The sequence below is a fragment of the Mauremys mutica genome, chromosome 8, assembly GCF_020497125.1.
Source record: "Mauremys mutica isolate MM-2020 ecotype Southern chromosome 8, ASM2049712v1, whole genome shotgun sequence".
Taxonomy (NCBI): domain Eukaryota; kingdom Metazoa; phylum Chordata; order Testudines; family Geoemydidae; genus Mauremys; species Mauremys mutica.
In genome coordinates this window covers 67,400,262-67,471,741 of record NC_059079.1, presented here as the reverse complement: position 1 = coordinate 67,471,741, position 71,480 = coordinate 67,400,262, and the positions used below count along the sequence as shown (strand labels likewise).

Sequence of the window (71,480 nt, the reverse complement as noted above, 5' to 3'; positions counted from 1 at the left end):
AGATTTTTTAAATAGTAAATTTCATGATTTCAGCTATTTAAATCTGAAATTTCACAGTGTTGCAATTGTAGGGGTCCTGACCCAAAAAGGAGGGGTTTTTTGGGGGGAGGTCACAAGGTTATTGGGGGTGGGGTTGCGGTACTGCTGCTGGCGGGGCATTGCTTCAGAGCTGGACAGCTGGAAAGTGGTGGCTGTTGGCCTGGTGCCCAACTCTGTAGGCAGCGCAGAAGTAAGGATGATGATACCGTGACCCCATAAAATAACCTTGTGACCCCACCTGCAACTCCCTTTTGCGTCAGGACCCCCAATTTGGGAAACACTGGTCTCCCTGTGAAATCTGTGTAGTACTAAAGAGCTCTTTTATCTAGTTATGTCTTTCATCACAACAAGAACCAGTGGCTGGAAGTTAATTCCAGACAAATTCCAATTAGAAAATTAGGCACAATTTTTTGTTTAAGGGCAATGAATCACTGGAACAAACTATCAAGAAGAGTGATGGAGTCGCCATCTCTTGAAGTCTTCAACTTTGTTTTGTTGTACTCCATCTGCCTGTCTATAGCCATCTTTTAGCCTGTACTTGGATCATAAGATTTTTGGGGCAAAGGCCATCTTTTTCCCCGTGTCTGTACAGCACCTAGCACAGTGGGGTCCTAATCTATGCCTGGGGCTTCAAGGTACTACAATAAAGAATAAATCCAGACAGGATGAGTCCATGGAAGATAAGCTTTAGTCAGACACAAGTTATTGGGTTCAATACAGGAGTAACTGGATGAAATTCTCTGGCTTGTGTTATACTGCAAGTCAACCTAAATGATACAATCAATGGTCCCTCTTGGCCTTTAAAAAAAAAAATCCAAGGAACCATGTGAGTTTTGCCATTAACTTCAACACAGCCAGGAATTTACCCATTGTGTTTTACAGGCTCTTTGAAGATAGCTTCTTCCTGTACTATCCTCAGGAAGCAACACAAACAAGTTACTGTTTTTCAGATTCATCCTCACATTTATAACCCACAGAGGTTTCATTTTGTGCTCTTGAATTAGCTGATATTCATCCAGTACTTTGAAAGCCACAATTTTGTCTTTAAGACAATAATGTTGGACAGATTATATGCAGCGTTATTTATGATCAGAACGTTTCCTGGGCATTATCCTTGGTGCTTAAGACAGGCACTAATTATTTACATGTTTGCAGAAAGGAGCAGATAAGCTCGCAATAAAGGGATCTCTCATACATTACTGCCCCCTGAATAACATCCGGAATATTTTTACCCTGAATATAAACAGGGATATTTTGCAATTGAGCAATGATTTTGCAATCACTGTTTATGCTGATACAGTGGAAACAGATCTTTCCTTCAGCTCCAAGACATCTGATCATACAATTGCTAGTGCATTCAGTTTCCCCAGAAAAGGAGAGCATGGGGAGTTTGGGACTATAGCAGTGGCAATCCAGAGATACTTCTTTGAAGTGAATGGGGCACTCTGGAATTACACCAGTATACGTGAGAAAAGAAACAGGCATTTTATCTCAGGGAGTTGTGAACTGCCCTTGGCATGCAGGCCGCCATGGTTTGCAGAAAAGTAGCTGCACTGATAAACATGCAGCTATGTCCATGTTACCCCACCTGATTCCCCTCAAGGAATTTGCCTTGAAGTCAGATATAGAAACAAGAACCAGAGTGACTACCCATAACAGGCCTTCTCCACGGTCCTCCGTGAGCGGAGGTGGGGAAAGCCACTGTCACAACTCACAAGCTGATCAGGCCCAGTGTAAATGTACGCACACCATGAGAAGATGTGAAAGGCCTTTAGAAATTGATCGAGGATTGCTGGAGTGAAGCAGTCTCAGCAGAGCCTGAGGTATGTAGCATGACTGCAGCAAGGAAATCCTTTGTCTGCTTATCGGTTACATGAGGCCAAGATCAAAGGTCCAAACTGCATGAAGGAAAGATTGAGCCATTCAGGGTTGTTCTGATTCTGAATCTGAGTCAGTTATAAACTTGTGGGTTGTGCGTTTTGAAGGACTGAGCAAAGCTGGAGTTGGAGTGACCTCTGGTAAGCTTTTTAGCATGGCGTTTTCTCTATCATGCTTTCACCATAAGAATAAATATTCTTGTTTAAAGAGCTGTGTGGTAATTTATAACTGTGGGTCATTACACTGTTCATAACCTCTGAAGGGAAAGCAAAGTGCAGACATGGGCCTGTTTAGACCACCTGGTTTGCTGGGATTAACACAGTGTAGGCAGGGAACTGTGCAGACGGGAAACTCCTGATCGGGGAGAGACGCAGGTGGAGCTGTGACAATTTACACTGAGGTCCTGCCCCCTGTAGTGCAAACTGCCCCCCCTCTTTCAATGACATTTTTATCTATTTGCATCCACTGATTCCTGCATCTAGTCCATAACTTCTGGGTGAACTTGAGCATTTTTCCCCCTAAGAGACACCCAACTTCCCTGACATACTTCAAGTGGTGGAGAATCCAGCACATTCCTAGGTAAGGCTTCCAATAGGCACCGTTACAAATGTGCACCTTGTTTCTAGTTTAAGTTTGGCTAAGTTCAGTCTCCAAAAATTGGAAGTTGTTATGCTTTCATCTGTTACTTTAAAGAGCCCTCTACTAACAGAAATCTTCTCTCCATGGGTACTTATAGATCATGATCACGTCACCTCCGAACTTTCACTTTTCTGAGCTAAGCAGAACAATCTTTAGTCTCACTTGGAAAGCAGATTTTCTAGGCTTCAGTTCATTCTCGGGGCTCTTTTCTGAACCCTTTCCAGTTTGCCAACCTTCATTTTAAAATGGAGATACCAGAACTGGACACAGTATTCCAGTAACGGCTTCAACAATACCACATGCAGCGGTAACACCACCTCCCTACTTCTGCTCCATATATCCCTGGTTATGCATTTAAGAATCACATGAGCTTTCTTAGCCACAGGATCGCAGAGGGATCTCATGTTCAGTGGTTTCCCCCATGACCCCTAAGTCCTTTTCAGAGTCACCGTTTTCCAGGATATAGGATGGGGGCCTGTAACTATGACCTACATTGTTTCCCAGAGGTGTGGCCTTGCATTTAGCTGGATTAACACACATTTCACCAAGTGACTCAGATCACTCTGCAGATCTTACAAGAGTGCAAAAAGGATCTGAAAACTTTCTTAGCCCCTGAAAAATGCATTTGTTTCCCAGGCTCAGCTAGAAGTAAGAAAACTGGGTTTTATGAAGCAATCACCAGAACAGTTTGCTTCTCGGATGATCCCCAGCTGGAGAATCTGCAGCCCCTAATATCATTTAGTGACAGAGTGAGGTGACGGAAATAGAGATTCAGAAAAAAACCTGTCCATGTTAGCCTTAATTCCTAGAGCAGCACTGGGAAATACCCCCAGAGCCGTAAAACCGAGTCAGTCTGTCAGGACCATGAACTAGAATTGCTGCCAAGTCTTGGAGATTCTCCCCTACACAGACCATGCCCGATCTACCAACATCTCCATCCTACCCCTCATGGTTCAACGATAAACTGGAGAACCTAGTCCTTTGCCGGGGCAGAGGGAAACAGGGAGCTGCAAGCAGCTTGAATATCTGCTGGGGGGGTTGTTCCTCTACAATAAAGAAAGATCCTTGACTCAAAACCTGCAGCTAGTTAAGATGCTGCTTTCGCAGAGTTTGCTCTACAAGTGTAACAGGTGGTTCCCCTGTTTTCTTGCTTCTGCAGAAATCGGTAAGGAAGTCCTGCTTATCAGAATGAGCTCAGAGAAATTTCCGGTAAGCGCTGCTTTGCTCCATGTCTGCTTTATGTTCACTCAGATAACACTAAGCACCAGGGCTGTGCCTGGAGCTGTGTGAGCTGATGGTGTTAGGAGATGAGTAAAAAGTTTCCTGACCCCAGTCCCCTCACGAGCTTGCTGGTGTTTTCAAGACGAGCAACAATTTTGCTTCAGAAACAAGCACTGTAATGGGACAAGTACTAGCTACAAGTGGTGCACTCAGAGACCAAGTGTGTGCAAAGCACTTCCTCCTTATAGAGCCATTGGATTAGAAAGGACCGCAAGGGTCATCTACCCTAACCCCCTGCCAAGATGCAGGATTTGTTGCATCAGCTTCTGACAGGTCGGGAGCTGTGATCACCAGGAGGGCAGAGATATTCTCTGTTCCAGGCTCCTTGGCTGTCCCCATCCAGAGATGGGGGGAGGGATAGCTCAGTGGTTTTAGTATTGGCCTGCTAAACCCAGAGTTGTGAGTTCAATCTTTGAGGAGGCCACTTAGGGATCTGGGGCAAAAATTGGTCCTGCTAGTGAAGGCAGGGGGCTAGACTCGATGATCTTTCAAGTCCCTTCCAGTTCTAGGAGATTGGTATAAGCCAGTCAGTCTCACCTCAGTCCCTGGAAAAATCATGGAACAGGTCCTCAAGGAATCAATTCTGAACCACTTAAAGGAGGGGAAAGTGATCAGGAACAATCAGCATGGATTCACCAAGGGCAAGTCATGCCTGACTAACCTAATTGCCTTCTATGATGAGATAACCGGCTCTGTGGATGAGGGGAAAGCAGTGGATGTGCTATTTCTGGACTTTAGCAAAGCTTTTGATACAGTCTCCCACAGTATTCTTGCCAGCAAGTTAAAGAAGTATGGGCTGGATGAACGGACGGTAAGGTGGATAGAAAACTGGCTAGATGGTCGGGCTCAACGGGTAGTGATCAATGGTTCCATGTCTAGTTGGCAGCCAGTATCAAGTGGGGTGCCCCAAGGGTCGGTGCTGGGGCCGGTTTTATTCAATATCTTCATTAACGATCTGGAGGATGGTGTGGACTGCACCCTTAGCAAGTTTGCAGATGACACTAAACTGGGAGGAGTGGTTGATATGCTGGAGGGTAGGGATAGGATACAGAGGGACCTAGACAAATTAGAGGATTGGGCCAAAAGAAATATGATGAGGTTCAACAAGGACAAGTGCAGAGTCCTGCACTTAGGACGGAAGAATCCCATGCACTGCTACAGACTAGGGACCGAATGGCTGGGCAGCAGTTCTGCAGAAAAGGACCTAGGGGTTACGGTGGACGAAAAGCTGAATATGAGTCAGTGTGCCCTTGTTGCCAAGAAGGCTAATGGCATTTTGGGTTGTATAAGTAGGGGCATTTCCAGCAGATCGAGGGAAGTGATCATTCCCCTCTATTCAGCACTGGTGAGGCCTCATCTGGAGTACTGTGTCCAGTTTTGGGCCCCACACTACAAGAAGGATGTGGATAAATTGGAGAGAGTCCAGCGGAGGGCAACAAAAATGATTAGGGGGCTGGAACACATGACTTATGAGGAGAGGCTGAGGGAACTGGGATTGTTTAGCCTGCAGAAGAAAAGAATGAGGGGGGATTTGATAGCTGCTTTCAACTACCTGAAAGGGGGTTCCAAAGAGGATGGATCTAGACTGTTCTCAGTGGTAGAAGATGACAGAACAAGGAGTAATGGTCTCAAGTTGCAGAGGGGGAGGTTTAGGTTGGATATTAGGAAAAACTTTTTCACTATTAGGGTGGTGAAGCACTGGAATGGGTTACCTAGGGAGGTGGTGGAATCTCCTTCCTTAGAGGTTTTTAAGGTCAGGCTTGACAAAGCCCTGGCTGGGATAATTTAGTTGGGTTTGGTCCTGCTTTGAGCAGGGGGTTGGACTAGATGACCTCCTGAGGTCCCTTCCAACTCTGAGATTCTATGATTCTATGATCTCCAATTATTACCTATTACCTTAGTATTGGCTCAGTTTGTCTACTGCGGCCCTCCAGCTCCATGCCCTGGTGTCAGTGCGCCCCCTATTGCCATCCATATAGACAGGGCCGGCTTTAGGGCAATTCAGCCGATTCCCCGGAATTGGGCCCCGCGTCCCTAAGAGGTCCCCGCAACATCCCGAAGGAGCTGCCACCGAAGTCCCGCCACTGTCTTCGGCGGCAGCTCAATCGCTGCTGCAGAGGAAGGTCCCTCCGCTGAAATGCCGCTGAAGGCTCCAGCAGCCGATTGAGCTGCTGCCGAAGTCCCAGCAGTGTCGTCAGCAGCAGCTCAATCATTTACACTGTCTTCAGCAGCATTTTGTGGGGGGGTCTTTCCTCCGTGGCAGCGATTGAGCTGCCGCCGAAGACAGCAGCTGGACTTCAGCAGCGGCTCCTTCGAATCGGGCTCCGCGGTGCCTAAAGCTGGCCCTGCATATAGATCACATGCATACAGCACGTTAAAGCTTCCTCCTCTGTTCTGGGCATTAGGGGTACCTGGCGTAGCCTCTCCGTATCCATGGTCTGACTCACTGGCCATCCCCCCAGGCAAGAGGAATGGGAAGCAGAATCAGCACAGCATGAACCAATTAGCACTGGCATAAGCATCCCGCGTTCCCAGCCCACTGAAATCAGTGCCACACGATTCTCTGCAGGGAAAAGGAGGACACAGCTTGATTGCCAGAAACCCAGTGTCACAGGAATAAACACGCATCAGTCACAAGCATCCACCAAATCAGCACATCCAGAACAGATTCCTGGCACTACACCAGGCCCTCAGTGAGTGCAGTAAGGTGACCCAGTGCAGGCTAGGGATGGCTTTCCTCCTCTTCTCTGGGGTCTCAGGCCGAGCGCAGCTCTGGGGAGAACCGAGGTGCCTCGCACAACAGGATACTTGCAGCAGCACAAAGATCTAGTTTAAATGGGATGATGCTACTGTCAGGGTTCTCAGCTCAGTAACTGATCCATCATGTTACTGCCCAGCCTAGAAGCTTGTAGACACGGCCATGGAAGAAACACACTCACCTTTCATGGAGTAAAGCAAACATCCTTCCAACTAGTGCACCATGGAGCCCTCCAAGAGCATGTCCCCCTGCGAAGCAGAGCTTCTGGAGAGCACCTGTGATTTGACTCCAAAATACAGGCATGCTCCCAAGGTGGAAGCTGTGCTTGCTCTTCATTTCAGAGACTCGACCCTCCCAGGCATGGAGTTCAGCCAGCCCTCTAGATGTGGAGCAATTAAGATGATGCTCTGAGGCCTGACTTTGTGGGTGGGCTGAGCCATGAAGCCAGACAGAAGTGTTTATGAATCTAGATTGAGCTCACATGTTCTTGAGCTATAGGGACTGCAACAAAAAGATACAGAAGAAATGGGCCAACATAGCAATGATGGTGCATCAGACAAATGCTACATAAGGCAGCATAGGGCTGAGCATGCTGATTTTACATGTTTTTGCTGCGGCTGAGCAGACCATTAAATGACTGGTTTGTATTTCAAAGGGGAACCTAGTCAAAGATCCATAGAAAGGGACAGAAATGCATCTCTGACAAATACAGCTCAACAACTAAAACAGTTGAGTGTTGCCCAGCAGCTTCTCCCCAAGGAAGCCAAGCATTTGGTAATGTTGCTCACAGCCACCTTCTCTTAGGTGTTGCGATGTGCCTTTCTGCTCCTGGACCAATGATGCTTTGCAGGACTCCTCACCTCTAGTTTTTTGATGGTTTGTTCCTTGTGGCCACCAGCTTGCCTTCTCTAGGGATGCAGAAACTATGTAATTGTCTTCTCTGAACCATCAGATGTGAGATTCTGTGGGGATGGGACTAGAACCTGGGTCTGCAGGGTGGCTGACCCCTCCACACCACTGTCTGGCAGCCATGGTGGGGCTGCATGCATGATCTCCACAGGGTCTATGTGGTAAATGCCACAAGAAGTACCATCTCCCACGACCAGACTGACAGCTTCACTTGTGATCCTTTTTGGTCCAGGCCGGCAGCTCAGCTTGCTCTTGGATTCCCAACCCTGGCTTGGACCTTTGGCTTTCACCCTTGGATTCTAACGCCGGACCCAAGCCTTGGCTTTGGCCCTTGGGTTCTGACACTGGGTTTTGACCCCAAGCTTTAGCACTTGAACTCTAACTCTGGCTACGAACCCTGGCTTTGCCCCTTGACCCCTGGCTCTGTTCCCACCCCCTGGCATCAGTACTAGGACCCTGATCCCAGTCCCAAACTCAGGTGACTGCACTTAGGCTCCAGCCCCAGTTCTGACCCCTGATCTAGGCCCTGGATGCAGGCATTGGCCTGACCGCCCAAGCCCCACTCTTGACACCACAGGCGCTATCAGCCTTCCACAGAAACACTTTCCCTCTGAAGACACAGCAGCTCCTGGGCTCTGCATTCACAGCCCCTGAAGTTCTTAGCTTTGCCTCCTTCCCTAGGCCGCACGTATCACACTGCATCCATCTACGCCACAGAGATGAAGGGAGCAGGGTTGTTTCATACACTTCTCCCCTTTCACACAGCAGCTGCCTTTCCCCATAGCCACAGAACCTTAAGCTCCCACATTCCACCTGCCTTCTTGTCCAGCCTTCCCTCCACTGGACAATACTCTCAGGGTATCCACCCTACTGCTCCCTACAAGCCAGTCTCTTCATAAGGCTCATCCTACTGTAACAGGCTGCTCTCTGGTTCCTCGCTCCACTGATGATACTAATACAATAATGCAACTGACTTCAGAGTACAGAGGTTCACGTGGGGAACAGAAAATTGTTTTCAAGGCCTCCTGCATGAAAGTTTAACTAATTTCTCACAGAACAGTTTGGAAGAGAGGTTAGTCTGAAGTAGGCAAGGAGAAGGCATGGAAAATGCAGTGGTCAGATTGAATGACCCAAGTGGTCTTTGCCAGTCTTTCTACCCTGAATTCTATGCTGAGCTAGAACTCTAGTCTTTTTTTGGAATCAGGAAAGTGCTCCCTGTTATAGTCTCATAAATCAAACAACTCCAGGTAGAGGGGGAAGAAAATGAGCTGATTTGAAAGAGCCACTCCCTCCCTCTCTCTGTTTCTCTTGCAGAAAGCCACAGAGTGTTTTTGGCTTTTCTCCTTGGTTTCTAAAACCTTTCTGCTTCCTGTTCTCTGTCCTTTGCAGAAAACTGTTCTGCTTTTTCCATCCAATGGCTTTCAGACCTAGTCCACAATCAACTGCCAAAGTAGCAGGCTATTTTTCCTGTCTCAATGATGAAATGTTTATAGTAACTGAAACCTAAATGAACCTCCATATTCGCTGATCTCAATCCAGCCTTCAAATATAAAGCAAAAGCAGCCTGCTTCTCCCTCTTTGGAGGGGGTAAATAAATAAAAATATCGATAGACTGTTATCTGCTCTTTGGGTATGGCCTACAAAGGACAGGATTTCAGATGCTCACTCGAGCCAACCCTTGCCAGCTGCTGCTCCATTTGAGTGCCTTGGAGCCTTCTATTTTGAACTTTGTCTTTCAGTTGCCCCACAGGCAATATCTCAGTGTGTCTTGACTGGGCACCAGTCACTGGAGGATACCCAGCACGGGGCTTTCAGCACTGTCATCTCATGAGAACCCCTTCTCTTGTCTCTGTCTACACTAGGAGCTGTTCAGGAAGACCATGGACCTGCTGTTTGTGTCCGTGACCTAAGACTGCTTCTTCATGCCTAGTGCATTGAGCTCACCTGTAATTCACCTCCAGGAACTTCGTGCACTGGAGTGCCTCTGTATTTAATATTCTCAGGATGCTGTAGTGTGATTTCCTATTGGGTGAGGATGTAACAGCCGGTACCTGTACTCACAACTGCTCTCTATGGATAGAATTTGGGACCTGCCCACTGCGTGCATCTTTCCCTCTGCTGGCCATGGAGGGGCTGTCTTAGTTCACAGGTATCAGCGGGGTAGCCGTGTTAGTCTGGATCTGTAAAAAGTGACAAGGAGTCCTGTGGCACCTTATAGCCTAACAGATGTATTGGAGCATAAGCTTTTGTGGGTGAATACCCACTTCGTCAGATGCATGACGCATTAGTTCACAGGATAGTTTTGAAGCTGGAGTTTGTTACAGCAGCACCGAAGGGTGTGACACACCAGAGCACTGAGAAGAGACTGACTTTTATTTACTGTCAAAAGTCACAGCCCTTTCACCTGACAGGGCTCATTCTCGTACAGGACTCTGTCCAGCATCTCCAAGTCCAGCAGCTGCAGTGCAGTCACCACTTGTTCCTTTCCGCCCAGCTGTAAACCATTTGCCTCTGGTAGACAGTGGACAGGAGGAGGACCCTGTATGGCGACAATGCACATCCTCCTAGAGCATGGATCAGCAACCTTTGGCATGCAGCCTGCCAGGGTAAGCACCCTGGTGGGTCGGGCCGGGTTGTTTACCTGCTGTGTCCACAGGTTCGGCCGACTGTGGCTCCCACTGGCCGCAGTTTGCCACTCCAGGCCAATGGGGGCTGCAGAAAGCAGCGTGGGCCGAGGGATGTGCTGGCCGCCGCTTCCCGCTGCCCCCATTGGCCTGGAGTGGTGAACCGTGGCCAGTGGGAGCTGCAATCGGCTGAACCTGTGGACGCGGCAGGTAAACAAACCGGCCCAACCCACCAGGGTGCTTACCCTGGCGAGCCGTGGGCCAAAGGTTGCCGATCCCTGTCCTAGACAGTGCTGGAAGCCAGGCTGAAAACGTGCTGGGCCACACAGGACAGATAGCTGAGATTTACCATTTTAAAAAGAAATTGTTTGCTAATGGACAGCTACAGACCATCTAATTTCCCCAAGCCTTCTCCTTCCTTCTAACCTGACCCTTCTGGGATCAGAGCAGATCAACAGAAAACCCTGGCTCAAGCGAATAGCTTTCTAAATAAAAAACTACAGCAGCTGTTTCTTTCTCTTGAACCCCTGACCCCTGTGCCAAATCCATTGATGTGTTTATTTGGCCAAAGCTACAGCAGGATGTGGTGTAGTATTAAATTCTCCAACCGCACGCTTGGATTTGGCTTCAGTTTCCAGCAGCATCCACTCAAACAAGGCAGACTCTGCTGAGGGCTCCGTCTTAGACTTCCTTTTCGTTCCAAACCCAGGTGCCTTTCTGTCTGGGCAGGTGTAATGGGGTGAGCGACACCCGCAGGAGTGCTGGCAGTAGGTGAAACTGCTCTTTCTGGTCCTTAGCCCCCTGTGACTGGCTTGGCTGCCCCTTAAACTGTGCCCTTGCCCCACCAGAGACAGGGATCAGTGCACCAGAACAGAACGCAAGGAGCAGTTCTGCAGAATGTATTGTAGCAAAAAGGTGTAAAGAACTGAGACCAGTGAAATGCATCTGAGAGGGAAGCCAGCAGAAAGGGCTATGGGCCACTGCAGACACTTCTTGCTTACTGATGGGGTACAGATTCAGGGCCAGACTGGCAGGTCCCCGCCCCGCAGCTGAGCAGCATAGGAGAGAATAAGACTTTCCCCTTTCCATAAGGGCCATTCAGAGCTGGGGGAGTGCAGTTTGCTGGGAAGGGGCAGAGCCTATTCTAATCTACCCCCACAGTACGCCAGCCAGGAGAGCTCCTCTAACTGGCACCAATGGATAATGACTCCCAAGGAGCTCATCTGCCTGCTAAGATCACCAATGTGCCTTGCACTCTGCCACAGTCCCTTGCCACACGTGTCCCACCCCTACCCTGTCTGAAGATTCCTCTAATAACGCTGAGGACCGGACTGGCTCCCAGCCAACCCTGGAATCAGGAAGCTGTGAGAGTGGCACAAAGCCACCTTTGCCCAGCGCCACAGACCTGCACCAAGTGCTGCACAGATGGACCAGAGAGACTGAAGCAGCAGGGATAAGGTGTCTGGCAGCCATCCTGAGCAGAGCTGTTCTGTAAGTGATGCTCCATCGGCAGCTATAAGCTCCCATTTACTTTTGCCATCTCCCGATCCTTGTGTGCTGACGGGCATGTATCCTCCCAAACAAGACTGCGGCTCGAGTTTGCTGCATCTGTGTCCACTCACCTCTCATTCTACCAGGAACCAGCCACCCTTTCAGTCCAGGCTTCAGCTAAGCACTGGGCATCCAGGCAGCATGCTCTGCCATAATGCCATCTTGGGCTCCAATAGGAGAATCCAGCCCTGGTGAGGTTTCAGCAGACGTTTGGCTTGCACATAACTGATGTGTTTCTCCAACCCTGGGAGGCTGCCAGATCCCTGCTGCGCTCAGAAGATGAAAAGCTCAGAATAGCCTGAGTGCTGTGGATAGCTGGGGAGCCGGGTCCCACACCACACTGTGTCAGATTTCAGGCACTCCTGAGGACACTTCACTTGATGGCTGGGTCAGGGCTGCACAGAACCTCACACCAAGCAGTGTGTCAGAGACTGGGATGGCATCATGCCTGGTGACTGGAGCAATCAGACCTAGTGGGTAGAGCAGGAGTTGGTAGCCAGGAATAGGAGTCCAGGGTCAGAACCAGAGTCAGCAATCAGACCCCAGGGTCAGAGCTGGGTTACCTGCAGCGAGGCAAGGAAGGAGCAGGGCTGGAACAAGGCAGGAGCTGTCGCAACCATGGCAAATAGCATGAGCAGCAACCAAACTGCTGTTGCTGTTGGGTTGGAAAGCTGGTCTGCTGATTCTTCCCACCAATCAGCTGGTGTAGCCAACTCCAGGTTAGGTTGCCCAGAGCCTGGCTCTGCTGCAGGCTGTGATTCCTGGCAGTATTGCTAGCGAGTGGGGGAGGAGAGCAGGAAGGAAATATGGACCTAGTTCTGGATTTGTCAGGAATAACGGTCAATCAGAATTAAACATCAGAGATGCTTTTTGTGGCTGGCAAGAGACTCACTCACTATCCCCAGCTATGGGCTTGTCCCCAGTTCTAAGCCTATTTGCGGCAGCTTGCAGCCTGGCCTAACATGGTAATTCAGGGGGCAAGAGGGAGTAAATGCCCCATCCACTGCTTGGCTGGAGAGCCAGGGTGGTACACCAAGCACTACTCCCATGAGCAGGTACAGGGAGAAGCAGGCAGGGATGGCTCTGCTCCATTGTCATGGGGTTCACTTACCATCAGGGCACCTCCTTGTGGGCATGTCTGAGGATTAGTTCCACCCACATCTGAGGCCCCCTTCTGTCATTTGTTCATGCACCTTGCAGTCCTCTACACCACAGTCCCCTTCTGCTGCCTGCTTCCTGGCTTTATCATAGGCCTGTCACTGCTCAGCTGGCCTCTATTCCCAATCAGGAGGTGCTTGTCTGGCCTAATTCCCCTCAGGTGTGGTCTATCTAGTTAATTGGCTCCTGTCTCAACCTCATTAACCCACTGAAGGCTGGTGTGGGATGAACACCCTATCACATCCATCAAGAGATCTCAGCCAGTAGCAGGCTGCCAGAAGTTTCTTCTCCCATGGGGAAGGAAGTTGCGAGGAAGGAGTTATGCTGAATCCCAGTTCCTTCCCAAGCCTGTTCCTGGGATCACCCCAGGTGCTTTGAAAGCGTCACAGGTCTCCCATAGATATAGCCCAAGACCCTTTCACCTGCCTGCTTGAGAGCTTGCCACAAACACTGCTGATGGGCCCCTGAAAACTTACCCAACAAAAAATCACTAGTTGCTTTGAAACATGTGGACACCTGTTTCCAATGAAATTATGGACATTATAGTTAGTTCACTTGCTCCTGAACTCCTGTCTGCTCGGGGGGGAGTGTGCCGGCAGTGACTGAGCACTGCAGTGGGGATCGAAGTACAACAGCTCTTCTTGTACTCCCCACCAACCCTGGAGATGCCAGTTTGGTTCTAGCACAAATGTATCCACAGAGCTCTCCTTCTTACAGTATAGTCTCTGCTGTGAAGACATTTTGGAGATGGTAAACGTAGGGAAAGCACTCATTTAAGCTGAGATGAAAATAATGTACCAAGATGTTCAGAAAAAAAGTTCATTATAAATCCCAAAGTGAGCAGCTGAGCCATTAGAGTGTAGACAGTAAAAAAAAAAAAGTGTATATACACATGTGCATTGTTAGTGTAACAGGTACGCGCGCGCGCACACACACACACACACAGGTAACCGTGTGCTAGCACAGAGTGCTTTAACTCATGTACATTCAGACTTTGGAAACATTTTGTGAGCCAGTTGAGGTTGCTAGGAGACAATGTCAAACAGAAATCTACAGAGCACAGAATAAGGTTATTGACCTACACATACCACACACATACACACAGGCACACGCACGCACACACTCACACACACACACCCTGAGACCATTCCACCCAACCACCACACCCTACACAACCAGTCACCAAGACTGGTCAAGGCTACAAAGCACTAAGGGGAACCAGGGCCGGCTCTACCATTTTTGCCACCCCAAGCAAAAAAAAAAAAGCCACCCAAATTGCTGAAGCAAAAAAAAAAGCGGCTCAGACTGTGCCGCCCCAAGAATGGATGGAATGCCGCCCCTTAGCAAGTGCCGCCCCAGGCACGTGCTTCCTCCGCTGGTGCCTGGAGCCAGCCCTGAGGGGAACTATAGAAGGACCTAAGAGAGCTTCCTGACTGCCAGATCCTGGGACTGGGATGACAGGGGATAGATCACTTGATAATTGCCATATTCTGTTCATTCCCTCTGAAACATCTGGCACCAGTCGCTGTCAGAAGATAGGATATTGGGCTAGATGGACCATTGGACTGACTCAGTATGGCCATTCTTATGTACCATGGGTGCTTGGGCAAGAGTATGGAAGATGAAATTCAGTGACGAAGTGCAAGGTGATGTCCAGTGGAAGGAATCATTTGAATTACTCACACACATTGCTCAGAATAAGTTAACACTGGAAAAATATCAAGGTCGTATTGTGGACAGCTCAAAGAAAGCATCTGTTCAACAAAGCACTGTGGTTAAGCATGAAAAACCTGAAGCAAATGCACTCTAAGAGAGAGTAATGCTAAAAATATTATAAGGCCATGGTCTAAATCATTGGTACAGACTACGTGGGAATGCTGTGGTCTATCCCTGTCATCTCATCTTGGAAAGGATATAGCAGAAATAAGGTCTGGTATAAAGATTATTTAACTCACTGAGAGGCTTTCCACTGACTTCAATGGGCTCTGGATCAGGCCCATAGAAAGTGTCCAGAAAAAAGCAGCAACAACAAATTAAGTCCTGAAAATTTTCCATATGAGAAGAGTTTATGGCTTAGGCCTGGTCTACACTAGGACTTTAAATCGAATTTAGCAGCGTTAATTAGAATTAACCGCTCAACCGTCCACACCAGGAAGCCGTTTAATTCGACCTAGAGGGCTCTTTAGTTCGAATTCGGTACTCCACCCCGACGAGGGGAGTAGCGCTAAATTCGACATGGCTATCTCGAATTAGGCTATGTGTGGATGCAAATCGAACTTAGTAGCTCCAGGAGCTATCCCACAGTGCACCACTCTGTTGTCGCTCTGGACAGCAGTCCAAGCTTGGATTCTCTGACCAGCGACACAGGAAACGACCCGGGAAAATTTGAATTCCTTTTCCTGTCTGGGCACTTTGAATCTGATGTCCTGGTTGGACATCGGGGCGAGCTCAGCAGCACCTGCAACGATGCAGAGCTCTCCAGCAGAGGAGTCCATGCAATCCCAGAATAGAAAGAGGTCCCCAGCATGGACAGACCGGGAAGTCCTGGATCTGATCGCTGTGTGGGGCGATGAGTCTGTGCTTTCGGAGCTGCGCTCCAACAAACGGAATGCAAAGACCTACGAGAAGGTCTCCAAAGCCATGGCACTCAGAGGATACAGCCGGGATACAATGCAGTGCCGCGTGAAAATCAAGGACCTGAGACAAGGCTACCAAAAAGTCAGAGCGGCAAACGGACGCTCCGGAGCCCAGCCCCAGACATGCCGCTTCTACGAGGCACTGCATGCCATTCTAGGTGGGTCTGCCACCACTGCCCCACCAGTGACCGTGGACTCTGAGTATGGGATAGTGTCGACGGGCAGTTCCTCGGCGATGTTCGCCGATGGGGAAGATGAAGAAGGGTTTGTGGAGGACGACGCAGGCGACAGCGCTTACAATACCGCTTTCCCCGACAGCCAGGATCTCTTCATCACCCTCACAGAGATCCCCTACCAACCCGCCCCGGCCGTTAACCCGGACTCAGAATCAGGGGAAGGATCAGTCGGTAAGTGCTATAAACATGGAAACATTTATTTTTTAAAAAACAGGAATAAAAAATATATAAAAACTATTTTAAAAACTTTTCCATATAAAACTATATAAAAAGAAGGTCCACACATATAGGGATGGAACAGAAATCCTCCTGGGACACTTCCACGAAGCTCTCGTACAGGAGCTCGAAAAGCCTCCGCAGGAGGTTCCTGGGGAGAGGTGCCTTATTTGGTGCTCCGTGGAAGCACACTCTTCCACGCCAGGCCATCCTAATGTACAGCGGAATCATTGTCTCCACCAGCATGGCAGCATATGGTCCTGGTCTGTGCAGGGATTCTAGCAGCATCCTCTCTCTCTCTCTCCGAGTGACCCGCCTCAGGGTAATCTCATTCGGCGACTGCTGCATCTAATTAGGGCAATTAGTGTACTGTTACTATTGTGAATGCTTGACTTTTACTTTGCATAGCAATGACCTTCGTTTAACAGCCATGTGTTGGAGGCCGCAGAGGAAAAGCATACAGTGATCTTTCCCAGGCACAGCCGCGAGGGGCTGGAACAGGGTCAGACTTTATGCTTTCCAGATTGCCTTCAGCGGGAGGGCACAGCTATCCATTAACTGTTAAGCAGCCTATAGTGTAGGGCTTACCAGGCCTGGCTGCTACACGGATTCAGCTGTACCGCTCCGCTTGTCCGATCTCCTGTGCAAGACCGCAGCCAATGAAAGTGTATTCCGAAATCTCGAACTTGTCCTGAGAGCTCGTGAGACTAGGTGCCCTGTATGGTCTTGTTCACAGAAACTGAGTAGACTGTGTTCAGTGTTCGCAAACATGTATCTTTTCAAGGAAATCACTTCCTTTTTCCCATCACACAGCTGCGGCTCTTTCACGAACTGCCCCGGCATCCCCCTCACAGAGGCTGGCGCAGATTAGGCGGCGAAAGAAAAAGACTAGGGACGACATGTTCTCGGAACTGATGGCTTACTCCAGAGGCGAGGCGGCCGAGCAGAGACAGTGGAGGGAGACCCTATGTCAGCACCAGCGCTCACACAGCGAACGGGAGGACAGGTGGCGGCAGGAAGACCAGCAGGCGACTCAAACGCTGCTTGGGCTAATGAGGGAGCAAACGGACACGCTCCGGCGCCTTGTAGATGTTCTGCAGGACTGCAGGCAGGAGCAGAGAGCCCCCCTGAACTGTATCTGCAACCGCCTTCCCCCACCACAAAGTCCTGTCCCCCCCTCACCCAAAATCACAAGAAGGAGGGGCGCTAGGGGCCGTGAAAACTGTCACTCCACCCCAGCAGAGCGCTCATGTACCAAACAGCTCTCATGCCATAAATTTTGAGAAGTGCTTCCCTTCCTGGATCACCCAGTCCCAAATCCAAGTTTCATCCCCCCACTGTGTAGTTGAGTATTAAGAGTAGTTTGTTGTTATTCACTGTTTCCGTCACGTTTTCCTTGTCAGAAGACTTTGTGTGAAGGGGGGGGAGGGGTTTTTTAATTGCATAGGACAGCCTCCATTACCAGGGTACAGACTTGGGGGCAGGATCAACAGCAGGACACACACAGACTGCAGTCACTAGGCACCAGGGTCATTCTGGGAGGTGAATGCTGCCCCAGGGTCCTAGCGCCTGCCATCCACAAATGGCAAGGCAGGCTGCCCTTACCATGCCCTTCCACCCTAGCCACGAGCCTCTCCGATGCCCTGAGCCCCAGCAAGAGCCCTCATCCATGGACACATACTCACCCTTCCCACACACCCCTCACCCCTTCCTACGCCCCAACCCCCAGCCCAGAGCCTGCATCCAAACTCCGTCCCAAAGATGGCACCCCTCACCCCTTCCTGCAAACCCACCCCTTCCTGCACACCCACCTGCAATCGTCCTCCCCCCAGAGACCGCTGTAGGAGCAGGAGCCTGTCGTTCCTCTAGTGTAGAAGCGGTCTGTACATCAGTGCACACCGTACCCACCACAGTCTGCGTCCATGTTTCAACCCTTGAACAGGAATTCATAATTAAAGAAAACTTTATTAATAATCAGAGTTCCATTAAATTTATTTTAAAACGTGTGTTGGAAGGGGGGAAACCTGGAGAACGGGGTATGTAACCGCAGATCGAAGTCAACAGTCACTGAAACAGGCTCAGGTTCAGCTTCTCTGTAAATCAACTGGAGAGTCATAGGTTACCCTGCTCTCCGAGGAACCTATCTTTCAAAGCCTCCCGGATGCACAGCGCTTCCCGCTGGGATCTTCTATCGGCATGGCTGTCTGGCTGAGCGTAATCAGCAGCCAGGCGATTTGCCTCAACCTCCCATCCCGCCATAAAGGTCTCCCCCTTGCTCTCACAGAGATTGTGGAGCACACAGCAAGCAGCAATAACAACGGAGATATTTTTTTCGCTGAGGTCCGAGCGAGTCAGTAAGCTCCGCCATCTCCCCTTGAGATGTCCGAAAGCACACTCCACCACCATTCTGCACTTGCTCAGCCGGTAGTTGAAGAGTTCCTTCTCACTGTCCAAGGCACCTGTATAGGGCTTCATGAGCCAGGGCATTAGCGGGTAGGCTGGGTCCCCGAGGATCACTGTAGGCATCTGCACATCCCCAACCGTTATTTTGTGGTCCGGGAAGAAACTACCTGCCTGGAGGCGTTTAAACAGACCAGAGTTCCTGAACACACGCGCGTCATGAACCTTGCCCAGCCACCCGACGTAGATGTTGGTAAAACGTCCCCTATGGTCCACCAGTGCTTGCAGCACCATAGAAAAGTAGCCCTTTCGGTTAATGTACTCGCTGGTCTGGTGGGCCAGTCCCAGGATAGGGATGTGAGTCCCATCTATAGCCCCACCGCAGTTTGGGAATCCCATCGCACCGAAGCCATCTATGACGACCTGGACGTTTCCCAGGGTCACTACCTTTGAGAGCAGTTGCTCAACGATTGCGTGGGCTACTTGAATCACAGCAAGCCCTACGGTAGATTTGCCCACGCCAAAGTGGTTCGCTACTGACCGGTAGCTGTCTGGCGTTGCAAGTTTCCAGAGGGCTATGGCCACTCGCTTCTGCACAGTCAGGGCTGCTCGCATCCGGATGTCCTGGCGCTTCAGGGCAGGGGACAGCAAGTCACAGAGTTCAAGGAAAGTGCCCTTACGCATCCTGAAGTTTCGCAGCCACTGTGATTCATCCCAGACCTGCAGCACTATGCGGTCCCACCAATCCGTGCTTGTTTCCCGGGCCCAGAATCGCTGTTCCACACCATGAACTTGACCCATTGCCACCATGATCTCCACTGCGCGGCGTACCCTGCTTTGTGAGAGGTCTGCGCCACTCTGTGACTTCCTGTCCTCACCGCGCTGACGGAGCCTCCTCGCCCGATTTCTCAGCAGCTGACTGTGGAAGAGGTGGACGATAAGGTGCGAGGAGTTGACAACGGCCATAAGTGCAGCGATGATCGCAGCGGGCTCCATGCTCGCAGTGCTGTGGCGTCCGAGCTGTAACCGACCAGAGAAGGGCGCGAACAGATTTCCCGCCGGCGCTTTCAAGGAGAGAGGGCGGGAGTGACGGTTGAATGATGACAGTTACCCAAAACCACCCTCGACACATTTTTTCCCCCAGCAGGCATTGGGGGCTCTACCCAGCATTCCAATGGGCAGCGGGGACTGCGGGAACTGTGGGATAGCTTCCCACAGTGCACCGCTTCCAAAGTCGACGCTGGCCCCGTTACTGTGGACTCAGACAGTCGCATTAGTGTATTTAGTGTGGATACACAAATTCGACTTCATAAGGTCGATTCCACAAATTCAAATTAAGTAGATTCGAAATAGTCTTGTAGTGTAGACGTACCCTTAGAGAGGAAATAAGAGAGAAGTAAATACATTAATGAACAGTGTTAATCAGCTGCTCCTTTTTGTCCTCCTAATAGCAGGCAAGGAGACATCTGGTGAAACTAAAAGGCAACACATTTCAAATGATCAAAGGAAATCCTTTTCTCACCCGCCCCCAAGAAGCACAACACACGTATCCTGTGGAACTCACTGCCACAAGATATTTAGGCCAAGAGCATACAAGAGAATTGGACTAAGTGATGAATCCTTCCCACTCACATGTTTTTAAACACTCCTCTCCCCAGGGAAGGGAGCAGAGCTGTCCAGATGGACAGGGTTTCCTACTCCTTTGTTTTTTTGCCAGAGAGGGATCATGGTAGTGACACAGGGGAGTAGACCCCTCCCTGCCCTTAGTAGTACCATTCTCAGAGACTCCCTTGCCATCTTTCCAGCAGCTCTTCAGCACCCTGTCAATGGATGGATCCCTGGCAAGGTGATTTCCCACCTTACACTCATGCTCCTTCCTCTCCTAGCTGCAAACATCCATAGGGAGCTGAAGAAAGCCAGCCTTGCTGTGTATCAAGGTAACCGCTCTGTGGAGGGGCCACTCACCTGCCAGTGTGCCCCCTCATGGCCAGGCACAGTGCAGCAGCCTCTGACTCTGGCACTCCTGGCAACAGCCCCTCCCACCCTGAAGTAATTTGCCCCTTCTCACAACTCAGACCTCCCAGCCAAGTCGTGTATAGTCCCGCCCCTTCCAGGGTAGTGGAGAGACTAAAACAAAAAGGCTACTTACCTTACACCAGGGCTCAGCCCCACCCTGGGCTCAACAGGCCTTGAATCAGGGGGCTTGTACATCCCTTTTCCTGTTGCAAGTATAAGAACGGCTATATTGGGTGAGACCAAGGGTCCACCTAGCCCAGTATCCTGTCTTCCGACAGTGGCGAATGCCAGGTGCTTCAGATGGAATGAACAGAACAGCAATCATCAAGTGATCCATCCCCTGTCACCCACTCCCAGCTTCTGGCAGCCAGAGGTTTAGGGGCACTCAGAGCATGGGGTTGCATCCTTGACCATCTTGGCTAATAGTCATAATTACAGAATTGCTGAACATTATAAGTCAAGTTCACCCCGATGAGAGAAGGAATGGCAGTGAGAATCACAAGCAGCGCGGAAAACTTTAGGTGCCCGGTTCAGTCTTATAGCTGACTGAGTGAGAAGTAAGAGGGAAAGTACCTCGTGTTAGAGTTTAAATAAAAGTTGGTCATCATAACAGTTTTACACTGGTGTGCCCCCACTGATTTAAATGAAATTACTCCTGATTTACACCAGACTAGCTGGCATCCTCTCTCTTACCATAGAATATGCATTTTATATAAGGCATGATGGGAAAACATTTTACACTGACAGGTTTCAGAGACGCAGCCGTGTTAGTCTATATCCACAAAAGGAACAGGAGTGCTTGTGGCACCTTAGAGACTAACAAATTTATTTGAGCATAAGCTTTTGTGGGCTACAGCCCACTTCATTGGATGCATAGAATGGAACATATAGTAGGGAGATATATATACACTTACAGAGAACATGAAAAGGTGGGAGTTGCCCTACCAACTCTAAGAGGCTAATTAATAAAGAGAAAAAACTTTTGTAGTAATAAGCAAGATGGCTCATTACAGACAGTTTGACGAGAAGATGTGAGGATACTTAACATGGGGAAATATATTCTCTGTATGTGTATATATAGCTCCCTATTATATGTTCTATTCTATGCATCCAATAAAGTGGGCTGTAGCCCACAAAAGCTTATGCTCAAATAAATTTTTTAGTCTCTAAGGTGCCACAAGTACTCCTGTTCATTTTACACTGAGTAACTGTTATTGATAATTTATGCTCCCTGTTTCCAGCATACATCCACAAATTTATTTTTCAGTTGCACCATGACTGTTGTAAGATTTTTATATGTGGCTATATGTGGATTTTTATATGTGGAACTCTTTGCCAGAGGCTGTTGTGAAGGCCAAGACTATAACAGAGTTCAAAAAAGAACTAGATAAGTTCATGGAGGATAGGTCCATCAATGGCTATTAGCCAGAATGGGCAGGGATGGTGCCCCTAGCCTCCATTTGCCGGAAGCTGGGATATTGAGCTAGATGGACCTTTGGTCTGACCCAGTATGGTCATTCTTATGTGGTTGATAGACAAAAGTATAAATACACTAATTTGTATTTACTTTTTTAAATGGTTTATAACAGTGGCTCTCAACCAGGGGTATGAAGAAGTCTTCCAGGGGCACATCAGCTTATCTAGATATTTGCCTAGTTTTACAGCAGGCTACAAAATGAGCTGAAGTCAGTACAAACTAAAATTTCATAGATAATGATTTGTTTATATTGCTTTATATACTATACACTGACATGTAAGTACAATATTTATATTCCAATTGATTTATTTAAATGGTAAAAATGAGAATGGAAGCAATTGTTCACTAACAGCATGCTGTGACACTTCTGTATTATTATGTCTGAGTTTGTAAGTAAGTAGTTTTTAAGTGAGGTGACGCTTGGGAGTACACCACACAAATCAGACTCCGGAAAGGGGTACAGCAGTCTGGAAAAGTTGAGAGCCACTGGTTTATAGGATAGACACACAAAAATTAGAGTATATGACATTTTCACATAAGAACCCTGATGCTAAAAGTTACATCTGATGGATAGACATATATACCCACTATCAAAATGCACAGTCATTCACTGATTAACTGTGTGATCCTATGATAAATGATCTGGAGAAAGGGGTAAACAGTGAGATGGCAAAGTTTGCAGATGATACTAAACTGCTCAAGATAGTTAAGACCAAAGCAGATTGTGAAGAACTTCAAAAAGATCTCACAAAACTAAGTGATTGGGCAACAAAATGGCAAATGAAATTTAATGTGGATAAATGTAAAGTAATGCACATTGGAAAAAATAACACCAACTATACATACAATATGATGGGGGCTAATTTAGCTACAATGAGTCAGGAAAAAGATCTTGGAGTCATCGTGGATAGTTCTCTGAAGATGTCCACGCAGTGTGCAGAGGCAGTCAAAAAAGCAAACAGAATGTTAGGAATCATTAAAAAGGGGATAGAAAATAAGACAGAGAATATATTATTGCCCTTATATAAATCCATGGTACGCCCACATCTCGAATACTGTGTACAGATGTGGTCTCCTCATCTCAAAAAAGATATTCTAGCACTAGAAAAGGTTCAGAAAAGGGCAACTAAAATGATTAGGGGTTTGGAGATGGTCCCATACGAGGAAAGATTAAAGAGGCTAGGACTTTTCAGCTTGGAAAAGAGAAGACTAAGGGGGGATATGATAGAGGTATATAAAATCATGAGTGATGTTGAGAAAGTGGATAAGGAAAAGTTATTTACTTATTCCCATAATACAAGAACTAGGGGTCACCAAATGAAATTAATAGGCAGCAGGTTTAAAACAAATAAAAGGAAGTTCTTCTTCACGCAGCGCACAGTCAACTTGTGGAACTCCTTACCTGAGGAGGTTGTGAAGGCTAGGACTATAACAATGTTTAAAAGGGAACTGGATAAATTCATGGTGGCTAAGTCCATAAATGGCTATTAGCCAGGATGGGTAAGAATGGTGTCCCTAGCCTCTGTTCGTCAAAGGATGGAGATTGATGGCAGGAGAGAGATCACTTGATCATTGCCTGTTAGGTTCACTCCCTCTGGGGCACCTGGCATTGGCCACTGTCGGTAGACAGATACTTGGTTAGATGGACCTTTGGTCTGACCCGGTATGGCCGTTCTTATGATTCTAACCCTTATCAGCTCTTCCTGTACCAGCCTTTGGTTTGTTCATTTGCTTTGTCCTGTTTAAATTTAGGCCCTGATCCTGTGAAGACTTAGGCCTGGTCTACACTAGGAGTTTATGTCGAATTTAGCAGCGTTAATTCGACTTAACCGTGCACCCGTCCATACCAGGAAGCTAATTAGTTCGACCTAGAGGGCTCTTTAGTTCGAATTCTGTACTCCTCCCCGACGAGGGGAGTAGCGCTAAATTCGACATGGCTATGTCGAATTAGGCTATGTGTGGACGGAAATCGACCTTAGTAGCTCCGGGAGCTATCCCACGGTGCACCACTCTGTTGACGCTCTGGACAGCAGTCCGAGCTTGGATGTTCTGACCAGCCACACAGGAAATGCCCAGGGAAAATTTGACACACTCCGGCGCCTTGTGGATGTTCTGCAGGACCGCAGGCAGGAGGACATAGCCCCTCTGCACTGTATCTGCAACCGCCCTCCCCCGCCACAAAGTCCCAAACCCCCCTCACCCAAAGTAACAAGAAGGAGGGGCGACAGGGGCCATGAAAACTGTCACTGCACCCCTGCAGAGTGCACAAATACAAGAAGGCTCTCATTCCCTAAATGTTGAGAAGTTCTTCCCTTCCTGGCTCACCGAAGCCCCAATCCCAGTTTCATCCCCTAACTGTGTAGTTGATTATTAAAAGTAGTTTGCTGTTAATTACTATTTCTGTCAAGTTTTTCTACAGAAGACTGTCTGTGAAGGGGGAGGGGAAGGGGGTTGTTAATTGCATAGGACAGTCACCTTTACCAGGGTACAGACATGGGGGCAGGATCAACAGCAGGTCACACACACAGTGCAGTCAGTAGGCACCCTGGTCGGTCTGGGAGGTGTTTTCCATGTTCTGTGTGGGTTGGGGGTACGTGACTTTGTGGCATGGGAGGGCGGTTACAAAACTTATGCAGTGGTCCTTGTCCCGGACCACAGAGCCACACAGCAGGGGAATCTGTAACCGTCCTCCCCCGCCACAAGGTCACGTAGCCCCCGCACACAGAGTCCCGAAAAGGAGGGATGGCAGGCTCCGTTGAAACAACCAGTCCGGCACTGCAGACCGCTCTAGGAGCAGGAGCCTATCATTCCTCGAGTGTAGAAGCGGTGTTAACATCACTGCACAGCCTACCCACCACAGTCTGCGTCCCTGTTTCAACCCTTTAACGCGAATTCATTAATAAAGAAAACGTTGTTAATTAACAATGTTCCATTAACTTTATTTTTAAACGTGTGTTGGAAGGGGGGAAATGTGGTGAACGGGGTATGTAACCGCAGAAGAAAGTCAACAGTAACTGAAGCAGGGGCAGGTTCAGCTTCTCTGTAAAGAAACTGAACAGTCACAGGTTACCCTGCTCCCTGAGGAACCTAGCTTTCAAAGCCTCCCGGATGCACAGCGCTTCCCGCTGGGCTCTTCTAATTACACGGCTGTCTGGCTGAGCGTAATCAGCAGCCAGGCGATTTGCCTCAACTTCCCATCCCGCCATAAAGGTCTCCCCCTTGCTCTCACAGAGATTGTGGAGCACACAGCAAGCTGCAATAACAATGGGGATATTGGTTTCGCTGAGATCCGAGCGAGTCAGTAAGCTCCTCCATCTCTCCTTGAGACGTCCGAAAGCACGTTGAATGATGACAGTTACCCAAGACCACCCTCGACACATTTTTCCCCCCAGCATGCATTGTGGGGAAATCCCAGAATTCAAATGGGCAGCAGGGACTGCGGGAACTGTGGGATAGCTTCCCACAGTGCACCGCTTCCAATGTCGACGCTTGCCCCGTTAGTGTGGACTCACAAAATCGAATTAGTGTCCTTAGTGTGGACACACAAATTCGACTTTGTAAGGTCGATTCCACAAATTCGAATTGAGGCCTGGTCTACACTAGGACTTTAATTCGAATTTAGCAGCGTTAATTCGAACTAACCGCTCAACCGTCTACACTAGGAAGCCATTTAATTCGAACTAGAGGGCTCTTTAGTTCGAATTTGGTACTCCACCCCGACAGGTGGAGTAACGCTAAATTCGACATGGCTAGCTCGAATTAGGCTAGGTGTGGATGCAAATCGAACTTAGTAGCTCCGGGAGCTATCCCACAGTGCACCACTCTGTTGACGCTCTGGACAGCAGTCCGAGCTTCGACGCTCTGAGCAGCCACACAGGAAATGACCTGGGAAAATTTGAATTCCTTTTCCTGTCTGGACAGTTAGAATCTCATTTCGTGGTTGGACATTGGGGCGAGCTCAGCAGCACCGGCAGCAATGCAGAGCTCTCCAGCAGAGGAGTTCATGTAATCTCTGAATAGAAAGAGGGACCCGGCATAGACTGACCGGGAAGTCTTGGATCTGATCGGTGTGTTGGGCGAGGAGTCTGTGCTTTCGGAGCTGCGCTCCAACAAACGGAATGCAAAGACCTACGAGAAGGTCTCCAAAGCCATGATCCAGACAGAGGATACAGCCGTCATGCAACGCATCGCCGCGTGAAAACCAAGGACCCCAGACAAGGCTACCAAAAAATCAAAGCGGCAAACGGACGCTATGGAGCCTGCCACCACTGCCCCACCAGTGACCGTGGACTCTGACGATGGGACAGTGTCGACGGCCAGTTCCTCGGTGATGTTCGCGGACGGGGAAGATGAGGAAGGGTTTGTGGAGGACGAGGCAGGCGAGAGCGCTTACAACGCTGGTTTCCCCGACAGCCAGGATCTATTCATCACCGTCACGGAGATCCCCCAACAACCCTCCCCGGCCATTAACCCGGACCCTGAATCAGGGGAAGGAGCAGTCGGTAAGTGCTTTAACCATGTTAACTTTTATTCTTAATATAACAGGAATCTTAACTGTGTGAAAAGGAGGACTCTCTATATATGGGGATAGAACAGAAATCATCCTTGGAGATCTCCACGAAGCTCTCCTTGCGTTAATCGAAAAGCATCAGCAGGAGGTTCCTGAGGAGAGCTGCCTTATTGGGTGCTCCGTGGTGGCACAGTTTTCCGCACGAGGTACTCAGGGAGCACTGCCTCCCCGAGCACAGCTGCATCGGGCCCTGGTTCGTGCTAGCTTTCACGCAGCATGCGCTCTCTATCTCCTTCAGTGACCCTCCTCAGGGTGATTTCGCTCGGAGAATCCTGCATCTAATTAGGTTAATTACTGTAATTTTACGCCTGGTCCAAAGTATTTTTAAGAAATCTACGGACAGACAGCATAGCACAGACTCAGCACGCAGCTGCGTGACGAGCGTAACGGAAAGCCAAAGAATATAATGGACGCTCATGGAGGGAGGGGGGAATGAGGACGCAAGGTATCCCACAGTTCCTGCTGTCTCCGAAAAGTATTTGCATTCTTGGATGAGCTCCAAATGCTTCTAGGGCCAAACACAGTGTCTGCGGTGGGTCAGGGCATAGTTCGGCAATTTGCGCACACACCCCACCCACCACCAGAAGTGAAAACAATCCTCTGTTGACTCTTTTACATGTCACCCTATCTTTACTGAATGCTGCAGATAGACGCGATGGTGCAGCACTCAACACCAACATCCTTGCTCCCCCCATGCTATGGATGGCTGATGGTACAATAAAATGGAAATCCATCCTCATCATCAGCCTATTGACACATGGGGCAGTGCAAAAGGGCTGGTAACCATGCCGACTAGTATCAGTAAGGTCAATCAAGGGCACCTGTCCCTAATTTTTGATGGCTGATGGTACAATATGGCTGGTAACCGTCCTCATCATTGCAACAGGGGGCTGAGCTCCATCAGCCCCCACCCTTCATTGTAAATAAAAGATTCAATTGCCCCTGGACTAGCAGAGGGATGATGGGCTCCTTCATCCACACTCCTTAATGTCCTGCCTGGACTATCATTGCAGCTGGAGGCTTCCTTCCACTCATTTCTCACAAACAAGTCACTGTGTCTTATTCCTGCATTCTTTATTACTTCATCACACAAGTGGGGGGACAATGGTATGGTAGCCCAGGAAGGCTGGGGTAAGAACGGAATGAACAGGTGGTGTTGTTGCAGGAGCACCCCCTGTGAATAGCATACAGCTCATAATTTATGCAGGATCGGACACAGAGCAGCTGTGCTCTCTGGTTCTATGATACAGTGGTTCTCTAGTACACTTGCCCATAATCTAGGCAGGACTGATTCTATTTTTAGATACCAAAAAGGAGGGATTGACTCAGGGAGTCATTCCCAATTTTTGCTTTTGTGCCCCTGGCTGCTCGGCCAGGGGCACTTATGACAGCCCCAAATGGGGCAGTGCAAAAGGACAGGTAACCATGCCCATCTTATTACCATCTTATTACCAATTTATGGTATGGTAGATGGTACAATATGGCTGGTAACCATCTCTGCTGTCATGCAAAAGCAAAAGCATGCTGCTGTGTAGTGCTGCTGGCCCGCCTCTGTCAGCGGCATGTAGTACACATACGGTGACATACACAAAAGGCAAAACAGTGTCCATGGTTGCCACGCTATGGCGTATGCCAGGGCAACTCTGGGAAAACGGGCTTGAAATGATTGTCTGCCATTGCTTTCCCGGAGGAAGGAATGACTGGCGACATTTACCCAGAATCCACCGCGAAAATGATTTCTGCCCCAGCAGGCACAGGGGTCTCAACCCAGATTTCACAGAGACAGCCTAGACTCAGTTAATTGTTCGCAAAAATGTATCTTTGCAAGGAATTCACTCCCTGTTTCCCATCTCACAGCTTCCACTGTCTCCAGACCTGCCACAGCATCCCCCTCGCAGAGGCTGGCAAAGATTAGGCGGCGAAAGAAAAAGACAAGGGACAAGATGTTCGAGGAACGTATGGGCTGCTACCTAGCAGAGGCGGACCAGCAGAGCCAGTGGAGGGAGACCGTCTCTCTGTGCCAGCGCTCACACAGCGAACGGGAGGAGAGGTGGCATGAGGAAGACAAGCAGGCGACTGAAACAATGCTTGGACTAGTGAGGGAGCAAACGGACACGCTCAGGCGCCTTGTGGATGTTCTGCAGGACCGCAGGAGGACAGAGACACCCTGCAGTGTATCTGCAACCGCACTCCCCCGCCACAAAGTCCCATACCCCCCTCACCGAAAATAATCAGGAGGAGGGGCGGCCGGGGACGTGAATACTGTCACTGCACCACAGCACAGTGCTCAAGTACCCAAAAGCTCTCATAACCTACATTTGCCGAAGTCCTTCACTTCCAGACTCACAGTAGTCCCAATCCCAGTCCCATCCCCTAACTGTCTACTTAATTAATAAACATGCTTTGCTGTTAATTACTGTTTCCGTTATGTTTTTTCAAAGAAGACTGTGTTTGAATGGGGGGCGTGGGGAAGGGGGTGGTTAATTGCATAGGACAGTCACCTTTCCCAGGGTACAGACACGGGGGCAGGATCAGCAGCGGGTCACACACACGGTGCAGTCAGTAGGCACCCTGGTCGGTTTTTGGAGGTGGTTTCCAGGATCTGTGTGGGCGGGGGAGATGTGACTTTGCAGCGGGGGAGGGCGGTTACAGATCTTATACAGCGGTCCTTGTCCTGGACCGCTGAGTCACGCAGCTGAGGAATCTGTATCCGTCCTCCTCCACCACAAAGGTCACATATCCGCCCGCACACAGAATTCCATAAAGAGGGATGGCAGGCGCCGTTGAAAGAAGCCTTCCGGCACTGCGGACCGCTCTAGGAGCAGGAGCCTGTCATTCCTTGAGTTTAGAGGCGGTCTTTACATCACCGCACACCCTACCCAGCACAGCCTGCGTCCCAGTTTCAACCCTTTCACGAAAAGTCATGAATAAAGAAACCTTTGTTAAGTAATAATGGGACATGTATTTTATTTTTACACGTGTGCTGGAAGTGGGGGTAACGGGGTGAACGGGGTATGTAACCGAAGAGGAGAGTCAACAGTCAGTGGGTAAAGAAACAGGGGCAGGTTCAGCTTCTCTGTAAAGAAACTGAACAGTCACAGGTCACGCTGCTCGCTGCTCGCTGGTATTTGAAGAGTTCCTTGTCGCTGTCCCAGGCGCCTGTATAGGGCTTCATGAGCAAGTGCATTAGCGGGCAGGCTGGGTCCCCAAGGATGACTATAGGCATCTGCACATCCACAACAGTTATTTCATGGTCCGGGAAGAAACTACCTTCCTGCAGGCGTCTGAGCAGCCCACAGTTCCTGAAAACACACGCATCATGAACCTTGCCCGGCCACCCGAGGTTGATGTTTGTAAAACGTCCCCTATGGTCCCCCAGTGCTTGCAGCACCATTGAAAAGTAGCCCAATTTCTCATCAGCTGACTGTGGAAGAGGTGGACAATAAAGTGCGAGGAGGAGAAAACGGCGATGATCGCAGCGGGCTCCGTGCTTGCAGTGCTGTGGCGTCCGCGCTGTCACTGACCAGAAAAGTGCACAAACAGATTGCCCGCAGGCGCTTTCAAGGAGGGAGGGAGGGAGGTTGTGATTGACGGTTCAATGACGACACTTACCCAAAACCACCCTCGACACATTTCTCCCCCCAGCAGGCATTGGGGACTCTACCCAGCATTCCAATGGGCAGCGGGGACTGCGGGAACTGTGGGATAGCTTCCCACAGTGCACCGCTTCCAAAGTCGACGCTGGCCCCGTGAATGTGGACTCAGAAATTCGAATTAGTGTATCTAGTATGGATACACAAATTCGACTTCATAAGGTCGAATCCACAAATTCGAACTAAGTTGATTCGAAATAGTCTTGTAGTGTAGACAAGGCCTAAGTTAAATCGAACTAATCTGGTAGTGTAGACATACCCTTAGCCAAGTGCTTACCATTAGGCACTGTGAATGGTTTCATTGAAGTAAACTGAAGACTGCTCACAATGGGTAAAGTTGAATAAAAGTGTAAGCTTTTGCAGGATTGGGGCCCTTTTTTTTAAGCTCCCGTGGACACATTTTTTTTACCTGTTTTTGTAAAGTTTCTAGCACACATCTGGATGGACAAAAAACAATAAAACGATGTTAACAGTTACACTGCTCAGTACCCTTGGACAGAGAGTACTGCTGACGCACCAAAGGGGTAAAGGTCTGATAAAGGAGAGAAAGTCAGAGACAAGTAACCTCCCTGGATCTGATCTTACTCCCACTCCCACTTGAGCAGTGGTGGGCAACCTGCGGCTGCGGGCTGCATATGGCCCATCAGGGTAATCCGCTGGTGGGCCGCAAGACAGTTTGTTTACATGACCGTCCGCAGGCACGGCCGCCTGCAGCTCCCAGTGGCTGTGATTCTCCGTCCCCGGCAAATGGGAGCCACAGGCGGCCGTGCCTGCGGACAGTCAATATAAACAAACTGTCTCACGGCCCACCACCGAATTACCCTGATGGGCCGTGTGCAACCCGTGGGTCTCAGGTTGCCCAGCACTGCACTTGAGCGAAGTGCAGTTCCTCACTCATTTAAACAGGGCTTCCCAGGCAGAGTCAAGTCTGTGCTGGGAGCACGAAAGAAGCCAGGGTACATGTGCCTTCACTGTCATACTTTCTGCTTCAAGTGACTCCAGAAGACACAATATCAGCCTGTGACATAAAACCACCACCACCAGGCAATCCCTGCCTAGGTAAGGAAGTAGTTCTGCTCCTTTAAATCCCTTCATTTTCAGTGGCATCTGAATTAGCCTTAGTAGATGGAATACTAAGAGGTTATTTTGGGTCAGAAAATGTACAAATCTAAGTAATGTTGCAAAGCTCATTGAAATATTCAGAAGTACAGCACTAATGGCATATTGTAAAATTTTGATTAACATTAGGTCTGCTGCTCTGCTTCTGTGGAATACAGAATGCCTCTCTTGGAAACTTGTTCTTTTACCTATTGGTCCCTGTTCTGTTGCTAGTCAGGAGAGGTTTCCAGCCCATATCATCTTTCATTTCAAAGGCTTTTTGTTGGGAATTATAGTCAGTGATTAGCTAGTTTGTAATGCTTGGCAAAGCATCCTTGGGTAAGCAGGTTACTATAATTCTGCTGTGACATCATATTAATAGAGTTAATTCTATCAGCAGCATTTTCTGGGGGTTTTGAAGGGAGAACCCAGGTGCCGCTCTTTGCATAGCTCTCCTCATTTCTTTGCATATTGACTTTTATTCCCCTGTGAAGAAGCCATGTGTTCCTTTCTGGAGTGTTTAAACAAGGCTCCAATCATCACAACACGCTGGAGAAAAACAATCATTGAATGGCCCATTATGTTTGAAGAGAGGAACAGCTTCCTTCAGTTGGCAATATGCTTGCATGTTAGTAGTGGTGCAAAGAGTAGCAGGTGACTGCAGTCTGGCTGCACTTCCACGGTTCTGTCTTGTCTCTGTTGGACAGTCAGTGATGTGTTGGAAGGTGCTCACTGCGGCTTTCCCTTTTTACATTTCTGGCACCAAACTCCAGGGAGAGTGGGGTGCTGTCAGGTGCTGCTGGCAGATGTCTTGATTACGCTGCTTAAAGTCCTTTTGTTTAAGGCACAGATTCTCCAGCCCCCCACCCACCTCTGTGCATACCCACAGCCCTGAGCACATGCTAAATTGGGTTTAGCACAGGCTAAGCAGGATCCCCTTACAGACAATTCACTGTCACATTACTAGGCCACTTCTCCCTGACAATTGGGCCAGAGATTATTTGCACCTGCAGATCCATCCCAGTGGATTTCATTGAGCAGTCTTGTCTTGGGTGACCAGGGAACCAGTTAACAGGCACCTGACTCATGCAAAGTCCATGGCTTATTTGGTTAATACCATCCACTGTTAACTGAGGACCAAGCCCTGTTTTGCATTCATTACTGAGACCTGGCTGGATATTTTAAGTCCAATGTTTTCTAGATGAGAAGTTGGTTCAGCTTGAACCAGGAGCGGGTTTGGTATCAGCTATAGTGATTACAGTATTATTGGTATTTATTGTTATATGTAGTATGGTAGAGCAGGGATCAGGACCCCTCTGAGCTAGGTGCCGTACACACGTAAGAAAAAGACAGTCCCTTCCCCAAGGAGCTTGCAGCTGCCCTTTGAAGTAGGAGGTACCTTACCCCAAAAAGGGGTTTGTTTTAGTGTGTCTGGCAAGGCAAGGGTTAAGATGGGAATACCTTTAGTCCCATCTGTGTGTCAGAGTCTGTGTCTTGGCCTGGTGCTAGCTAGCTTGGCTTGGCAATTTCACCATCCCTGTGGGGGTCTTATCCGTGAAAGAGAACCCGCAGGATTGCAGGGCTACCCTGACAGCCAGCAGACAATGCCGGGCTGTCTGTGGCTCAGTGTGCCCAAGTGGGTGTTTCTTGGGGGCTCAGAGGGGAAATAGAGACAAAACATTCATTGGGAGTGGCCCATCACCTCCATTAGGTCACACCGGTGCCCCCTCAGGGCAGAGGGTCTCTTTCACTGGGTTACCCTTGGAAAGTGCTGGCACTAGCGGGGTTTCAGATCAGAGCTGGAGTCCTGTCGTCCTGGGCTGCTCTGCTGAGGGCCTTGTAGGAAACCACATTTATCTCATGTCATCTCTATGGCAGCTCCTAGATAGCTGCACTCCCTTTACTCCTGTGACATTGAAGCCTTAAGGGAGGAGACCAGAGCATTGGGGAAAGCAACAGCGCTTGCTCTGACTGGCCTAGCATCTGCTGTCCTGTGGCTGTGCAGGGGCTTTCCTCTGCTAGAGCAGCTGCCAAGCCTCGCTCAGTGAACCTGCTGCAGACAGCACAGAGGCACCATCTCACTGTGGGGAATTCCCCTCTGCTTCACGGCCACGCTCGACTAGCTCTGAGGCAGCAGCGCTGTGCGTCGCTACTCGACACAACTGTTCGGTTCTGACTTTCAACTGCTCTTGCTCCCACGGGTTCCGGAGCTGCTTGAAGAACTGTGGTCTGCCACATGTGAGATGAGCCATAGGATGGGACAGTGGCTAGAGAGAGCACCCTGGTACTTCTGAGGCCTGAGTGCAATTCCCTGCTCTGCCACAAGTTTCCAGGGGGCCTTGGGCACATCACTTACAGCCAGATTGCCAAAGGGGTGTCAGTACCTGGTGGGGTTCAAAAGCACTGAGGTGGGTCAGTGATCTAACCAGGCACCTAAATACTGTGCCCATTCCTGTCTCTGGGCCTCCATTCCCCAGCTGGGGCTCCCAGCACTTCCCTGCCTCTCAGATGGTTGTGAGAATAAATAGAGTGAAGCCTATGGGTGCTCAGACACTGTGGTGATACTAGCTGAGATAGAAAAGGCAGGGCTGGGGAACAAGGCTACCCTTACACAAATGGCTGTCTGACCTCGTTCTTGCCTGCCCTCCCTCTCTGGTTTTAGGATGCCTGTCGGGCACAAATGATGCCATCTGACTCCTTTAACCCCTCCGAGTCCTGCTTCAGGCCAGGAGATTGCCCCCATCTCTGCAACTGAGCTAGGAATGGGCTGTGACCAGGTCTATCAGCAGCCAGGCCCAGAGCTATGGGGGGGCAGAGGGGGCAGGCAAAGGGGATATTTGCCTCCCCAAATAATCTTCAAGGGGCCCCAGATTATTGTCAGAAAGGCTAAGCTATGTGCAGCATGTACAGGCTTCATCCTTTATAAATCCCAGCTAAAACAGGCCCAGTAGCCAAACGTTCCTTTTTTAACCTGGCCAGGACTTCAGAAAGGCTGTTTGTTTTTTAACTAGCAGCATCCAGGGACCTCAAGCCACCCCCTTGCCCCTGGCAGCAGTGAGACCCTAGAACTGGCCCCGTCAGCAGCCTCTACTACAGACCACAAAGTTTCGTTTGCTGTGCGGTGGGTCCTGGCAGGAGGGGGTGGGGTTGTGCTTGAGACTCCACAGGGAGTTACTGGGGGGCTGCTTCTCTGCCCCAAGGGCTGTCACGTGAGACGCTGCAGGTCTGTGTTTTCCTGGGTGTTGAGGCTATGGGAGGAATAGTGAGGCTGCCGGCTCTGATCATGCTTGGCTCTGGGATTGACTTTCATCAGACTCAGCCAATGCCATGTCTCTGCTCTCCCAGCCCCTGGCCAAGGCAGCTGCTTGGTAGAGGGCAAGAAGCTCCGATTCCGTGCTGCCCGCTGAAAGTGACATGGCTACTGGCCCTCAGGTAAGAATGCGCAGTGACTCCCTGGAGGAGCTCAAGACCTCAGCTGGCCCAGCAGACTGCAGCAGCACAAAGCTCCAAGTCTCATAGGGGCTTCGTCCAAAGACTGCTGAGGTCCTTTAAAGATCACAAGCGCTTCGTTATCTGATCCTTGGAGTCCCTCGGTCAGCAGAACACATTACTACAGTGAGGAAGCGGCTTTCATTCTGGCTTTATTAGTGGCTGCAAATACATATGCAGAATCCTGCCGCTAGAGGTTGGGTTTGAAAGCAGGGCTACATATTTAGCTGGAAGGGGATCTGGAAACTTCTTTTTTTCCACAAGGCTTTCAGTGATATTGGCCAACTCCCCCGTCCCCCGCACCACATCCTGATAGATACAGAGCAGAGACTCTCCCGTCACCGCCAGCTAAATTCCTCTAGGTAATTTATTACTTTTAATGTGCTAGTTAATTACATAGTGAATTAAAAAGGCATTTGTCATGGTGCTTGTGCTGTCCCCAGGCTCCACCGGGAATCCTCTCCATCCAGCCCTACAGACGGAGCAAAAGGAAACGCAGGTGAAAGGTCAGACAACAGGGCTGCAGCATAGCGCTTGCATGGAGGGCTCAGTGATGAATGGACACAGCTCTTGGGTAGATACCCAGGAAACAAAGCAGTGCCTGTGACAGCCCCCCATCTTTGACTCCAGGGACGAACTGGGGACGGCCAGAGTTAAGGTGCGAGTTAGAGAGCCAGGCTCTCTAGCTAGGGACTGTCACAGACTCATGTCCTCTGGGGATCAGGCACCAAGTGGAACACATAACACACGCTGATCAGTGGGTTGCAACTGAACAGAGGTGCCAGGGCATAAGGGGCAGCATTCAAAGCTGGCCAGAGCATGACTGGGGCTCTCAGACGTAGAACAAAGTGTGAATCTGGCTCTGCTCTTGGGTATGCTAGCTCTGGCTTACCAAGGCTGAGAGAAGGCACGTCACTCTAGCCACTTTCCTGTGGGGACAGGTTCTGAATCACATGAGCTGGAGGAAGGATGCCAGCCCCAGGGATGCAATGGGAATCCAGCTATGTTCTAGGAGACAAGGCCTAGGATGCTAGGGCTGGCGCAATGCAACATGACCATTAAGAGAAGCCTTTACCTGAGGTTTACTTGAATGTGTGACTCTCGGTACCGCCCCGGCCAAATCCTGCAAGAGAATCAGAATGGGATCATTACCACCTGAGGCATCAGAAGCAGGGAGCAGGAACCAGTGCCATGGCTGGGAGAGCCCTTGGGCTAGTGAGACCACTGCCTCTCCTGCTGACCCATATTCTCCCAGACCGTCTATAGCCGTCTGTCGTTCTTCTCTTACACTGATTGGCAGCTCTTTGGGGCAGGGGCTGCTGTTTTTGTGCAGTGCAGCGGGGCCCTGGTCCACGACAGGGCTCCAAGGCACTGTGGCAATACAAATAAGAGTGAGTGCAGTGAGAGACACATCTCCTGGTGCCCTGGAACAGCCACAGAGTGCAGAGACCAAACACAACATCCAAGCTGGGGGGAGAACAACGACCACAGCCTGAATATTCCCAGGGCCATGAGCCAAAGGCCCAGGAAACACCTCTGCCAGCCCACCCATGGCTTTAGAGGGGACTGAGACAGAGCCATCTACAATACGGCATTTCAAATGGAAACCACTCATACACTGGGGCCCAACTTCCCTCCAGATAGAGAGGGAAACACTAACTGGAGTACAGGGGAGCTGGAACAAGAGTCAGAGGCTTTAATAGCTGGGTCACTAGCTCAACGTGGCCCACGGTGAGCAGTGACCCAGTGCACTCAGGGCTGAGAGCTGGGCAGCAGCCTGTGTGAAGTGGGACAATGGGTCCTAGTCACTCAGTGGCACAGGAGTCCAGGTCACAAATGGAGGAGCACTAGCTAGCTGGCCCAGAGTTGTCAGCCTCAGTGGAAAGGGCGAGCAAGGAGCGCATGTGCTGTGGGCTCAACTCCCGTCTCAGCAGGAGCACACTGATGGGAGGCAGGCCCCGGGGAAGCCAGCACTGGAGCTGCTCCTGCCATGCCCGCCCTCCGCAGACACAGGGGATTTTAGCAGCAGCAAATTCATGTTCAAATTGCAGGGACTGGACTAGGAGACCTCTCAAGGTCCCATCCAGTCCTACACGTCTATATAAAAACAGTGCATAGTGTAAGGCCCCTCCCTACAGAATGCTGGAAGTGAACAGCCCCCTTGCAGGTAGCCCGAGTCCTGTCATGGTCTGTTAGAACTCCAGCCCTACAAGTGCTGATTAGACCCAGCCCACACAGCATTACAGGGGGCCTATGTGCAAGGAGCAGCGAGCGGCTTTTCCCTCCAGGGGACTGGCTCCAAAGAGCAGGAGAATCACAAGAGGAAAAGAGCTCAGCCCTATAGCCACAGAGTCCCTGCCTCAACAGCCCAGACAGCACTCAACCCCTGCATGGCTGTGAAAGGGACTGGGGTGTGAGCACACCTTACCCAGCCTTGTGGGGCTGCTCACAACAGCATCCCCAGAGCTTACTCCTGCTCCCCTCTCAGGGAGTCGCTGCCGAAAAGGACGCTGGGGAATGACCTGCCTGCCCCTTCCCCGCAGGCCTGCAGACCAGGAGAGGGAGCCATTCAAGGGCAGCCGATTGGCTGGCGCAAGGTGCGCTAGGAGCAGCCCTGACAGAGACACTGCCTCCCCGAGGTGCAGTTCCACCTTGCCCCCTGCAGGGCTGTGGTGGTAGCACCCCAAGACAAGAGCAGCAGGAGGAATCGAGGCTGATGCCTAAAGAGGCCAAGTGGCACAAAGGGTGTGGAATCCTCCTGGAAAGCTGGTTCCAGCTGTGAGTGCCAAGCATTGAAAACCAGGCCCAGGGGAACGGCTAGGACAGAACAGGGTGAGCATGGGGCTAGCAGCCCGGGAGGCAGCTGCTTATCCCTGGTGGGGAACATGCCTCTGTTATGGGGTTACTGGGTGATGGCTTCCCTCTGGGGAAGGGACTTGAGACCAGGGGACTGAGGGGAGGAAACCCCTGTTGTGTGTGGGAGGAATGTGGTCACCATGTGGGTTATCTTTCAATTTACCCTCCAAACCAGCTGTGTGGAGCAGTGTGCCACTCTACCCTTCTCTCTGCTGTCCCAGAGCTCAGGCTGCAGCCCAAGCCAGAATGTTTACACTGCAATTAAACAGCCCCTTAGCCTGTTTAATTTCAGCTGGCACAGGCCAGCCATGGGTGTCTGATTGCTGTGTAGGTGTACCCTCAGTGCTCTCCTTCCCTGCCACAATCCTACCCAGGCTGCATACTCAGGAATTAAGGAATCTGAACTGGTGTCATCAGGGTTCCAGCTACTGCTGTGCTAGCCCTGCCCTGGCAGCAGGACAGCAGCTCCTCTGAGCCCGCTGAGGTGCCTCGGGGGGATACAAGTGGGTCCCATCCTCCGGAGACTGAGGATGCTGCTGGAGGAACCCTTCGCCTAGCAGCAGGAGGGGGCAGGCTACAGTCACGTTTGACTCTAGTTCTCCCACCCAATGGCCTGGCGCAGCCTGGCATTTTACCCTTGTAGCTTCTAGAGATAAAGAGAAGGATTCCACGTTCCCGGCCAACCTACATGCTGACAAGCAACAGCTGCATAGCTCTGGCTGACCCATTGTCCAGCATAGCCCACTAGCTGCTGTTCAAGCTTAAGCCAATATCCTGCTGACTTGGAATGGCATGTAGACGACACTTCACATTACACCCCAGCAGCCACAGAATGGATGGCGGGGCAGAAATTCAAGTGGAATTCCACAGCCTCTAGCATTGGCGCCACATCAACAATCACATTCAGCAAATCACATTCCAAAGGAGTGTTTATTGAACCTGAAACCAAAGAGCTGGGGGGCCAGGGGTATTGGGGGGTGGCAGCAGGGAGGAGAGAATTCAGACCTGTAACTCAAAACTTCCTAAAGCTTGCTGAGTCAGTGTCTGGAGCCCCACAAGTTTTGAGATTCCTTCTCTTCAGCATTCTCCTCTCCTCAAAGCCTCTAAGAGGTTCTGGCAAATTGCACGGGCCTGAGAGTTTTCACACTCTTCAATCTATGACTACACAGCTGGGTCGGGCAGCGTGGGTGGCCTGTGAAAGCATGAATACACCTTCACACTAGACTACCTCACTACAGTGAAATGTTGCAAAGCACTTAAGTCAACTCATGCCATGTCCAGATGAGCAGGCCCATTTGTGCCGTCACTCACACTGGTACCATGCCCACCAGCTCTGGGGAGAGTCACACCTGTGCAACAGAGGACAAAACTGTGACCATAGAATCTGAAGACGGGGAGGATGAGATTACTTCCAAACACTCAGGGTACGTCTACACTACAGCAACAGTTACAGCACTACAGCTGTGCTGCTGGAGCACTGCAGTGTAGATTCTTCCTGCTATGACAGAAGGGGGGTTTCTGTCGACGCAGGCAATCCACCTCTCTGATTGGAGGTAGCTAGGTCAATGGGAGAATCCCTCTGTCGACCTAGCCACCTCTATATCATGGGTTAGGCTGACCTAACTACAGTGGTCTGGGCATGAAGCTAGATTGACCTAAATTATAGGTGTAGGTCAGGCCCCAGCATTGACCTAACTCTGCTCCTGCCGAAGTAAAAAGCAAAACTCCCATTGACTTCGGAGCTGGGCCAGCGCTGAGACCTTTTGAACATCCTACCCAGAGAGAAACCACAGTGCAGATCCAGAGGAGCACCTCTCCAGCCAACGTGACCGGAGACTGTGAGAGACAGAGCTTCTGCTCCAAAGGCCACAATTCAAGTTTGAGGCAGTGCCTACAAAGCAGTCAAGGGAAAGTTGCCCGGCCCCTGGAGAAAGGGGAAGGAGGCATGAGTGGACATCGAAGGGTGACTGCACGCAGGTGGATGTGTGCTGACAGCTGTATGAGTGGAGATTGTGAAGGGGAGGACAGGTGTAAAGTGTAATGGGTGTAGGTGTATTCAGGGGTGTGCACATGGCTCTAGCGGTTTGCCCCCGAGTTTAGGGACATATGGGGGAAGACAAGGGGACAAGGGGCTAAGGGGGAGTGGCTGTGGGGAGTGCATGGGGGGCTTGGGAGCTGGGAGTTCAGGCAGGAGTGGCTGTAGATGGACGCAGGGGTGTATGTGCATGGATCTGTGTGCTGGAAGGAACATGTGATCATGCTTCTGAGCAAGAATCCCAGGAGACAGACACCACCGGTGCCGGTACCCAATATCCAGCCAGGGAGAGGTGGGAAGCCCCAAGCATGGAGAAACTTACCTTTGGGTCCAAACAAGGCAGAGTAGCACGGCTGGTTGCAATAGGGCTTCCCATCATGCTGCAGAGAGAGAAGAGACTCCTCAGTGCCACATTACTCCGGGGAGTCTGAGACGAGCAGGGCCCAGGAACTGGGCATCAGAACAGGCACTGCTCAGTCACTGGGCCCACTCTTAACACTGAGAGTATGGAGCTAGATTAACAACTCCTGGGCCCTGCTCTCTTGTCCCAGCTGTGTCAGTGACCTCCCCAACTGCCTGCTCTTCCAGTCCTGGGCCCTGCCATGGTTCTGCCACTCACCCCGAGTGGAGTCCTGACCTCACTACAGCTTTGCTAAACTAAAGAAACAGCCACATGCCAGGAGAGCCAAGTGACAGCCTTTTCTAAGGTCCTCACGTTCCTCCTCACCTGAGACCTGCTCTGGACATAGGTCTCTGGATAAGGCTAGGGCACCCTGCGCCACCCAGCCCACAATCCTAGTGACTCTCTGCCCTGTTACACACAATGGGGAATTCCCTCAGTTAACTACAGGATTTCTCCAACTCACCAAATCCCCCCTGCAGGGGACCTGGACTGGCCACTGTCTCTGTCCTGTCAGGTTAGTTCAATTATTATGGCACCTCACTCACCGGGCCAGCCTGATGCTGGCAAACCAGCCTGCTCTCACACACAGCAAGCCCCCAGCTTGGAGCTGGCTAATGCAGAGTTCTTGCTACTTCGAGGCAGGGCCCCCGGTAGTCCCATATTCCATGGAATCAACCAAAGAACTCATACCTTGCTGCAGAATCTCAGCTTCCCTCTTTTAAAATTCAATTTCTGGCCCTCAAGTCTGAGACCTAAGTAACTGATGCAGCGATGGCTGCCTGCATCTGCATAGCGCTTGATCCAATAGCTCCAATAGCTGTGAACTCCCCGCTCGTCTCAGGCAGGGCACCATGCACCCTGTGATTCTGCAGCAGTGGAGCTTGCCATTGGCCCCAGGATGCCATGGAATGCAGCCCTCTTGCCCTGGCATTACTGTTTTGCTGCAGCCAGACCTCCTCTGGTCAGGTGCAACCTGCCTTTTGCTCTCCAAATTTCCCCACAATGAGGAGATGATTTTACTGTGCACAGCGCATACACTAGGACAGTGATCTCCAAACTTTTTTGATCGCGCACCCACATCAGTACAAAAATTTTGAGCACGCACCCCTGTCGCGCCGGCTCTACCACTTTTGCCAAAGAAAAAAAAAAAAAAAGCCGCTCGGACTCCCGCCCGAACTGATGAAGCAAAAAAAAAAAAAAAAAGTGCTCCTCCAGCTGCGCACCCCCCCCCCAAGGATCCTCTTGCGCACCCCACTTTGGAGACCATTGCACTAGGAGTCCAGCTTGCAGCCAAGGAGCAGGGAGAAGCCAGAAACATAGGCTGGTTAGCTAGGTGGCCTGGAGATCCCCCAGCAGTCCAGACCCAGGGCAATGAGCTGCTGAAGCTTACTATAAGCTCCCTGCTTCCAGGGGTGAAGGAAGGTCTGAGCCAGACAGACTGCAGGAACAGAGGCCAGGGAAACAGAGCCAGGCTGGCTGGAGAGTACAGTAAGAACCCCACCCTCAGAAATACCCAGCAACAATTTGTACCTCGCTGAGCCTGGGGGGAGGGATAGCTCAGTGGTTTGAGCATTGGCCTGCTAAACCCAGGGTTGTGAGTTCAGCCCTTGAGGGAGCCATTTGGGGATTGGCCCTGCTTTGAGCCGGGGGTTGGACTTGATGATCTCTTGAGGTCCCTTCCAACCCTAATAATATTACTATGAGTGTGAGGGGGATGGGAATGAGGGTACTGCATGGTGCGGGGATAAAGTCATGCTGCTGCAGAATTTTGGAGCTGGGGCTGTGAAATATGGGCCCCTTGTGCTGTGGAGTACCTGAGGATCAACTTTGCAATGGCAGCGTGCACTATGCTGCCACCCACAGGTGAGGGGTATAAAGAAGCAGCTGATTAAAGCTTCTTGACATATCTGTCCTACGCGTTGGAAGATGCAGCTAAGAGTTACAGTGACACAGAGCTGGTGGCCGGCCACCTCACCCCTTACCTCAGCATGGCCGCCTGAAGTCAGAGTCTTGTTGCATTTCTCACACTTCAAGCATGGTCGGTGCCAGTCTTTCCCCAGGGAGGTAACCTTCTCAGCTGTCAGAGTGCGGAAACAAAAGAGTACCATTCAGGAGCTGTGATGAGGCATATGCACCCAACACCGAGCAAGCAAGGGTTGGCGAGCTGCTGTGGGCCTTCATCCCCACCCCGCTACACCTGCACTCGCTGTCAGGTATCAGAGGGGCTTTTAACAAGGGATGAGAACAGCTCAGGAGCTGGCTGGCCAGCCCAGAAAAACAGCCCTTTGTGCCCAGCCCAGCCTCCCTGCAGAGACTGCTGGAGCCTTCCGGAGGATGGTATGGCTGGCACAGGACGACTGAGTTCATCATCTTCATGGCACCGCTTCTTTGCTTTACTACGTAAGGACTCTGGGGCTGCCTGTGCGGGCTGGGACAGGCCAGAGAGGTGTAAGGAAACTGTCACAGGGGGAGGATGCCATGGCAGAGGTGGGGAGCTGCTTCAGTAAACTCTGTGAACTTTTGCACTCTACACGCGTCTGTCCTGTTGTTTGTCCTGGACCCAAACAGTGTGGTCGCTGTAAGAGTTCTATACTTGGAAAAATGCCTTGTGTTCCCAATGATTAAATCCAAAAGCTACTGGGGCATCTCTCATTCCAGCTTTCAGTGGGGCTCACTCACTGTTTGACACTTGCTTGTCCTGGAGGGGGACTGACAGTTTTCAAATTCAGACACCTACACTGCACTTGCAAAATAAATGAAAATCCATGCAGCCCGTGCATGTGCATGTGCGGGCAGAAAAACAGGTAATAGCATGCAAAGTACTTGCTTTGCACACACAAAAGCATGGCTTGTACAAGCATTTCTCACATAGGCTCTGGTGTCTGATTCTAGGCAAATTATTGCCAGTCGGAAGATATGAACTCTGAAGCGCCTGCTGCATCATTACCTCCCCATTCCTTTCTGGAAGAGCCTATGTGTCTCCGTTTGACACAGATTCATTACTGTTCACATTAAAACTTGTTCAGATGTTGAGACTTGCAGAAGGAAAATGGCAATAGAGTCAAATTTAGGGAACACCAGAGTACAGCCAGCCCTCACCCAGCAAGGACTGCCCTCCTCTAGTCTAGTAGAAATTCTTCTGCACAAGTTGGCATCTGAACTTGAAAACCAGTGACTTCAATTAACACCGGTTACAATAATCCCTTAAATTCCAAGGTAACTTCCCCTTTTGGCACATGTGAAAACCTGTCTGACAATCATGGGGGGAGAGACACCTGGATCAACACTGGGAAGCAAAGTATTGCAAAACATCCTTTTTCCAACCCACAAATACAGGGAACCTCCTGCTGCCAGGGTGTTGGGGACACATTTCTCGCTAAAAGCCACAGCAAACAGTAGTGTGCTTGGAGACTGGCCTGGGTTCAGGCAACTGAAAATAGCCCCCGAGGCAGCTACAAAAGGAACAATGAGGTTACTCCCCAGGTCCGGAACAGGTTTACATTAAGAAGGAAAGAATACAGGATGGACTTTAACTACAGCACAAAGGATGTAATTTGCTAAAGAGGCTAGTGTGTTCTTTCTATTAGCAGCTGCACTCACGGATGTGTATTAAGTGATAACGCTGAGCTTTCCATAGGAACCCTTTCAGTGCCAAGACCTTCAAGTGGATTTTCCATGCCTGAAAAAGGCAGGGGCCTGAGCTCGGGGACAAAATTTCTTCCTATGGACCAATACCTCTCCACTCCGTGCTCGGCTGCTGCAGCAGAGTGCTGGGTGAGGAGTGCTGGTCTGCTAGGGCTTTGGCATTACAACTCTTTTTCTGGGTGGGCAGGGAGCCCGTGACTTGGGTGTGACCATTAACTCCAGGAGAGAAGTGATCACTAGAGAGGGGATCTCAAAATGCTCCTAGCAGGCAGGCCCCACATCACAGATACCAACATCATGGCGTGAAATAGCACCCTTGTTTGTAGCTCCAACAAGCGGGCCAGGGACTATCTGGGGAAGGGGGCATGAGCCCAAATCCCCTTTATGAAAAAGCCTTATAGAATTCAACAGGGAGGAAACCGACAGGGTTACACTGAAATTAAACACGGTTCTTTAGAAGTTGTTCTAAAAGGCTTCAGAATCTGACAAATTACAATAAGGCTTTTTACAGAAACCCCTTGGATCCGTCTTAGATAGTAACGTGGCCCCCACTACCGGAGAATCTGAGCACCTCAATCTTTACCGCATTTATCCTCACAACACGCCGGTGAGACCGAGCTACACTATCACCCCCATTGCACAGAGGGGAACTGAGGCACAGAGAAGTGAAGTGACTTCCCTAAGGTTACACGGGAAGCCTGTGGCAGAGCAAAAACTCGAACGCAGGTCTCTCCAGGCAGAGGACCACCCTGCCTCAGGAGGCGCACACTGCTATGGAATTCTATAGGCTGATTTTTAAAAGTTCTTTGGAAGGATGATTGCTCTGTTACATTTAATAGGGCTACGGGGTGGGGGGGGGACGCAACTTTTATTTATATTATTATTTATTATATTATAACCCAGAGGGGGCCACCTCTGTAGGTCAGGAGTGAGGCATGATGGGGTGGGGGGCAGCAATCTCTGCCGTGCCTGTTCTACATCTGAAAGAGATGCTGAGCCTTTCTTTTTATTCTAGGGTTTCTGGAAGGAATTCAGACTCCAGGAGTGTCACTTGGGCACCTTTCACCCCTATTGGAGGAATGTTTAGAGAAACTTATCACTGCCTAGGCACTATATTCCCAGAGACTGGGACTTCTCACTAGGAGAGCTTCCAGACTCTGGTGCTGCAATATCTCCCCATGCAGGTAGTGATTTAGTGCTGATGAAGTGATCTGTAAATACCATTCCATGACCACTATGGCCATCAGTCTTCACTGCACTCCTATGATCCTGCTCTCTCTCCTCTTTATGATCTGTCAAACATATCAACTGAAATCCCATCAAGGACCATTGAAGTAACTCATTGAATTAACAGCCAGGCCCTTCAGGTTCCAGCTTGGAGTGAAGAACTAGATGGTGTAAGTGAAATGTAGTTAAGTGGCAGCTAAATCTGAGCAAAAGACTCCATATACCAGCCATACAAGACCTCCAGTATGGGGACTCTTAGCTGAGAAATGCTGTATTTTTCTTTTTATTCCAAGACTGCTTATACAAGACCAGTGTTACTGCTGTGATCTTAGAAATAAGAGCTTACAACTGATTTTGGACTCTCCTTGGCCTTTGCATTAAACTCGGTCTTGTACAGCTGAGGTCATGTGACTAACTTCATGAAAAGAGCACTTCCTTGCTCAACAGACCCATTGCACTTACAAAGCTACATCTGCTTACTTCACTGCACAGTATCTTTCATTCCTGTTAGCCCTGCAGGGCTAGACCAGCTGTGCAAATGACAACTGGATTCTCTTCTGAGTTGATCAACTGAATTAATAATGATAGATTGAAGGTATATAGTGTTTATGCCCAGAGATGTGCAAACCAGAACAAAACCAACCTGTCTTTAGACTCGGGGGTTTTAGGTGTTGACAGTTCTATTAAAACCATTTTTTACTAGTAATCGTAGCAAATATTACCTGGAGTAAATAAGCTGCCATAGACGTGAAACTTCACAATGCCAATTTTAGTCACCATTTCAAGTAGAACTGTACTTTAAAGGGAGGTTTAAGCCTTGTTTACATTGAGGAAACTTACAAAAAATTCCCACTGGTGCTACTACCACTTTATTGGAATGGGTGTTAGCACCAATAGTGTAGACAAGGCTCTTGCCACCAGGACTGATTTTTACTCCCTTTTGGTTGAATCTATTGAAAGTAAGTAACTAAAATGTTGGTAAAAATGGATTCAGCTATCAGAATCTTGTCTATACCTGGATTCTTTAGTAAATTTCTCTAGTGTAGGCACTATCTTAAATGACAGGCAAATATGAATGGATAGGAAAACAGAGAAACAGTTAAGTCTCCATCACAGAGAGCTGGAATGTACAAACTCTGAAATTCTTGTGTTCTGAGCCATTCCCTGATTATTATTTTTCTGGCACAGTAGACAGAAAAGTACAACACACCCCACAAGCAAACCAGAAATATAAGAGAGAGAAAGAAAGAAAGAAAAAAAAACCAATATGTTCCCAGTCCACGTCTTACAGATTTATTCAATACATTTCAAAAATAAAAGTACTTATAGGGCCAGCATCCACTTCTAGCTCTCAGCAAAACACATCAGAGTTTTTATGCCAGGGACATGGGGAACCAAGAGATTGGGGAACTTCTGTATGTGATTTTAGTAGATGGAGTTAAATGACTGCAGCAAAGGTTATTGCCAGGACTAGCTACCCAAACCTCTTGAAATACACCCATGGCAGGAAGTGGGATCATGTAACCCAGTTAAGTACTCTGAGTCAGTACAGAAATCTGCGGCTTTTTGGAAATTCCTTCCAAATCAGGGTGTGGTCATCCATCTGCTCCTTACTAGGGGCTGGATCCAACTCCCAGGGAAGTCAGATCAGGCCCAAAGTCTGTTCAAGGCATATAGTGATAGTTTTTAGAAAAGCAAGCCTTGCAGATACATGTCTCCTCTGCATTGTAGCCTTATTACAATAAGACATTCACGATTACGTGGTGCCCTCTGTTATGCCCAGGTAGTCGTGACTGTGATCAAAGGCAGAATTTGCTGTTCAGAATCAAACTAATTTGCCTTGTAAAGTTTTTAGGAACCACTTTAACTGATCCTGGTGTTGAACTCTGGACTGGAGCATCCAGAGTCTCTGGGTGGCTCACTCCCTGCCCATCCAGTCTGTCCACCTTAAGCAAACATCTATGATGAAGCTGAGAATGGTCCTGTTGGAACAAAGGACCAAAATATTAGCTTGGAGGGAAGTGTAACATGGCAGTAAGCCAGCACCTCTGAACCATGCCTCTAGTGATTTGCTTCAGTGCCCATCAAATGGCTTGGAGACAATCAAAGCACTGAGGCTCCATGTTAACCTATTCTGTTCAGTGGGGCAGACATCCTGAGAGGAAAGGGCCTTGGTACAATGACTTACAAGACGTTCCAGCACAGAAGAAAACAAAGAGGGAGTAAGTTGCAGTGGGGGAGGTCTAGGTTGGATATTAGAAAACACTATTTCACTAGGAGGGTGGTGAAGCACTGGAATGGGTTACCTAGGGAGGTGGTGGAATCTTCATCCTTGGAGGTTTTTAAGGCCTGGCTTGACAAAGCCCTGGCTGGGATGATTTAGTTGATGTTGGTCCAGCTTTGAGCAGGGAGTTGGACTAGATGACCTCCTGAGGTCTCTTCCAACCCTAATCTTCTATGATTCTAAGTTGCAGAAGGATCTCCCAGAGCAGTTTTTCAGAGGTGTTCATTTGCATACACAACATATTGTTGCAAGTTCTCATATGTACGTTTGGTGACTTCTGAAAGACCTGGCCTCTGATTCATGGTCACCCTTTGTGACTGGCAAGTTGTGCAAACCATCACCGTTCATCCTTAGGAGCAGAGCGAATAATTGAGGTTTTTGGTCTGCTGGCCAAATTGAAAAATTCACTTTATTTCTAACTGAAACGGATTTCTTTTTTGGTTTCTCACAAACAAAAAAGCTCCTAAAATTGTGTTTGGGTCAAATGAACTGTTTTGAAGATGATGATTCAAAACAAAATATCCAAATTTGCAAAACCGTATGGACAATTCCAAAAGTTGTTTTCAAGGTTTTTTCAGCCGAAACTATTTGCTGAATTTGACCTGAAGTCACAAATAGTTTCAGTGCCCTGAAAAATGCATTTTTCAGGGAATTCCCTGTCAGCTGAAAAACATTCACCCAGATTTACTTGGTAGAGCTCTGTGCTCACCTTGAACTGGTGTAAATGACCACACAAAGCACAGGGACTGATGAATTGAGCCCCTGATATAAAAGATCTAAAACCAGAGTATTAGTTGTTTTACATGTTTGCCTCTGGAACCAAATGGCCACCGACAGTACTAGCTACTGCCAGAAGAATCCTCTTTAGACGTTAGACAGAAGATACACAATGGACACAGCTTAGATGGAAACATCTCAGAATCAAAAACAGATTCAGTGTCTAATACTAAAATATAGCCCATCCCCCAGCCCTCCCTTGATGATGGGCAGCTATACGAGAACATAGTATTTTCACTGGCTTTGGATATTATCTCTCAACAGACTTCAAAAACTGTATCAGCCTGTGGACTCAGAATCCAGTGGGACAGTATAAAAGCACTACAATGAAACGGTTTTAAAACTACAATGGAAACTCCCCCCATCTTATGCGCTTTGTTATTTCTCATTACTTAACCAGGAAATCTTTGGTTTTCTAGGACTATCGATTGTACCAGTGGTTCTCAACCTGTGTCTGGCTTGCAGCCCAATGAGCACACAGCTGCGATCCATGTAACATCCTCAGGGCCATACAGGTAGTAAAAATATAACATATAGTGGGCTGCATATGCAGCCTACACTGGTAAATAGGTTGAAAACCACTGGTTTATACAAATGGACTGCCAGATCCTCCAGACATTACTAGAGATCTGAAGGCCTAAGGGGCCTAAGGGGCATGGGCTATCTGGGGGGGGGGGGGTGTTAATTACAAAGACCTTTTTAATTAATGATAATAAAAGAACTTGTTAGGTTTTGAGAGCACTTCCTCGCTTGTAAAGCATACAGCTGTCTGCAATAGTTTGCTGCTGTTCAAGTCTCCTTACTCATAGCTGGGAGGCATGCAAGAGAACCATAAATCAGAGCATCTTCCTAAGGCTGCAGGGAGGCCCAGGGAGAGGAACCCTGCTCGGACGACTCCTCCTGCCATGGCTCTGCACAGCCTCCGTGCCAGTCAGCTTTCCCCAGCCCTGCCGGCTCAGAGCCCCTGCACAAGGGGAGAGGGGGCAGCGCTTGCCCTTGATGTTAACAGGAATCTGTGCAGCCTACACATCCCAGCTCAACCCGCAAGGACCAGCACTAATGCCAGTCTGCTGGAGCCCTGCAAACCCAGCTCCTTCCAGGCTGCACGGGACCCCCGAGCTGTGCAGGCAGATGGTGGGGGGAGGGATTTTGAGCCCTTCTCACAGAAACCGTGGGGTTCTCAGACAGCTTGTCCCAGAACACTGATCTCCTCCCACATTGCTGGGCAGGGGGCAGTGATGACAACAGTGCTGGGCACAAACCAAACACCAGCTGTAGCCAGAGCCGGCTCTAGGCACCAGCAAACCAAGCACGTGCTTGGGGCAGCACATTTTCAGGGGCGGCATTCTGGCCATCTTTCCCCCCCCGCTCCCAATTCAGGCGGCAAAAGCCTAGAGCTGGTCCTGGCAGCAGCGCGTGGTGGCTCCCTGGGGCCGCTGAGGCTCACGCCATGGGGAGCAGTGCCGCACCTTGTGGCTGGGCTGGGCAGACTCCAAGTAGGCTGGGAGCCACCCCACGGGGCACACAGAGCGGCCTGCAGGTGCCGCAGGGCGGCTGCCCCCCAGCACCGCAGCCGGGGCTGGGCGAAATGTCCCGAGTCACCCAGGGACTGCAGCAGGGTGGCCAGGAGCAGCAGCAGCAGCAGGACCATAGAGGGAGGGGCGCTGCCGTGTGGGGCCTGCGTCCCACTCTCCGGGGCTCCGCTCCCTCTGGGGCTACCCTGCCCCGGCTCCTCAGCCCCTGCCAGGGTGGTCCCCCAGCTCTGCCCTCCCGGGTCCCGGCCGATCCTGGAGGTGGGAGCCCTGGCTGGAAGGACCCTGGGCTGAGGTGCGGCCCGGGAGCCCCGCTGCTTACCTGACCCTGCCAGCACCGGACCGACTGGAGGCGAGGGGGGAGCGGGCAGAGTCAGCACTGGTGGGGGGAGCTCAGAGCTAGGGTGGCAGCGGGTGCGGGTGCAGTGGGAGGGGAGATCCCAGGGCTGGGCAGCAGGGAGTGCGGGGGGAAAGAGAGCCCAGGGCTGGGGTGGGGAAGGGCACTGGGGGGGGGGGAAGAGCCCAGGGCTGGGGTGGGGGGCAGCCAAAATTTTTTTTGCTTGGGGCAGCAAAAAACCTAGAGCCTGCCCTGGCTGTAGCAGCAGCATGTAGCTAGCGCAGCCTGGATCCCAGCCCGGGCAATGGCTGCCCCTGCCCCACCCACCAGTGCTGCTGCCAGGACACTGGGCTGTGCCTCAGTGGGGAGCTGGGTGCCAGGGAGCCTGTATAGACAAGGGGGGCAGGAGGCAGGGCACCCCATTTAGAAGCTGTGTTCAGGGTCAGGCAGGTGGGCTGTACCCCTGCAGAGGGCTAGGAAGCTGGGTGTAGGAGCAGAGGGTTGGGCAAGGTCTCTAGCCGCCCCTGCAGAGCTCTGGTGCTACGGAGCCCATACAGAAAGGGGCTGCAGCAGGCAGGGCACCCCATGGGGCGGGCAGCCACAGTGTCCCTGGCACCCCCAGCAGGGAGCTGGGTGCCAGGCACCCCATGGAGAAGGTGGGGCAGGGACAGGCAGGGAGCCTGGCAGCCCGAGCAGGGAGCTAGGTGCTGGGCACCCCTTGGGGAAGGCAGGGCAGGGTGCCTGGCAGCCCCAGCAAGGAGCTGGGTGCCGGGCACCCCTTGGGGAAGGTGGTGCAGGGGCAGGCAGGGTGCCTGGCAGCCCCAGCAGGTAGCTGGGTGCCAGGCACCCCTCAGGGAAGACAGGGCAGAGGCAGGCAGGCAGGGAGCTAGGTGCTGGGCACCCCTTGGGGAAGGCAGGGCAGGGTGCCTGGCAGCCCCAGCAAGGAGCTGGGTGCCGGGCACTCCTTGGGGAAGGTGGGGCAGGGACAGGCAGGGAGCCTGGCAGCCCGAGCAGGGAGCTAGGTGCTGGGCACCCCTTGGGGAAGGCAGGGCGCCTGGCAGCCCCAGCAAGGAGCTGGGTGCCGGGCACCCCTTGGGGAAGGCGGGGCAGGGGCAGGCAGGGTGCCTGGCAGCCCCGGCAAGGAGCTGGGTGCCAGGAGCGGGGGGCGGCGCCCTTACCGAAGTAGACCTCCTTCTGGCAACGGGGGCACTTGGGCATGGTGGTAGCTCCGCGCGGGCTGGGCTCTGCGCTGGCTGCTGCTGCTGCTGGAGTCGCTCTGCTGCTCGGTGCGGCTCGCGCCTACAGGGTCACCCCGCGGCCCCGCCCGTGAAGCCCCGCCCCCCAGCTGTGCTCCCGGCTCGCGGGAACCCTGGCGCGGGGGCAAGGGAGGGGAGACAGGCGGGGGCGGAACTGCTGTCCTGGGGCGGGGCGGGCTGCGGGGGTGGACTGGAGGCGCTGGTGGGCAGAGGGGGATGGGGGGGGGAATCAAGGTACATCTCCTCTCCTGGCCCTAGTGTCCTGTTGATTTTTGTCCCACGCTCTTTCCTAAACTCAGGGGCTCTCCCCATTCCTGCCCCCAGCCTGCTGCTCCATGAGTCCTTCTGGACATTTGGCCCTTGGGAGCCAAGAAGCAGCACACTTGGTGTCAGGCCCCCAGACTGGCCCAGATTCTTCACCAGGGGCTCCAGAGCTGCGCTGGTGGAGCAGAGATGGGGGCATTGCGGCCACAGTGGAAGCTAATCACCCACTGCCCTCACCCTGTGGGGCAGCAGGTGGGGGCTCCAGCTGAGATCAGGCTTAGGGCTAGTCAGAAAACACTGACTGGTGATGCCAGAACCGGCCGGGGGACCATGTCAGTTTTGATTATTTCTGTTCTCAGAAAGGTTTGTCAGGTCCCAGATGGAATTTCTGGTCAAAACCAAAGCCAGAGAGACTAGCCACCACCCTGGGGAAGGAGAACCCAGGTTCAAGTCCCTGATTCAGAACAGGGATTTGAACCTGGTCTCCCACATCCCTAGGGAGCACCATGTGCATGGGGCTATTGGCTAGGGAGGTTGGTGGTTTCTCTCTCTGGAAGGTCTCTGTTTCACCCCAATGCAGAATGTGAACATTTTAGAAATCTTGATAGTTTTCCTGGGAGAACTGTTTTCTACAGAACTGGGTGCATAGACCAGGAGTGAAAGCCAATCCCTGCCCTGAAGAAATTACAATCTAAACAGAGAAATAAGAGGAGGGAGGATTACTGTCCCCAAGTTACACCTGGGGGGATGTGGGGCTCAGAGTAGATGCAATGACTTGGCTGAGGTCATGTTGTAGTCCCGGCTGACCCTTGCATTCTTGAACCATTGAATGAAAAGAGCTCCTGTACCACACCCAGTGCCTTAACCACACAGCCGTCCTTCCAGTTGATATACAGTCCCACTTCCTTGGGTGCCGGGGTCAGCTGGCACACCCAGAGCACTGAGTCTGACAGGAAAGCATATTTTAAAAGGCCAAAGGAAGCACCAGGCTTGGATCTGCTCAGGATTGTCCTGGTCCTGGAGCAGTTTGTGCCAAGATAGGAAGAAGGCCACACACCCCTGGGCTGTGCATTCTTAGGGGTGTGGTGGGGACCACAAGTGCTTATTGTGAACATTTGATCATGTTTTCTTCATTATTACTATTATTTGCTATGGGGAGTTGCTTTTCTTTAGGAATAAACCCCTCCGAGGAGTCCCAGATGGATTCCTGGGGGAAATCCTTTCTGTCTGGCTAGGAAGGAACTAAGAGGAATAGCCAAAGGCCTGTTTTGTATTAAATTATCCTCCTCCTGTACAGAGCACCAAAGCCAAAAATGTCAGAAATGAAATCAGGTGCCAGCTGCAGCCAGTGAGGGGCTGTGTGGGGTAGTGAGCACCCACAATTCCAGGTGAAATTGACAGGAGCTGCAGCTGCTTAGCACTTCCATTAAATCAGGGCCCCTCAGTGTCTCAGGTTGATTCTCTTCCTAGGGTTTACCTCAACTAGCTAGATGAAGGTAAAGAGCCTGTTTCAGGCTCAAGTTAAATTCATGGTTAAATCAAGATTAGCTAATAACCCTAATCTAATCTCAGCCTTTCTTCCTCAGCTAGACAGACCCCATCAGAGGCACATAAAACTGTATGTTATAGGACAGTTCTCTTGCTGTCCTCCTCAAACCAGGGTAAAAGCCAAAGCTCTGTGCTGATTTATAACCACCAAACCTCAGGAAAGGGGCTGTGAGTGGCATCTGGTCCTTAGAGGATGGCAGCTTTCCTGCAGAGTCTAGATTAGGAATGACTGAGTAATGTCCTCCTAGCCAGCAGCACTGCATCTCACCCCTTGCAGCAGGCTGGAAGCTGGACTGCTGTCCTTGGCACTTTGGGGAAGGGATTTCATGAATGAAAGTCCTGAAGCACCAGGTCTTGGCAACAGTCACTGAACTCAGTAGGACTAATTCTCTCTTATGTAAAGCATGCACTCCTGTCCCATTGGCTGGGAGCAGGAGCCTTTGGTAAAGCGTGTGTGTGGCAAGGTTTTCACTTTAGATCATGAAATAAACTTTAGGGGTGAGTCAAAATAGGATGGGGTCTGACAGAGTGGGGGGGAGGGGTTGAAAGGGGTGATCCCTCCCCCCCAGGCTACTGCCATTCCTCACTGACAGCCACCTTCATGAAAGAACAAGTTGATGGGCTTCTACCAAAGTCCTCATAGAGCCCTAGGTCAGACCTCAAGCTCCAGGGTGTGCTCTGAAATCCCACCATCAGCCAGAGATTGCTCTCATAGAAGGCCAGCAGCACGGCCTGTAATGGGACTGACTCCCATTGTGAGACTGCTTTTAATGCTGAGACTGGACCTATCCGCTCTCCAAGCCCTCTCCCCTCAATACACACCATGGCCACAGCTGGGGGTGGGTGCTCCAGAGTCCCAGGCCAGCACAGAGTGACAGTGCTGCATTGGCAGAGAGTATCACAGTTGGTCCCACCACATGGCCAGTGCAGTCAGTGTCTCTCTTGGGAGCTTTACAGCTCAACAGGTCAGGAAATTCCGCCAGGGAGCAGTTCTCTGTCTGACCAGTGGTAAGACTGACAAGTGGGGTAAGACTGATTCCTGGGGCTCCTTCGAGCCCAGTGACCTATCAAGTCTTAGAGGTTAGCAGAGAGCATGCTGTTCAGTCAGCCCTACACAGCTATGTCTGTTCTCCCTTTTCAACCAGCCTTGGTGGATTTAGTGCCAAACTGACAGCCCTGGGGGCTGGAGTTCTCTTATTTAAAAGCCCCAGAACAAGCATGGCACAGGCAGCTGTTTTCCTTGTACTGGCCATTGTGTTCCTCAGCCAGCCCCGGAGGGAGGGCTCTGCTCAAAGGCCCAGCAAGTGCCAGCTGTTATGGTGCTTTTTGTTTTGATGTGGGGCTGGAGGGGACCTGCACATCAGCTTATAAACATTTTGCACAGGCTGCCAAACCAGCACCCAGTGGATGTGACTTTGGGGCCAGATTTGATCCTGGTGGAGATGTATCCATACTATAAAGTTTGTCTGGATCCAGATTAAAACTTTCCCCCAGTGTGGGCCATTCAGTTTCAGGATTTGGTTTGGGACCCTCTCCAGTGAGGCAGGTGACTAGCTTTAATAGGTCAGGGGAGATATTCAGGCATCAGCTTATCTGAAATCTGCACAGATGGGATCTGACCTCATTCTTCTCACTGCGGGACCAGGACCATGGTAAGGGTGAAGTTCTATTGATTCAGGGCCTCATTCACTGCTGCGACTCCATGGCTATGTTGGTGCAACGTCAGTGATTTTAGTGATGTTACATTGGTTCAAAACTGGAGTAATGCCCCTATGCTTAGCCACAGTGTAGCTCTGCTCTGTTCAGACTGCTAGATTGGATGCAAAACTGGGCTGGAAATCTTGCCAGAAATCTTCTGCTTCCTGGCAGGCTCCATGAATCCAGCAGTACTTTGGCACTTATTGGCCCAGCCAGAACAAAGCCTTGTCTAAACACACAAGTAGCATCAGTTTAACTAAAACAGCTTAAGTCATTTTAGTGAAACTGGTGCAACCTCCTGTTTAGATAAACTTACATCAGGTTACAACTGGTTCATATTGATTTGAGCTTAATTTGATCAGCTACAGGGCATCTAGTATAGTCCAAGATTTAAGGCTGTATGAAAGTTTACTAGACTTAAAGCTTCAGTGGATTTGAAGTGGAGATATGGCACAGCTGCAAGACCGGTATAGGATCACTGTAGTCTCTGCACGGCGGGATAGATGCCAGAGATGCATGTCCCTGATTGGTAGGCAGTTGATGTAGGCAGGGTCAGACCAGCAGAGGGAGTATGGTATTTACACAGGATAGGTGTGAACTCAGTTTATCATGGGAGTGGGTGGAATGAATTTGGCATACGACCATATCTGATTTGATTACAGTTCCAACTGGCTTTTAGAGCAGGCTCAAGGGGACACAGACTTCTCTCAAAACTTTTCCAAAGAGAAAACTCTCCTCTCTCCAAGATTGATCCAGAACTGACCTAGAAGCATGGCACTCATGTGAAGGGCTTCAAATGAACTTGGGGCATTTATGTGGTTAGAGCATGACATGTCTCTGAGAAGCATTAGGTGCTATTCTTCACACATATTTAAAGTACCAGGGAGCAACGGCTGAAGAGCAACTATGCTGGAGTTACACCGGCGGAGCAATTGGCTCAGGGAGAAGAGCAGTGAGAGATGGGCTGGGATTGACTGAGGGGGCTGCCTTGCAGAGGACCATTCTCCAGTCTCCCCCAGTGGCCTGGGAGGAGGGAGCAAGCTCAGCAGAACCAGTAAGTACAGGTGGTGTGACATCAGCTGTATCCCAGAGTGAAAATCCTTCAGAAGCAGTTTATAACAGTGTCAGACACAAGCCTGGTTTCAATTTGTTTCGCAGTAGCCCTCTAGTCATTAGTGCTTCAGGAGTGCCCACTTTATTAACCAGGCAGGACTCTGTGCATAAGAGACATGGATTGACTCACCCCTGCACCACTCCAATTTTACACTAGTGTAACCCCCCCCTGATTTCAGTGCCACTACACCAGCATCAAACTGGACTAAAGCAGTGGTTTGAATCAAGCCCACCATCTCCTACAGCTGCTGTAGTTAATCCAGGTGGTCAGCAAGTCCTAGGAACAAACATCTCAACCACCATAAAACCAACCATTCCTGAGAGGCACAAGTCTTTCTTTTTACAGACAGCAAGTTCATAAACACGTTGTGTTCTGGGAGGGTTTGGATTGTTTTCATGCTCCCTTTAGTCCAACAAATGGAGGACTGTGCAACTTTTATACTACAGCTACATAGACTCCATAGGCAGTTCATTGGAAACCAGCCCAGCCGGCTGCCATTCAAGAGGACTTGGCTGATTTGTCTGCTAGGATTTAGGGGTTTCCCTGGGAGCAGAAAGAACTCCACAAACATTTGAGAATAATTTCAGAGGAGCATGGCCTAGCAAGTTCCAGTGAGCCATGTCCAGTTATGCAGTTTACAACATGACAATTCTTACTTCATTGTTCTAAATTATACACAGGCCCCTCGGTAGATCTCAGCCTGCCAAGGGAAGGACATGAGTCTTTTAAAATTGTGATCAAGACCATGAGCAAGGGAGAGAACCAAAATAATCTGAGGAAGATGCTGGAGGAAATGGCAGGTTTCATTTCTGTAACATACTGGCCATTTCTCATTGGCTGAGTTTCTTTGCTCACACTCTCTGATGTCAATAAACTGCAATAACAAAACAGTAGGATATAGCAGATTACAGACATCTTTGGAGCAGCTAGGACTTTTACACTGAACACTGCCCTTGAATGGGGCAGGATTGATTTACGAAGCCCCAAATCCTTCCCAATAGATAGCTGGTGTCTTACTCCATCTGTCTCCACTGATGAAGGTACCTGGTTCCCTTGTTGCTTTGTCCCATCATCTGACCAGTCCTTATTTGCACAGCTTTTTATACTATTTACTCTAAAATTCCCTGCCACTACAGCATAAGCCCACAGGACTCTATGAATGCCAGATACTGAAGGCAGGGGCATTAGACCAGGAGTGAATTTGGCCTGTTCTCAGTTAAACTAAAAGGCAACAAATAAAATGGGACAAAAGGAAAATAAAACTATACACTGAGTACAAAGTTAGCCAGTGGAACTCACTGCCACATGGTATTAATGATCCAAATAAGTAAGCTTCAGAAAAGGATTAGAGTGATGTTTGTCACCCAGTGTAGTTTCTATTCCAAGAGCAGGGACCCTGCAGCTCAGGAGCAACAATCCTGCAGCTTGGCTGGTTCTGCCTGGCTCACAGAGAGCCCACCCTGAACCACCTCAGCACTGCCCTCCGCTGGCTAATTCACCAACATGTGGATCCTTGCTCCTCTGCAGGGTGCTTTGGTTTCTTCTGCCTGCCCAGACCTCAGGCCTTCTAGTGTGATGCTGGGAATGTGGAACCCTACAAGAATGAGCAAAGCTGCGCGGGTCCCTTCCCTGCCACAGGGAGAGTGGCTGCCTAATTCTCTTGGCAGGTTGAGGTGGGAGCATGAGGCTGGGAAAGGAGGGGAGAGCTCTTTCCCACCTCCCCACTCTGCAGTGTGCAGGCAGCCCCAAGGAGCAGGGAGCTAGTGGGGAGAGGCAGATGGGGAGCAGGGTTAATGGAGCAGAGATGGGGTGGAGGAATCTGCTAGATCTCTTCTTTCTGCGGGTCTGAGCAGCACATAGCTTGTGCGTTTTGCTGCCATTGGAGAATTTTTCCAGACAACTCAGGCCTGTGAGACACCTCTATACCTCTGGTTTCCTATGGCTTTAGAGTCTCTCTCAGCTAATACTATCAGGAATAGACATCCTGCTGGACAATGCTCCCAAGCCAAGTCATGCGTCTGCTAGGGAAATAACAGCCTCAGCAACCTGCAGCCTTATCTTGTCTAGAGACATTGGTTTAGCTAACATGGTGATTAGCAGCACAAACTGCCTCAGCTGTCTGGGCAGCCCTTGATCCAAATCAGAGGGTGGGGCTGGATATAGGATCATCAAGTCCAAACACTCTTAGCAGCACTAGGAGCAGGTGGCTCAGTTCCATGCAGCCCTTTGAAAATACAGGCTGTGCTGTTTGGTTTTGTTTAAGGAATGTTGTTAAGGAGGTGATGCAAAAACCAGGGAGGGCGGAGGCTTCAAACACTCCCCTCTGGACTCATCCCATCCTGCAGTAGGATTGTGGAGCAAGAATAATAATAATATACTTGGCCTCTCTATAGCACCTCTTATCCAAGCATGTTGCAGCACTTCACTAATAATTCCCCCTCCATGCTCCCCTGAAGGCTGGAGGAATTGGAAGGTCTTCTGCCCCCTCTAACTCTGAAATGTTTTCCCCACCTCTGCTCCTCTAACCTCTCAGAGTAGGATTACAAAGGAGAGAGGTGCCTTTTCCTTGCCCCTAGGTTAGGAGCCCTCAGAGGAGGCTGCTAGGTTTTGGTAAGCTATAAGGGTGTGAGGTAGTGGAATTGCATCTGTTTACACTAGGGCTCAGCATTTTGAAGCAGAGCCTGAGGACAAAGGGCAGGGGCTCATTTACAGGATACAGATTTTTCTAAGCTCCCTCTTAACCAGGTTAGTATCACTGCTGCAATTCGGGGCTATCGACAGAGCCATGCATTTTCCTGGGGTGGTGCAAAATCAGCATGGATGGAGAGCCAAGAGCAGAAGGAAACACCACGGGAGGAGAACACCATTTCCCTGGATACAAGCCCTTCTCCCAAGGTTTCCATTGAAAGATACCCTACAGAGTGACTCTGGTCAAGAGACAGCAGAGCTCCAAGATTCTCCAAATACTCAGACAGCTGCAGATTCTGCAGAATTCCTTTCCTCTTAGCCACAGGTTCAGACAAAGTTCTATTAAAAAAACCAAGAACCCCATTTACAGTTTGACACATGATTTTAATTTGACAAGAAAGTTACAAAACAGCCTAGAAAAAGGAGCAGGGGAACTGTGAGCTGATGGAAAGGCTGTCAATGAGACAGGCAATTCTTCTGATTACAAGACAGAACACCAGTGCCCTGGGATGTGGAAAGGGTAGTACTAAGAGCAGACACAGGCGACTATTCATGTCAATCACAGAGATTTACACTCTGCTAATCCTATTCTAATCTGTACACGGAAACCACAGAATTAAGTAAACTGTAAAACCAAATCACCCCCTAAGGAAAAACTCAGGGAAATGTCTTAATAAAGATAAATGGGCAGCTAATGGTTCGGGCAATGGGAAACAGAAAGTGATGATAAAGCTATTTTAGCAAGACTGCAAACCCACCTGTTCAGGCCATAAGCCAGCTTCTACCTGACAGATGAGGGAGCAGGGGGTTGGAAGGACCGTCCCAATTGGTTGGTTAACCCATAATTGTCCACTGCAGGGTTTCTTGCACTTTCCTCTGAAGCATCTGGTGACCGCTACTAGCAATGGCAGGATTCTGGCATAGCTGGACCATTGATCTGAGGAGTCTGGCCAGTCCCATGTTCCCTATGGAGTGTGATGAGTGGGATTGGGGACATAGGGCCAGGTTTCAGAAAGGACCTATCTCTGTCGGATGCCAGGGTGCTCAAAACAATGCAAGCTGGGTCAGGCAGCCAGCTTTCAAATCCTACAGCCTGAGCATGGACCACAGGCCTCTCTGCATGCGTAATAAAGATCTTTTCCCTATAACTCTGCCCTCCTGTAGCATCACTTATTGCTAATGAAACACCCCACGGGACCCTATGCTCCAGGTGCTGGGGGCAGCAGGACCCTCCCCAAGGCACTGCTGCTGCAAGGGTTGGCCACCTTTGCTGTGAACAGGAGGGAGGCTGACAAGACCAGAGGTGCCCCTATCCTGGCTGCCCACATAGGAGCAGCAGCAGCGGCACCTGGGGAGGAGGGGGATGTCTGGCCACCCGAGGTGAAGTGGTGATAGCCGTGGCAGTGATTACCAGGCCACACACCTCCCTGCTGGCTCCAGTGGTCATGCAGAGCTTTCCCAGCTGTGCTGCTTTGTCCAGCCAAGTCTCATAGAATCATAGAATCTCAGGGTTGGAAGGGACCTCAGGAGGTCATCTAGTCCAACCCCCTGCTCAAAGCAGGACCAAACCCAACTAAATCATCCCAGCCAGGGCTTTGTCAAGTCTGAATTTTTATAAGGTAATAATTGGAGATATGCCAATCTCCTAGAACTGGAAGGGACCTTGAAAGGTCATCAAGCCCAGCCCCCTGCCTTCACTGGCAGGACTAATTTTTGCCCCAGATCCCTAAGTGGCCCCCTCAAGGATTGAACTCACAATCCTGGGTTTAGCAGGCCAATGCTCAAACCACTGAGCTATACCTCCCCCTCTCCTCATGTAACTAGCCCAGCTGGGGTGGGGCTTGGAGGCTCCGTCCAGTTGGTTGGCGTAGGGGTGGGGAGACATAAGATGGGCCAAGCAGTCCAGTCTCCTCAGGATTTGGGCAGCTCTTCCCTTCCCACTTGTGGTTTCAGGTGGGGCCTGCTCCTTGTACCTTCTAGGCTGTGTCTGATGATGTTACACTAGTGATATCATGTCATAGGATCCCCAGTCTTCAGGTCCTAGGCCTATTGTCAGTGCTCCTTAACATGGCCCTACTCCTGGATGGGACCATCCCTGACTCTCCAAGGTAATCCAGCTCTCTTCAGTGGGCCTGCTTGGGTCATTAAGAGCTACAAGATCGGGCCCTTATCTGGTATCAGACTTCCTGCTATAGGATGAGCTAAGTGGCCCACCTAGTCTCATTCCATAAGGGGTAGAAAATGGATACTGGTGCAATGGTCACTCCCATACCATGGTGGAAACATCAAGGCAGGACTGATTAGGTTGAATAGGAGGATCAGATGAGACAGTGAGGAGCAGGGCCTGTTAGAGAAGGATCAAAGCCAGACAAGGGAGTAAACAGCAGTGAGCTGGGCTGGGAAAAAGCAGGCTCCCTGTGTGCTGACCGACTGGTAGAGAAGCAGCAGGAAAAGGATGGGCATGCAGCCCCAAAATTGCTCCGGACAGGCAGCCCCACGGGCAGCAAATCCAAACACCACCCAGGCAGAGAAGTTGCCAGAGATTGACATGGGGGCCACAGAAAGGGCCAGAAACACAGGACAAGTGAGAGCAAAGCCCATTTAGCAGAACAGAGTTTGAATGAGTGATGTGAGAGATGTTTGGATAGACGCCTGACTGGAGGGGAAGCAGGAAAGAGCTGGGGCTAAAGGGCACACTCCAGTGCGGGAATGAAGAGAGAGAGAGATTGGACAGTGGCTGGTCAGAAGGAGAGGGACCAGGGATGCCTTCTGTACCGGGGGGAGGAAAACAGAACATAGGGCAGGTGTGCATGTTGACTTCACAAGTCCCCTTGACCCAGCAGGCCATAAGATGTTGCTAACCTGTCTGTGGGAGCTGGAAGGAAGGGGAAGGTCTGGTCAAGTGATTCCTTGGTTCAATTCCTTCCCCTGTGAGAACTCTCAGAGGGCTTTGTTGGGTGGCCGCACATCCCCCCTGAAGTGACTCACATGCAAGATCAGATGGCGGTGAAGATCCTTCCCTCCTGTTCACTGTGTTTAGAGATGTTGGAACTGGACTGCCACTGGTTCGCTGAGGACATTCAGCGGTATGCTTCCTTCTCATCAGAGACAGGTGGCATAGTTCCCATCGTCTTCCCCACACCCAGTGAGATCAGGATCTGAATGAAAGCAAACTGGCTGACTTTGTGTGTGGAAAACTCTGAGGTTGGTGAGGGAAGCAACTAAAGTAACTCACAGCAGCTGCTGTCACCGTGACTGCTCCATCTGTTATAAAGTATGCCCACCACTGCCACAGATGTTCACAGTCTTGGGTTGCTTTAGAACCACTGACTCTGGGATTCCCATGTGACACGTGCTGCAGTTCATCTGCTAACAACTAGGAGTTTACAGCATTTCCTGGCTCATTTGGATTTTGCCTGGAGTTATCCATGCCTGTCGCCTACAGCTTGAACTGATGTAATACGAGCTACTTGGGCCATCCTCATAGACCACTCAGAAGCTTCAGCTTGGTGCATGAGGTGGCAACCCACTTGCCTAGTAGAATGGGTCTGTGTGAGCACACCCTGCCTCTGCTCCATGAACAGCCCTGGCTTCCCCTTTGCTTCTGGGCAAAGTTCAAGGGCGAGTTCTAATCTCTAAAGCTCGACATGGTCTTTTCTCCTATGCCCTCGAAGCCAGCCGAGATCACCAGTTCATTGTGTGCTTACAGGCCCAAGCTATGCACTCGGAGTCAGGTGGTTTCCAGTTGAAAGTCCCCAGCTGTGGGACATGCTGCCACTTGCAGTCACCCTTAGAGCTCAGGTTAACTGACCTTCAAGGCACAGTGTAAAGCTCAGCTTTTAGATCAGTTGCTTTCTTGACTATGGACAATCAGTAGTTCATGTCACAATCCAGTTCAAGTTGCTAAGTGACAACAAGTGTTGCCTGTCACTTCCTTTCCAACAGCCAAACACTTGAGAGCAAGGCAGTGATAATTAAGGACATCATAAATCCTACACTGCTCACATAATCAACACATACATGTGCTTGTAGTCAAGGTGCTGCACTATGCACTAGGAGCTCTGGATTCGGCTTGTGGCTCTGCAAGTCACTTGAGCGCTCCATACCCATCTGTAAAATAAGGACAATACACCTTTCTTACAGGGGCTGGGGGGTGGGGGATAGATCCACAAGAACTTGGAAGGTGCTCGGCTAGGATGACGATGTGGTGAGGAAGCAGACTGATTTGTTGCAGAGGCACAAGGGGATATTTGAATGGACTTGTTGCTACAAAGGATCCTGAATTGATTTGTGGCCAAATACACCTCCGTCCCCGTCCCCCATACACACACAAACCTAAAAATCACACACCAGAGCACATAAGTGGGGTGTATAGAAAATCTGACAGCCATCAAGGGGATATGCATGTCTACTTAGAATATAGCAGCCACATAGCTCTTGCTGTTTCTACCACAGAAGAAATACCACTGCTTCAGCTGGGGTGGTTGAAGGTGGAGGTTTGGCTGGATACAGGAGGCCAAAAATCTAGTATTTTTATAGGACACTCTCTCCCTCCTCACTGTGAATTCTGCCAGCTCTTGCAGGACACCAGGGGTCTGATACGAAGTCCATAGAAAGTCTCCCATTGGCTTCAGTGAGCTTTGACTCAAGCCCCAGTGGACTCATTTTAGGTTTGTCTATCCTTTGCTTCAGATCTTGAGGCTTCTAGGGCTCTTTGGTGAGCTCTGTAATTATGGAATCTCATAATAGTTTCTCTGGCATCTCTCATTCATCCACAGGGGTGCTGGCTCAATTCTATGTTTTCCCACTTCCAATTTAAAGGCAGCAGGAATCCATTGCTGGAAGCAGGACACTGCTCCAGGCCTTACGACAGTCCACTCGCTGCTAGACTTCACTTTCTCCTGGATCTCAATAGCTTCCTTTTGGTCAGCGGTGGCGTTATTTGCAGCCTATTGATTAGCCTTCTGTGTTGATCTAATTTCCAGGACAGTGATCTGTTCTTCAGACAGAGATGAGCTTCTTATACTTCTCCTACAGTACTGCTCATCTTTTCTACCTTTCCCATAAGAACAGCCATACTGGGTCAGACCAAAGGTCCATCTAGCCCAGTATCCTGTCTTCTGACAGTGGCCAATGCCAGGTGCTTCCGAGGGAATGAACAGAACAGGTAATCATCAACTGATCCATCCCCTGTCAGACTCTGGCAGTGAGAGGCTTAGGGACATCCAGAGCATGACGTTCCATCTCTGATCATTACAGATTTTTAAGGGTGATCTCCTGCATAGCACAGGCCAGAGAACTTCACCCAGCAATTCCTACATCAAGACCACATCTTGAGGTTAAACAAGACTGTGTATTTACTAAAGAGACATCCAATCCTGATTTAACTTACCTCCCAATCCTGCAACTGGATTCCCCCCAGGTGAACCCCTGTGCTGTCTATTTCAGCTCCCAGATTAGCAAACTTAGAGTCCCCAATAATTATAAGGTTAGTGGTCACTCCTGCAACAAGTTTTCCTTGGCATCTGTGGCTGTCTCAGTACTGGGGAAATGCAATAGAAGACTCCCCCAATCTGGTGTAAGAATTGCTGAAAACAGACAGATAATGAGAGAACAGGCTCAGCACTTCTGTTCACACTGCTGCTGTGCCAGGGGCAATTGTGGGTAACCTCACCCTAACAACATGCAAGAGGGACAAGCGTCAGAGAACTACTAGTAGCTCTTGCAGTGTAAATGGACACAGAGGGGTGAACAGCGCTGGGTGGCCTGAAGCGACAGACAGTACAAGTATCACTGCCCACAGTTTCCAGCACAAGGAAGAGCCCTGGCTAGATGAATCAGTATTTGGCTGTGATTCGCACAGAATTCTGCATCTTGGCATAGCCCGTGGGCGTCTCTCTCCCTAACACCACATGTTGATCTAGCCAGGCACATTGAGGGAGCAGCCCTCTGACAATGGGAACCAGATTTTGGGAGGCTGTTGACAGAGCAAGACAACATGTGGCCTCCTGTGCCTAGTGCTTCGATGGGGAAAACACCCTGTGTCTCCAGAAGGCATTTGAGAGGGACTGTAACAAAACTCTTTCCTAGCTAGGACTGGGGCGAGAGTTCAAAGGCAGGAGCAGATCTAGGCAGCACAGCAGGCCTCACCACCTTCAGCCAACGTCTGCAAAATCCAAGTTTCTAGCCCATTTTCTTGCAGAAACAGCATTTGCAAAGCGCACCTCTTTAGCTAACATTCACCAGCCAGCCTGCAGACCCCTGCAGTGACCACAGGCCTAGCAGACACCAGTCTCACCTAGAGAGCTGCCTCTTGAAAAGCTTTTCTAAATGTTGGACATGCTAAATTGTTGACAGCGAGGGTATTTAACCATTAGAACACACTATCACAGGAAGCAAGAGAATCTCCATCTCCTGGGGTCTTCCAACCCAGACTGGTTGCCCTTCCGGAAGATTTGCTTTAGTCAGATTAGTTCTTGGGCTCAACAACAGGGGTGACAGTATGAAGTTATCTGGCCTGTACTGTTCAGGAAGTCAGACTAAGTGATCTCACGGTCCACTCTGTCTTAGACTCTATGCCTAAGCCCCAGCACAAACTGCACAGCTGTTCTCCACTTACCTCCAGCCTAGAAAGAGCATGGAGATTTCCCATGTATGATCACTCTGAGAATACATCAAAGAACAGCTCCCTGGCCTTTCCTCAAACCCCTCTCCTAACTACATGGTTTGCCATCATAGGTTTCTACTCAAAGAGGGAAACCCTTTGTTGCCAGAACATTTTTCCCCAATTGAAAATTTGGTTGGTCCTAAGCTAGGTGCTTGTATAACACTGACAGACCCCGCTCATCAGTGGGCAGGATCCAACCTGAGACCTCTGGAGCTTAGTGCATGAGCCTGTACTGCATGAACTAAAAGCCACATGGCTTGGCTATGGCTGTAGAGCAGACTCATTAATCTCTCTCTAAGTGGTCTCGGTGCCACTAGATGGGACAGAGCACCACACCCACGTGGTGAGTGTGTTACACTTGCTTGTTTTGCAAATGGCAATCTGATACCATGTGGGTCAGTCTTTCATAAAGAAGCAATTAATTTGTACAAGTTTGCATATAATTCTGCATGATTCCACCTCCCCTTTGCAATTCTTGCCTCAGCAGCTGCTGCTAAATGTAGACAACACTGAAGGAGTGTTAGTACACAATCAGTATTGCCAACTCCAAGTGTTGAAAATCATGAGATTAAAAAAATTAATAATCCAGTGACCTCACATTTATTATCTACCTTTTGAGCTTCTAGAGATCATATTGTCCAGTTTCTCCTCCCCTCCCCCCAGCCATTAGGGCTGGAAACTTACTTTTGTTCTAAAATGAAAGCTGAGTGTGTCTAAGACACATGATTCCTGGAGCTGGGGCTTTCACATAAATGTTGTACATTGCAGGAGCTGACAATGCTGCACCTGATCTATTAATTGTGAGTCACTGACAAGCCAAGACATTCAAAGCCATTTTCTGAGTACAGCCCATGGTAGCAGCAACTAGGATTATTTGTATTCTCCTAGTGCCTGGGAGGCCTAGTCATTGACCAGGACTCTCAGTGCTAAGGTGCTGTGCAAACACACAGCAACAAAATATTTTGCAGCTCACTTCCAGACCTGGAGACCACGCACGACTAGGCCAAACTTACTCTCGCTCTCCACTCCCCCGGTATTGGATTTTCAGATTCATTCCATCGAACTCTGTTAATTTCTAACAAACGTGGCTGGCTGGCTCTAATTACAAAGGAAGCTGAGTTCCAGAAGAACATTCAAGTCTCATGATAAATAGGAGTAAAGGGAGAGGTTTGTAACAATAACACATCCTAGGAGGGCTGTGGCAGGCATGTAGCATTGGCTGGCAGTGACTGATGCAGAAGCAAGGCATGAGGAGGCCCATGAATCAGTACAGGAGTCAGATTAACTCCTGGCAGAAAGTCAGGTACAGGGGCCTGAGGGTGGAAACTCTGCCCAGGAAAGTGGAGGGGATGTAGCAGCCCCTGGCACATATAACCCCTCTCTGCTACAGGGCTCAGCGCTGATCAGTGCTGCTCCAGAAGTGGGCATCAGTGTATGGATTGGGGGCATGACCAGAGCACTTGGGACATATTCAGTACTTCCCCCAGGCAACCTCCTCCAGCAGGTCTCCTATGAAGCCCCAGCTAAAGCCATCCTCCCTGGGGTCAGAGCAAACACCACTGCCTTCCTCTGGGCCACAGCTGCCCCTGCTGGGTTAGGGCTGTACTAACTGCACCCCTTGTGCAACGGGTGAAGGGTTGGCTTAGAGGACTCTTATAGCCCAGCATCAAGGACAGCTGGGATCTCCCCTGGTGGTTCATACTGTGAAAAACAAGTCAGATGAGTAAAAGTCACTGCGAAGTCCAGCAGTTTCACATTGTGCAAGGGAAATTTCCATGCAGACTGAGCATCTTCTAGTTGCCAGTAACAGAACCACACAAACTGGGGGCCAACACTAGCTGCTAACTCATAGTCCCCAGCTACCTACCAATGCAGGGATGTGCTCCTGGGACACTTGGGGATTCATCCCAGACCAGTATGGGGCTGTGTCACCACCTGCCCTGCAACTCTGTCTGCCTTAAATGCTATGCTGCTGCAGCTCACAGCCCTGACACCAACAGCCAGTGGGTCACACCTGGCTTCCACCACCCAGTCACTGTTTGCAGAGTGACCTGCCCCCCCAACACTTCCTCCCATCCAGTCCCAGACTTCCCCCAAATGGTCTCCCTGCAGAGCCCAGCCCTCTCCTGGGACACTCACTGAAGTAGTTACATTTGCTGCCCCTTTAAGAGACAAATTGCAGCTTGGTATCTTGAATGGAGCGAACAATCACTTCAATCCAATCAAAGCACTGGGCTGGTTTACATACCAAGTCAAACAAGTTTATTTGATTAAAAAGTCATTGGCTTAAGTTATACCACGTACAAGGAGTAAGGACAGAAAGGGTTACAAGCAAACCAAAGTAAGAAAGACTAAAACTTAACTTCAGCAAGTTGCAATCTTTGCCTCAGCCGGTTTCTCACCTATATTCAGATACCAGAGACTTCACCTCCCCTTAGCTGAAGGATCCTCTTTTCTCTAGCCTCTTGCGTCTCCCCAATAACAGATGCCAAAATGGCTTTCTGTCCTCGTTATCTTCCAAAGTTCAGTGATGTCTCTTCAACAGGCAGGAAGCCCTCCTGAGGCCCAGCTTGATGGCTCCACCAGGGAGATTTGTTTTGGCAATCTCCCCCTCACACACTAGGTTGATGGCTTTGTTTCCTTTTACGTAATTGTGCCTTCATTGTCTCTGCCAGGCTGGTCAGACAAGCAACTGCACATTCCTTTGTCTAGGGCAGCCTAGGCTGTAAGAAGGTAACTCTAGCACATATTGATACACATGCCATACAGTGGTTTTCAGGACCAGCATGTTAGTGTAACCCACTCACCACTTGGGTGTGGTGTTCTGTCCCATCTAATGGCACCGAGACCACTTAGAGAGAGATCAATGAGTCTGCTCTACAGCCTTAGCCAACAGCCATATGGCTTTTAGCTCATGCAGAACAGGCTCATGCACTCAGCTCCAGAAGCCCCAGGTTCAATCCTGCCCACTGACAACCAGAGTCTGTCAGTGTTACATTAGTAGTTTGTATATGATCCCTTATAGAACCCCTTTTAGACACAGATCATGACAACGGTGTCAAGTGCAGGGGGCACACCAGACCTGACAAGAGGAGAGAGGAACAGGGGAGGAGAAGAGTTGCCAACACAGATAAGGGAACTTCTGTGTCACAGCTCCCCAAAGTGTTTTCTGGTCCTGTTAATGACATAAGCAATACAGCTTCCCCAGTGCCCATAGGGGGGCAGGGGCATGACACAATCAATTGTTTTCTTTTGCTACCCTGCATGTGCTCCTAAACCAACTGTGTAAGAGGACACTGCCCTCAAACACACCCCCTTGGGGCACAACATGACCCTGCAAATTGCACTGATTTACTCCCAGCCCAGAGGGCTGAGACCAGGACTCCCCCTTTATGGGCTGGTTTATTAACTCTGGTAGCAGTACAAATGCAGTAGCTCCTCAACTCCACCCTTCTTCTGGGAGCTGATCACGGGTGTCCTACATTCCAGAGTCCCACAGCCTCCCCCTGTGCCAGGGCAATAATTCAGGTAGGCTTACGCTCTTTGTATTCCTGAGTAGCACAGCTCTCCTCCTGGGCTGGCTGGTGAACAGCCAGGCTCTTCCTTGGACCAGGAGTCCCCAGCTCTCCTCCTGGAGTGGGTCTGTAACTCAGGCCAGCTGCAGGCTTCAGCTAGCTTCTCCCCAGCAGGCCTCTTGTCCCTAGGCAATTCTCTATCCCCTACGCCCATGTTTGGAGAGATTATCAGAGCCAGGTGCTTATTACTAACTTAGCTGCTCACCAGTCACCTAAATACTCATTTACACGGGGCTGAGATGGGCTTCTTCTCCTTACAGAAGTCTGTTTTGGATAAACAGGACCCTGACTTGTCTTAAAGGGACCCCTGACAAACCCACTCCCTCTTTGATATTTACACCCCTTATCTTAGCTTCTCTTTGGGCCTGAGCCAAAGCCCAATGAAGTCAATGTGAGTCTTTCCAATGATTTCAGTGGATTTTGGATCTGGTTCTTAAGCCATCCCTGAGCCAAGCTATACCTATTTTGCTTTTTGAATAGTTTATCCTAAATCAAATCCTCCAGCTCTTGAGTCATTTTGGCTCCTATTGGCTCCTATTTGGCTCCCATTTCCAGCACTGGGTCTGTATCTTTCTTGTACAGGTGCCCAGAACTGGAGGCAGCATTTCAGCAGAGGTAGCACCAGAGCTGTACTGCAGGAATAACAGCCACACTGTTCTGTGCTTTGTCTAACAGGGCCAATATCAGCTTGGCAGTCTGCAATCACTGTTGGGCAGCTGTGATTTGATTATCTTTCCCCCACACAAATTAGCTCATACTTGCCCAGGAGGAATCTCCTTTTGGTGTTTCCTGCCCACATGTCTAATCACTCCATGTCCACGCAGTGTCTTCCATCCTCTGCACAGGTACTCCCCAGTCCAGTAGCATTTGTGAATGTCATGAATTTGCTGTTTGCTCCTGGTCATTAATGAAGATGTTAAGTGAAACCAGACCAAATCCCACTGCATATGCTGTCTAGGCTGCCAGTGGAACATCTCCCACCCTCCACTTCAGTTCCACCCACTCGAGGCAGGCCAGATCAGTCGGCTGTATCCATGGCTCCATCAATCAGTAGCCATGCCCCAGCCCTTTGAAGGGCTATCCCCCAGGTGTGTTGATTAAGGGCCTGAGGCGAAGCAGAGGGTGGGAAATGTGCCATGGCTCTGGTTATTTACATGGGGTAGGATGGCTCTGGGCCACACTTTGCAGCAACATTGCTCATGCATCATCCTCTGCCATCCCAGCACAAACACTGGCCAAGGCAGCACTGTCCATAGAACGATGCAGAACCGGGCTTATGTTTCTCGTGACATCTGCGTGTGTTGGCGGGAAGGGCCTTGGGGTTTGTGTGCACACACACTCCATTCCCTCATCAGCTGGAGCTGAGAGTCCAGCAATGGAGAAAGGCAGAAACCAAGTGAATCTGTTACTGAAGGGGCCTGAGGAGCTGAATGCTCCAGGGGAGGTAGAATACAAATCACCCCTATGAAACACCAGGAGCTTAATATTCTGCAAGCCAGCGCATTTGGAGCAGGGGGTAGTTAGGAGACCCGGTTAAGAGGGCCCACCGCAGGCAGGAAGAGAAGAGGTATGCTGCATCTACAACGATTAGCTGGGAGACCCAGTGGGGGTGTGGGGACGTACAGACAGGCCCTAGACAAGTGACTCAAGCCCTCAGGGCATGCCTAGATCCCTAGGATTTAAAGGTCTGCTGTCAGATCATGTTAGCTGGCTCTGTCTGACACTTTCTAACACTACAGTCTGGACAAGACAAGTTGTACTTTAGCATCCGCTAAACAGGCTGAGTTACACCTAGAGGGAGCTCACACTTCACTTGGCCACTTGAGCAGGAGTCAAGCCGTAATCTGTTGTGTCTACACAGAGTCCTATGCGTAGTCTAGGCACAGCAAAGGAGCAGGGGTCAGGACAGGCTCAGCTACCAGCGACCTGCTAACCCTGCTCTCTTTCCTAGTCTGGACAAAGCCTTAGAAGGTGTTAGTTCAGCTGAGCCCTTAAATCCTAGTCAAGTCAAGGGCAGCTTCACTGCACTAGGGTCTGACTCGGGGACAGAGCAATTCAGGGATTAAACAGGCATCAGAGCGGCACAGGCAAACAGTACAGCTCTCTTCAGCTCCTGGCATGGCGCTCGTGAAGCACTGTCCCTCAGGAGAGACTCTCACAGCGGCACAGCCACTCCCAGCGCTAGAAGGAAAGAGCCAGTTTGTCTCTTTCCAGGGAATAATTAGGTTCCCAAGTGAAATGCTCCCTCAGCCCCCCCTTGCTCTGGCAATGTGTGGGATAACACAGCCTCTTCCCTAGCCGAGCCCAGCTGCATGTTAGCTGGAGCTGGCAGGTCAATGAGCCCCAGCTGCATCTGCTCCATTTGTCCCTTCCTGCCTGGCTCCAAGTCTCTGCCTGCCTGAAAGGAAAAGGTCTGGGGCCTTGCCTCTAGCTGCAGCCACAGCTTGACTGTTCCGGGCCACCCTTGCTCTAAAACCATGATCCTTGTGATGGGGCATGCTACCCTCCAAGCAGAGGACGAGGAGGGTGGTGGTCATGCCTCCTGCCAAGGACCCTGCAGGGAGCAGGCCATGCTGTCTGTAGCTATGCATTGTGGAGACTGCATGTGTGTGTTGCTGTCTTGTGTTCTCACATGGATTCTAGCAGGGGGTGGGGCGAACTGGAGTCTGGTTTGGAGGGTGCCCTAGGGCTGTGCACACAGCTCACGCAGGAGACGCAGCTCCCGGACAAGGTCAGGCAGCTTGTGGGAGGGGACACAAAACTGAACTGGGACTTATTAAGTGTTATGGTTGTTTAGATAGCTGGACTGTTGTTTTGGCAGAGGCTAGGGCAGATTAGGATGACGTAACAGAACTGCCACATTGGCAGAAATAGACATTGCAGCTGGGGTCCCGAGTGTGAGAGACGGCTGCTACTGGATAAATGACTATTATTTGGGGGCTGTTT

At 50.1% G+C, this 71,480-nt stretch overlaps 1 protein-coding gene across 1 annotated transcript; it reads right to left on the bottom strand.

Annotated features, from left to right (window-relative positions):
• Nucleotides 1-34,763: 34,763 nt before the first annotated feature.
• CRIP1 (cysteine rich protein 1) lies at nucleotides 34,764-51,062 on the bottom strand. Its single transcript, XM_045026309.1, has 5 exons — nucleotides 50,903-51,062; nucleotides 41,905-41,999; nucleotides 39,842-39,899; nucleotides 35,704-35,751; nucleotides 34,764-35,100 (listed from the first exon to the last, which is right to left on the bottom strand). Exons 1-4 carry the CDS (start codon nucleotides 50,940-50,942, stop codon nucleotides 35,711-35,713), a joined length of 234 nt encoding a protein of 77 aa, XP_044882244.1. The 5' UTR covers nucleotides 50,943-51,062; the 3' UTR covers nucleotides 34,764-35,100; nucleotides 35,704-35,710.
• Nucleotides 51,063-71,480: the final 20,418 nt, after the last annotated feature.

Coding starts and splice junctions, on each gene's coding strand:
- CRIP1 (XM_045026309.1), bottom strand. CDS start 50,942: ATGCCCAAGTGCCCCCGTTGCCAGAAGGAGGTCTACTTCG. Junction 42,000..50,902: donor CCAGAAGGAGGTCTACTTCG/GTAAGGGCGCCG, acceptor GCACTCTGACAG/CTGAGAAGGTTACCTCCCTG. Junction 35,752..39,841: donor TGCCTTGTTTGGACCCAAAG/GTAAGTTTCTCC, acceptor ATTCTCTTGCAG/GATTTGGCCGGGGCGGTACC.